This window comes from Poromitra crassiceps (genome assembly GCF_964638095.1).
Source record: "Poromitra crassiceps genome assembly, chromosome: 7".
Taxonomy (NCBI): domain Eukaryota; kingdom Metazoa; phylum Chordata; class Actinopteri; order Beryciformes; family Melamphaidae; genus Poromitra; species Poromitra crassiceps.
The window spans coordinates 50,464,167-50,536,255 of record NC_139628.1 but is presented as its reverse complement, the minus strand read 5'-3'; the positions used below and the strand labels follow the sequence as shown (position 1 = coordinate 50,536,255).

Sequence of the window (72,089 nt, the reverse complement as noted above, 5' to 3'; positions counted from 1 at the left end):
AACACATAAGGGAGCAAAGACATGGTTTTCAAGTATAACACAATGTACTTTTATTCAAAGACAGGATTGAAAAATATAGGTCACTTGTATTCACTTCAGTAATGTCAGGTCTCAGTCGCATTCACGCTAACCTCTTAACGTCTAGCTATAGCTAGGTTACATCTGGATTATGTATAATATACAGAATTAAAAAACCTTACTTCCAAAAATTAACTAGCCTGCACTAACTACTGCACAGTAACGTGTACAAATATTGAACGCAACAGTCTCGTTCTGGAGCGAACCCCTCAGCTGAATTCACGTTGGAATATGATATCAAGGCTTGATACATTTGATTGTAGCTACTCATACAGCCGTGTGGAGCTTATCTAGCTAGGTTGCATCTGGAATATGATATCAAGCCAGTAATGTAGCTAGCTAGCGTTAAATAGGTTTATCTGTAACCACGCTGAAATGTGAGGGCATTAACGTTAATATTTCTAGCTAGGTCAAACACACCTTAACGTTATGAGTGTGGCCGTTTTTGACTAACATTAAGTCCACGATCAAGTCTAGCATTTCGGTATATTCCTACCTCTTAACATCTAGCTAGCTAGGTTGGATCTGGAATATGATATCAAGGCTTGATACATTTGATTGTAGCTACTCATACAGCAGTGTGGCGCTTATCTAGCTAGGTTGCATCTGGAATATGATATCAAGCCAGTAATGTCAGGTCTCAGTCGCATTCACGCTAACCTCTTAACGTCTAGCTATAGCTAGGTTACATCTGGATTATGTATAATATACAGTATAATACTACGCTCACTACGTCATGACATTCACATTAACGCCTCCAAAAATCTACTGTAGCTAGCTAGCGTTAAATAGGTTTATCTGTAACCACGCTGAAATGTGAGGGCATTAACGTTAATATTTCAATTAGGTCAAACACACCTTACCGTTATGACTGCGGCCGTTTTTGATTAACATTAGCGTTAAGTCCATGATCAAATCTAGCATTTCGGTATATTCAGTGTGTGTGTGTGAAAAGGATGTTAGCATGCTAGCATTATTAGCACAGAATGTATACAGTCCATGGTACAACGTTAGGCCTTCAAGTCCTGAGGCGAACAGCACTGGAGGATGAAGTCTGCAGACTGGCATTCAGTGTCCAGCATAACAAGCACGCCTGTTTCCTCATCAGGTTGGCAGCAGCTGTATAGATGATGACTGTTCTTCACAGCCACAAATATCTCTCCAGATCTGCGGCCATCTGCAGCAGGGATCGAGGTTTGGGTCCACGGTGTAGACAGTTGTCCTGTTCCTCTTTCATTCCCTGACCACCGTCACGCGATGTTCTCTCTTCTTGTAGCTGGTTGTAACCATTTGCGTGCTAGCAGTACTGAAATGAAAAGTGTTAGCTCATGCGCTAACAACAAAGGTCGCAGAGTGATGACGCCATCTGCTGCACTGCGCATGTGCTCTGTGCACTAAACTGGTTGGATGATGGTTGCGTAATGGAGTGGTCTATCGGGGGGGGCCCAACAACCGCAGGAAATCGTTTAACAATGGTGGGAATCCAGACCATAGTGACTGAGAACAGGTCTGAGAGCAGGTCACGTGGGGGATGGGTTTACCCAGGCTAATCTAGTGGCCCATAAGAGTTATTGCAGTGAATTCACTCTCCAATTGGTGCAAGTAAAAAAAAAAAAAATCTACATATTGTGGCATGATATCCCACATATGTGTTCTCCCTAAACCAAGGGTTTTCAACTGATTGTGACCCAGGGACCACCATTCTTCTGACTGAAGAACCCTGAGGACCACTGGTGTGAGGTAATGGGGTTGAGATTACATGGGGAACTACATGATTGAATGCATGGTCAGGGACCTCGTGCAATGCCTTCACTCACCGGTGATGAACCAGCAGAAGAGGAAGAACGAGGACAGGTAGTTCCAGACGGTGCAGCAGTTTCTGAGGTGGTTGGTGGTGCCGATTTTGGGCCCCTGGGCGCAGGGCAGGCAGCAGAGTAGGGCCAGTAGCAGGCCAAACGCTCCCACCACCACCAGGTAGATGGGGATATAGGGCTGCTTGGGGCAGTCATCCAGGTAGACCACACCTGTTGAGACAGAAGTGAAGACCATGGAAACTAACTCCTCCATAAGCTATATCTCATCATTTAAGGGATATTCCACTTCACTGAAATGTTTTCTTGTCAGTCACTGAGCATGCTTCAAAAAATTCAGGAAATACATCCTCCAGAAAATATCTTTGGAATGCAGAACGACTCTTGTTCATCATTTAAAAAACCATAAAATATGCAGTACACTCACTGTTTCCCTGCCTCTGAAGATTCATTAAAGTGACAAGAAAATAATTCCAATATCCCTTAACGATTGAAGAGTAAAATAAGGGTCGCCCACTCACCAATTGTAATCTCAGCAATGGGCATGACACAGAGCATCACCTTGGAACATGCTAAGGGAAAACAGAATATTTTTTTTACTTTGCATGTGAGAAATAACACAACTTTTGCCCATGGCTAGATGTCTCACCTAGGACCGGTCCTGGAGGTTGAGGAGGGTTGCGGATGCATTGCAGCAGCTCCTTCTTCAGCATTGTCAGTAATGTTGACTCTAGCCTACAGAGGGGAGACAAGAGAAGCCAGGCAGACAGATAGGCTAATGCTCTGTACACTGTTGGCATTTCAGGTCACTCGTGCACCGTGGTGCTGTACACTGGACAAAGCTGCTCCCAGTCCCAAGTGTTAATGTAAGACAGGTGGAGTTTCATGCCGAGTCGGATGTGTTTTTACAATGTTTTCCCCCTCAGGAGAATATACCTAAAAATATTAACAGCATCATAACAATACTCATACACAACTATTTGAGTTACAAAAACATACAATGGACATTCTGCCATTGAACATTCATTCATGTTTACGTGGAAAATAATGAGTAAAGTAAAATATATTTTGATGACTATTCATAGTGTCAGTACCACGGCACTATACCACCTCAGCCTATACAGTAAATGTGTTTGGATTTGTATGCTCAGCAAATCCCTCTGTGTTTGGTGTGTAGGCCTTTTAGGCTACCTGATGACAAATGATGAAATCGTCTTCCCACACAGGCCATCACTCTGATCAACACTTAACAACCAGTCACATGATCAACACTTAAACCAGTCACATGATCAACACTTAAACCAGTCACATGATCAACACTTAACAACCAGTCACATGATCAACACTTAAACCAGTCACTGTACTGTACACTTGAATCACTTTACCTGATGCACCTACCTCATGTACACAATCCCTCCAGCACACACACACACACACACACACACACACACACACACACACACACACACACACACACACACACACACACACACACACACACACACACACACACACACACGCGCGCACAACTCTAGGGTTAAATGTGTTAAGTGTGCAATTACTGTTTCAAATCAAAGCTTTGCTTATATAGATCAGTAAACAAACTGTTCAATATCTGACTTATAGCCTTGTTCACAATCCAGTGTGGTTTACATACACTTAGACTGGAGCCTATACTGTAGGTACATTATATAACTATTTTCTTCTTATATTTTATAATGGTCACTCTACATCACACTTACTGTATATATTGTAAATACACACTTAGCTTGTAGGATACCTTGGATTCTGGGTTATGTCTTTCTCCATTTGAATTATTTCCCTGTCAAATGACATTAAATGCACCATGTCATAGTAGTACTAAGAACTATGCAAAGTTTAGCCTACAAGAGGATCCTACCCTGGCTTTCAGTGCGGCTCACTGATCAGCCACGGCCCAGGTTCATGATAACCAAATATTCTCAAATGAGAAGAGATAAAACAGGTTAAAACAACGAACCCTTGCCCCCCCTTTCTTATTCAATGTCTGCATTCAAATGTCCCCATGCCCCAATGCTATAAGTTAGCAGGCCTAACGTAGCGTATACAGAAAGTTCAAATTTTCAGCTTTACATGAACAGTCTCCATGTTATTTTATTCCCACTTCCTTCCTGTGTCTGGCAGAGACAGACCTGTCAACTTCCTGTGTCTGGCAGAGACAGACCTGTCAACTTCCTGTGTCTGGCAGAGACAGACCTGTCAACTTCCTGTCTGGCAGAGACAGACCTGTCAACTTCCTGTGTCTGGCAGAGGCTGACCTGTCAACTTCCTGTGTCTGGCAGAGACAGACTTGTCAACGTCCTGTGTCTGGCAGAGGCTGACCTGTCAACTTCCTGTGTCTGGCAGAGACAGACCTGTCAACTCTCCCTTTTCTTCTCCTGTACTAACAGAATATCAGTCCCTGTGTCGCTACTGTATTTAGTCAGGCTGCGCTCACAGTTGGCATGTAGCCACTCCTCTTCCTCCCCAGAGGGTTTTCATAGTCCATTTCACTGGCTGATTACAACTCCGCTCACCTGTGGGCTCCTCCACACTGGGGCTTTCGATGGTGCTGAACCGGAGTCATTTTGGCCACTGATTAGGCATTTTCGCCCATTTAGTCCGCTCTAATTAAAATGAAATCAGACTCTGTTAGGTCACCCACAGGGGGTGCGCGCTTTACACTTCCTGCTGCAAGATTCAGCGCAATCGCATGTAAAATGGCATAGCTGTAGCCGAACACAATTCTGCTCACGCTCAGATACACTTCACATTATTACTTCACATTACCTTCTTTGATTTTCGTCAGATGAGCCGATCAGCGCAGACCGACAGTAATTACTCGACAACTGACAAAAAGAGTTTGAAAAAACCCACCCAAAAGAGATGATTAAGTTAGTTTATTTTCTGTTAGAAATGGTTACAATTAATATATTGGAATTTGAACAGTGCCATCACCATTATCACACCACGATTATCCTTAAGACTTTTAACAAAGTGCTTCTCTGGCACAGCTCAGATTGGTTCAGATTGGCTGCAAATGTGCGTCCTATCCAAATGACCGCTATACGCGTAAACTCCAAACAGACGCAGGATATATACGCGAGGCAGCCATCATGCGAACACGTATAGTTAAAAGCGAGTATATTTCCGCCCCTTTTAAGCCTGGATTATGCTTGACGCTTTGGCCGGCCGCACGGAAATGAGAGACACGGAATCCGACGAGGAAACGTGTGGAGCTTGTATACTCTGTGTGGGTTTCTGCAGGCGGAATTGAGCGCGAGTCTTGAAAACTCCACTTTGTCCGCCCGTCCGCGTCCGCGTAGTTACAAATTTCGGCGTGCGCACGGCCGCTCGAAAACCGTCCGCACGGAGCCTTGCGGAGGGGCGTGTCTGCTGATTTGACGTCACTTTTCCGCGCGGACACTCGCGTTCCTCGCTGATGCGGAAAGCATAATGAGACCTTTAGACGTCGTCAACGCGTGATTTCTAACCCCACATAGGATAAGCAATAACCACGCCCTGTGGCGCCGGGATTGGCCAGGAGCAACACTGGAGCAGAAGAGTTCCGACATCTCCATTCACTCCAATGGACCAGTTTTTTCCCAGGAAGTAGAAAGTGGAACTCTTCAGTAAAAAAAGCAGCACTGTCGAGTTGCATCAAAATAGACAGTGTTGTACTTTGAAAGGGTTTTTCATCCCTTGAAATGAATCAAATTGTACATTATTGGCTTTATTTTAGCATGCAAAAGTAGCGCGAGACCCATTCCTGGCTGTTCATTGGCTAATGATTCTTGCATTTTGGTCCTCCGCTGACACCACTCTCTTACTAGAGGACACTACACTGGAGGGCACGCAGCCCAGCGATTTCATGAACCAACTGATTAGCTCTTGAGAACGGACAGCGATTTCGAGAGCGGACATTGAAATGAATTATGGTCACCTACCTTCCTTAGCATAGTAGGCTAATAATAATAATAATAATAATAATAATAATAAGTATAATAATTGTAATCTACACAATGTACACAATCTACAAAAACATGCAATAATATAAACGGTGTTGTGTTCACGTTCATAGCTCATATAATATAATGTATCATATCGTTAATTTCAAGCTCAATTCTTACCCAGAGAAAAGGTAGGCTACAGCACTGAAAATGTAACAAGCAATAGTTTTTTAAACATCTTTATTTTAAAAGATGAAAACCCCCAGGTGCTTTAGTCCCAAGCTGCAATGCTCCTGGCCAATCCCAGCGCCACAGGGCGTGGTGATTGCTTATCCTATGTGGGGTTAGAAATCACGCGTCGTCGACGGGTTCGGCCCTGCCGCATATGATCAGGACGCAGCAGCCGACCAGAAGGAACAGACCCAGGAGGATGTAGCACAACGTGGTGGTCCAGAAGGCAAACAGGTAGAGCGTCTTGTCACAGTATTCGTCCGGCGACATGGCCTTGTCGTAGTTGGGCTGGTAGATAGAGTAGATCCACACATTACCTGGAGAAAAAGAAAGGAATATACTGTTAAAGTTGAGCTGAACCCAAAAGTGACTTTTCTTTTCTTTTAGTTCATAGCCTATAGCTACCTGGGTATTTCAGTGCACCTATTTAATCATGTATGCCCTGCCTAATTTTTTATTTTATTATTGGGCGGCCAATCTTGTAAATATTCATGCGTGGTGTAACTCACCCGCTCTCAATTGGTGTGTAATTGAGTTCTTTCTTCTTTAAAAATATGGAAACAGTTTAGGCGTCATTTCAATTTGTCTGCCCCTTCCCCACATAGTCCTATATGCCATAATCACTTATTTTCTCCTTCTCACCTAGATGCATTTTTTAGTTTGTGGAGAGAGAAGGGCCTAGTCTGCTTTTCAGATTTATACTTAGAGGGTATATTTGCCTCTTTTGAGAACCTCCGTGTACAATATAATCTACCACACTCCCACTTGTTTAATATATGCAGGCTCGTAATTACGCTCGCACGCATTTTACATCTTTCCCTTTACTTCCGGCAACCTCCTTTCTAGCCGACATTCTGTTTCTTCCTGAAACACGAGGTTTAATTTCAGTCATGTATAACCTCATACTGAACTCAAACACGATCTCTCTTGCGAGAGTTAGGGGTAAGTGGGAGGAGGAGTTTGGACAAGAACTGTCTGATGAATTTTGGGAGGAGGCACTAGTTAGAGTAAACTCCTCATCCTCATGTTCTCGTCTAACCTTAATCCAGTTCAAAGTTCTTCATAGGATTCACTACACAAAAGCCAAGCTTAGCAGGCTGTTTCCTGATACGAATGACTTCTGTGATCGATGCGGCTTTTCTCCAGCTGACCATACTCATATGTTTTTCCTTTGTCCAAAGCTGTCTGATTTCTGGTTATGTTTTTTTAGAACGTTAAGTGAAGCCCTTAATATTACACTGAACCCATGTCCGTTTATTTCCATTTTTGGGGTGCCCTCTACATTAGTTAATCTCTCTAAAACTGAATCTGATGTTGTCGCTTTTGCATCACTCATAGCCCGTAGACGTATTCTGTTGCATTGGAAAAGTCAAAATCCCCCTTCCTCTACATCTTGGCTGAGTGATTTAATGTCTTTCTTGTCCTTGGAGAAAATTGGGCACTCTGTGAGAGGATCAATTGCCAATTTTGACAGAAGATGGCAGCCTATTATTTCCCATGTCAACTCGCTCTTGTCTTTGGACCCAAACTGACTTTTACTTTATTATTTTTGAGATGGACACCCTGAGCATACTCTTCTCTTCTTACTTTTGACTTTTTACATGTTTTAGATACTTCTTCCTTTTTCTTCCTCCTTTATGGACTTGTCAGTTGCTCATCACCCCCCATGCGACTTATGTCTGATTTGTGTGTTATCATGTAGACTTATTGTTTTGTTAGTTTTTTTTTTTTTTTTTTTTTTTTTTTTTTTTGTCTTGTTTGTTTGTCTCGTTGTTGTTTTAGTTTTCCTTCTGTTAGTGCCTTTGTTAATTTGAGATTGTATAAGAAAAAGTTGTGCTCCAGTCTCTGACTGGTGCATTTCTGACTGGTGTACTTTGTATATATCTTTGCAAAACTCCAATCTCAAATAAATAGTATAAAAAAAAAAAAAAAAAAAAAATCATGTATGCCAAAGAAAAAATCACTAAAATCTAATTTCTTTAGTTTTTCCACACTTTTTCCACATCAAAAGTTCATTTTTCAAGATTTCATTCATAACAGTAATCTACAGTTTGCTGATATCACATTGCACTATCAAATTTCTACCCCATTTCAACCAATCGTATCACAACATGGGAGCTGTCAATCAATCTTCATTTCAGGAGAATTTTCTCCTCCAAATGAAGAGAAAATGGCGCCTAGTGTCTGTAATCTGGCAGATTTTCTGGCAGAAATGTAACTGGCTAAGATAAGTAAACGGATATATCACAGAGGAATGTAATATCCATGTGCGACTTTAGTCAAGAGAAAGATAATTAAGAGATTTAAATTGCAAGTAAAACACATTTGTTTTAATTCCCCATTCAGCCTTGTAGTAAACTCACCAGCGATGAACCAGGAGAAGAAGAAGATCGAGATCAGTGAGTTCCAGGCGGTGCTCCAGCGGCTGATGGGGTTGGTGGTGCCGTCTTTGGGCTCCTGGGCGCAGGGCAGGCAGGTGAAAACGGCCAGTAGCAGGCCGCACATTCCTGACACCACCAGGTAGATGGGGATATAGGGCTGCTTGGGGCAGTCCTCTAGGTACACAGCACCTGTTGAGACAGAGGTGAAGACCAGGACCATGGAAGACAGCGGCTCATCATTTAGGGGATATTCCGCTTTAACGAAATGTTTTCTTAGTCACTCAGCATGCTCATAAAATGCAGGAAATAAATACTTCATCCAGAAAATATCTTTGGAATACAGAACGACTCGTTCATCATTTCAAAAACCACTAACATTATCTATAAAGGTCACTCACTCGCTTCCCTGCCACAGCAATTTCATTAAAGTGACAAGGAAAAGGAAGGAAATAATTGTAATATCCTTCATGATTTTATAGTAAAATAAGTGAAGTTATAAGTTATAACTCACCAATTGCAATCTGAGCAATGGGCATGATACAGAGCATCACCTTGGAAGATGCTAAGGGAAAACAGAATATCGTTACTTTGTTTGTCAGTGTTGGGCAATTTACTTTCAAAATAATAATAAGTAATAAGTTACTTTACAATATTACTTTCTGTTAGAGTAACTCGTTACTTATTACACTGCTTTTGCATTACTTTCACCAAAATAACAGCAGTAGCAGAATGACATTGCCGCCCCTGAACCATCCCGAAAAATAATTTCAACTGTCTTCAAGTCAGTATAAACCACCCAAAATTTGAAATGTTATCCTTTTCCTTTGTTATTGTCATCTATAGTGGTTATTTACATAAAAAATACACAATTTGTTTAGGAAATGATATGTGCTTTGATTTAAAAAAGAAAGAAAAGGTAACTCAATTTGTAACTTGTGTGTTAATACTTGACACAGTAACTGGTGTAATATTACTGAAATCCCATAAGTGATATTTCTGTGTGACTGCTAAAAGTAATATATTACATATATTATGTTACTTTTGTAATGAGTTACCCCCAACACTGTTGTTTGTATGCAAGAAACAACATTTGCGCACAACTTTTTGCCCATGGCTAGATGTCAGACTCTCACCTATGACCGGTGCTGAGGGTTGAGGAGGGTTGCGTAGCTGTCGCAGTAGCTGTGTTTCCGACATCGTCACGATTCGTCGGTAATGTTGACTTATTACCTATGAGTGGGGATAGAGAGGAGAGAGTCTGTTTGCATTTCAAGTCACTCTTGGTACACTGGACAAAGCTGCTCCCACCCTCTGCACATTGCAGAGACAAAAAAAAAAGTCTCCTCACCCACTGGTTATATAATCTCGGTAACACTTTATAATACTGTAACACAAAAATTGGGTAGTTACTAAGGAATGAGTCAGGAACAAACCATTAGTTCATGATTAGTTCATGAATAGATAATAGGTAGTTCCTTAATGGTAGTTACTTAAGAACTGACCATTAGTTACCATGTTAACGAACCAGTAAGTAATGATTACTTCCTTAAAAAAAAAATGTTTTCCCTTTTTTTCTTTCGCTAGTTCATGAGTAGTTAATGGGTAGTTCCTTAATGACCCTTAATGGTAGTTCCTTAATGGTAGTTACTTAAGAACTGACCATTAGTTACCATGTTAACGAACCAGTAAGTAATGATTACTTCCTTAATTTTTTTTCGCTAGTTCATGAGTAGTTAATGGGTAGTTACTTAAGAACAGACTATTAGTTACCATAGTTGTTACTAGGGAATTAATCATTAGTTAATGATTACTTCACCATTAGTTACCATGTTTGTGCCCCCTCAAGTAAAGAAGGCCATCATACTTAGTTGTTACTAGGGAATTCATCATTAGTTAATGATTAGTTAGCATGTTTGTGCCCCCTCAAGTAAAGCAGGGCTTCATACTTAGTTGTTACTAGGGAATGCATTATTACTTCATGATTATCTTACCATTAGTTACCATCACCCTACCTATAACAAATAAATACAAGAGTTGTTCCAGGTGAGGTTTGAACCCTTGGGCCCAAGAACGCAAGAGTATTAGTCTCTACCAAATGAGCTATCTATTTGTTATAGGGTAGGGTGATGGTAACTAATGGTAAGATAATCATGAAGTAATGATGCATTTCCTAGTAACAACTAAGTATGAAGCCCTGCTTTACTTGAGGGGGCACAAATATGGTAAGTAATAATGAAGTAATCATGAACTAATGATTAATTCCCTAGTAACAACTAAGCATGAAGCCCTGCTTTACTTGAGGGGGCACAGACATGGTAACTAATGGTAAAGTAATCATGAAGTAATGATGAATTCCCTAGTAACAACTATGGTAACTAATAGTTTGTTCTTAAGTAACTACCCATTAACTACTCATGAACTAGCAGAAAAAAATTAAGGAAGTAATCATTACTTACTGGTTCGTTAAGATGGTAACTAATGGTCAGTTCTTAAAGGAACACTCCGCCCATTTTCAACCAGCTTTGTATCATTAGAACATCAGTAGTATATCAGAAAACTGTAAACGGTTTTGAAGTCTGTCATTTAATTTGACAGTTATTGAGTGTTAAAGTGTGGACCAGTGACATCACTGGTCCACACTAACTCAAATTAATAATAACTCATTAACTCAAATCAACTCTCAATAACTGTCAAACTATTCATCATTCATCTAGTTTGACAGTTATTGAGAGTTGATTTGAGTTAAAGAGTTATTAATTTGAGTTAGTGTCACTGGTCCACACTTTAACACTCAATAACTGTCAAATTAAATGACAGACTTCAAAACAGTTTACAGTTTTCTGATATACTACTGATGTTCTAATGATACAAAGCTGGTTGAAAATGGGCAGAGTGTTCCTTTAAGTAACTACCATTAAGGATATTTAAGGAACTACCATTAAGAGTCATTAAGGAACTACCCATTAACTACTCATGAACTAGCGAAATAAAATATAAAATATATATATATTTTTTAAGGAAGTAATCATTACTTACTGGTTCGTTAACATGGTAACTAATGGTCAGTTCTTAAGTAACTACCATTAAGGATATTTAAGGAACTACCATTAAGAGTCATTAAGGAACTACCCATGAACTAGCGAAGAAAAAAAAAAAAAGGAAAAAAATTAAGGAAGTAATCATTACTTACTGGTTCGTTAACATGGTAACTAATGGTCAGTTCCTAAGTAACTACCATTAAGGAACTACCTATTAACTATTCAGGAACTAATCATTAACTATTCATGAACTAATGGTTAGTTCCTGACTAGTTCCTCAATAACTACCCATTTTTTGTGTTACAGTATTGTAAAGTGTTACTGCAACAGTTTCACTTCACAACATATATAGGCAAAGTTTAGCCTACAAATACCGTCGCTTACAGTGTAGGCCACAGCTCACAAGGCTGTGTGGCTCACTGCCCAGCTTCACGATAATCAAATATTCCCAAACGAGAAGACGAGATAACGTTAGAAAGAGAATGCCCTAGGGAGGTACGGTGGTGCAGTGGTAAGCACTATCGCCTCACAGCTCGAAGGTCGTGGGTTCGATTCCCACCTGGGACGATGTGAACGCTGAAGGAATGCGTGCCCGTCCGCATGTCCTCGAGTGCCCACCGCCCGGGTGGGGTCGTCAAAAAGGGCCTTTCTGTGTGGAGTTTGCATGTTCTCCCCGTGCCTCCCGGGGGTTTCCTTCATATAGGAACCCCCTTCACAAAAACATGCAATACCCTGGTTGCTAATGTGGTTCCTCATCTGGTCGTTAAGGGCGCCTGTTCAGAGGGAGGGGAACTGGTTGGAATAGCGTCAGCTATTCCAGCTATGTCCTACCGGTGAAGCTTCCTTTGTCAGATGAAAAGAAGCGGCTGGCTGACTGCCCATGTCTCGGAGGAAGCATGGAGCCAGTCTCGGCTCTCCCCAGATCGGCAGAGGATGGAGTAGCAACCAGGACAGAGAAATCAAGTGAGCACTAATGGGGGATAAAATGGGATACAAAAATCGGGAAAAAGAAAGAAAAAGAAAGAAAGAGAATGCCCTTTGAATTCAGCATCTGCATCAACTTCCACGCCCTGCTGCTGTTAACAGGCCCAGACAGTAGTAGGAGAAAGTTATAGTTTTCGACAAAGACAGGGATTTTCCTCCAAATAGAACATGTGAATAAGCGCTTGTCTCTCCATGAACACTAGTCTCCACGCTTTACTAGTTTTATTGCCACTTACCTCCCTGTGTCTGACGTGTTACAAAGATGCTGTTCAGACAGTTCTTCTCACAGCTGTTTGTCTCGCCGTGACCGTCTCTCCTCGCCACTAAACTTGTGAGTGAGCCTACTCCCTTTGACTCCCTTCTGAGCCAGGGAGGCTGTCAGGCTCGGAGGCGCGCGTCATTATCGCTATAAATGTAAATAATATTCCTGGAATGCGTGTTGTAATGAGCCAGTCTTTGACATTACCGTTTGATTTAGTTTCAAGTTTCAAGTTTCAAGTTTCAATACTTTATTGCCATTCAACATCGTTGATAGGAATTTGGTTTAGTGAGCTCAATCACAGAACACAACAAAACATAAAGACATACAATTCCCCTCACATACGATGCACACATTCCGACAAAAGAAGAGATAAAAGTGACAAAATGCATAAAGTACAGAATACAATTTTACCAAAGTAAAACAACACTCCCACAGGGAGGTTACAGAACCACGACCAGCTGTGGTAAGTTAAGATAATATACGTTAAAATTAAGTGCTGTCACACAGAATATCTGTCTGTGTCAGACTTGAATAGAGCCTGCAGCACATTAAGAGTTGAGAGCACGGACAGCCTCGGGGTAGGTGCTGTTACAAAACCTAGCTGTTCTGCTTTTGATACTTCTCAACCTTTTAGTTTGCATAATTGCTCAAGTTAGTAGTTAGTTTATGGGCTAGAAACTCTGCCAGATGACAGGCACTAGGCGCCATTTTCCCCTTCATTTGGAAGAGAAAATTATCCTGAAATGAAGATTTGATTGACAGCTGCATGTCGTGATATGATTGGTTGAAATGGGGTAGATAGTACTAGGTGATGTCAGCAAACTGTACATTACTGTTATCAAGGAAATCTTGAAAAATGAACTTTTGATGTGAAAAAGTGTGAAAAACGAAAGAAATTAGATGTTTGTGATTTTGTTTGCATACATTATTAAATAGGTGCACTGCATACCCAGGTATTTGAACTAAAAGAAAAGAAAAGTCATTTTTGGGTTCAGCTCAACTTAAAGTTATTATGCAATGCAGCCATAGAGGCTGTTGAAGAGTAGGCGGCATGTGGATAGAAGACGCAAATGATGAACCATTTACATGAAGTGAGCACTCTCTTAAAACCATGTAGGCTACTGACATATTAATGTGCCCCATGCCATAATAGCTGGGTAAAAGAGAGGGATGTTAGAAAGTTAAGACTTTTTCCAAAGTGCTTCTCTGGCACAGCTCAGATTGGTTCAGATTGGCTACAAATGTGCGTGCTATCCAAATGCAAATCCAAAATGCAATCCAAAAAATATCCTATACGCGTTGTAGAGATTTGTGATATTGGGATTACTATAGCAGGCCCTTGGTACTTGTTTTGACATGCTAACTCGTTACAACGCTGGTTATGGTCCTTTAATGATAAGAGTAAATCTGAGCGCACCATGATTCATGAAAAGGAATGAAATATGGAGTTATGTTAGGCTTGTTTTATTTTGTTTGTCACAACGATATATCTCATGCTACGTTTCAGTGAGGCATTTATGCTGTATAATGCTTATTACAGTGGGCTAACAAAAATGGCATTGGCTTTGGACACTACGACATTATACTAGTCATGCTTAAATAGATAATAGAGTGAAGTATGCTCTTCTCCCTAAGAGGAGGCATGTGACTGAAGCATAATGTTTGACTATGCATAACTTTTTGAGAAGTGAACAAACTGAGTATATCAGACCCTTTGCTGTAATAACCAAGTGTGATAATAAGATGTTTTCTCTACGGATAAATAAGCCTATTCCAATACTTTTATTTTATGTTGTACTCTGCTGCAGTGATTGCTGTGTTATGCTTAGGACGATTGAACAGAGGAAAAGTGTGTCGGCTTTAGAATCTCATGGGAAGGTGAATATGATATGGAATGGAGGGGAGATTGCCAGTAACAGGCCAGGTGTTTGAAATTAGATGAGGCACTTTGTCTTGACTCCCTGTCTTCCTGTCAAGGGAGGCGATAAGGGTGAGGTGATACACTCTGCAGCATGACCAAATATGGCTGAAGGCAAGCTAAATAAATGTATCTGTGTGTGTGACTTCGGAGCGTTCCGCAGGGATAATTGGGTATCAACTATTCTCCCAGGCTTTTAGCTGTGGGAGGAGGGTGATGCTCAGCACCTGAGCGGAACGGCCCGGCACCGTTGGAAGAAACTGTATCTATGCTTAGACGATTAATGAGAGGGACCACTGAAAATCCCCAGCTGCACCAAGATAAAGGTTGCAGCCTGTCAGATAACAGAAGGGAGGAATGGGTGTAAATTAAAACCAAGGCCCCTATCTATGTAGAATGGGGTCCCTGGAGAGGCCGAATGAACTCAGGAACACTCAGAAAGATTGGGTGATGTCCAACATAATTTCGAGACCAGCCATTGGATAAAAGGAGTCACATTTCTCTGGGAGGGGGACAACTAGTTAGGATAACCAGTAAAACCCCTAACTAGCTCTCTAGTGGGCCGGGAGCCAGAGCTGGCCACCTGCTTCAGCCATCACATGACCAAAGTGAGCTCATGAGAGGCAGGCCTCAAAGGTGGGGGGGCCTCTGGCATATTGACAAAGGGGATATCGACTATAAGTATAGGAGGTCCCGGCAGAGAAATCAGATCATCTCAGCTCTTTTTTGGAAGACTGCTTTGTATCCACACCTCGGTAGCTCTTGATAGAAAACTTTGTATTTTAGACTTTGTCTTTTGAAAACTTTGTAATACTCTAACTTTTGATTTTAAACTTAAATAAATAATTTTTCTTTTAACTCGATCCACCTTCCTGTGTCTCCTGATTCATCGATCTTTTGAGGTCTTCAGGCTTCCAGCCTTTTCTTCTTCATAGATCAGTAAGTAACCCACAGCTTACACACCTGGCCCCGTTGGGGCCACGGGGTACCTAGGTTACCCCCTCCCTTGCTTGTGTTGTTGCAATAAGTGTAAACAGTTGCAGTGAAGGAGTGAACCGTAACACTTATCACTCGATTTAAGGTAGAACATTTCTCTAAGGCTTCAGGCTGCATAAATCTGCACTTAAGCGGGAGAAAGTGCCCCGGTGACTACTAGCTGGTGACAGACTTTTTTAGTCTGACACGCTGAAGGTGGTCATCAACTGGGTTTGTCTGTTGATAAGATCCTGATGAACAGAGCTCTGGTCTAAAACACTGGTGATTGCTAATCAAAGAATATTTGTTGTGTGAATCAGCGGGTATGAAAAATAAGAGTAATTAAACACTGCTATCTATGAATATAAAATTATAAGATAGAAAGATTATTTGTACTCTGAACTCCGGGGCTTCCATAGGCCAGCAATGTGAGGGACCACGTTCGACCGATTCGAGCTGGATTAGCGAAGCCGGAGTCTAAATATAAAGTTCATAAGGTCGGAACCTAGAATGACTAAGTAGAGGGTAACTAAAGGAACTCTCTTATACCGGATGAGGGTGTTTCTCCCCAAGGCATCAAAAGTGCTGAAGGAGATAATATTTTGGTATCGCCTCAAAAAGTATATTATTGAGTTAATATATTTTGATACTTTAAAATATTCCATAAGTGACCTGAAAGGTCGTGTCTAGGGGTCTTTTCGCTACAGCGTACACTCCAAACAGACGCAGGATATACGTGAGGCAGCCATCATGCGAACACGTATAGTTGAAAGCGAGTATATTTCCGCCCTTTTAGACGTCGTCGTTGGGGTCGGCCCTGCCGCATATGCAGAAGCAGACGCATGGGTGCCGGAAGGGGGACATTTTGTCCCCCTTAAAATTTGGTCCCCCTAATTTTTTTTTATTTTTTTTTCAAAATCTGAGGGGGCAACTGCCCCTGACGCTTAGAGCCCACTTTACACTGTTTACACAGCCTGTGATGCTTGTTAAAGCCGTGATCGTTGTGGGATTATTACACCTGAGACAGACAGAACCGGGGATCAAGTTACAGAGAGCCCACGGCCACTTTACACTGTTTACACAGCCTGTGACACTTGTTAAAGCCGTGATCGTTGTGGGATTATTACACCTGAGAGACAGACAGACCCGGACTCTGTACTGCACTCACTCACTGTCATTGGCTGCTGCTATAATCGTATACGGTTATTGTTATTTTATTTTTGTATTGAGATGACAAGTTTTGCACTGTGTTCAGTGGCGTGCCTGACCAAGTTGGTGCCCTAGGCAAGATTTTTGCTGGTGCCCCCCCTCCCCCCTCCCCCAAAGAAAATATAATAAAAATTATATCGCAGCTAATTCCACCACTGCAGTGCAGGCTCAGAATGGCCCTTCCCCAGTGGCGCTGGAAGTACTTTTAGGTAGGGGGTGCTGTAAGGAAGGGACTCTCGGTGCTGCCCACGAGGGCAGCGCCGAAGAAAATTTGACGTTTTTTGGACTTTCATCCATATTTAGAAGAATATTTAATTTTAAATTAACATTAGGGTTATACTGTTGTGATGTCATTATTCAGTATCTTCTCCTTTTCTCACTCACTTTCATATAAGCACCTGCTCTCCCTTTAGTCGTTTTACACTACAACAGACAGCAACACAGGCATAAACACTGAACTTATTATTATTATTATGGAAAACCAGATTATGAAGAAAATCAAACACTTTTGAAGAGAGAGCGTATGAAATAAGATTAGAGCTGGGAAGCACAAACTGTTTTTTAATGCATCTTGTTGGTGGTATAAACACAAGACAGCCAAATCCAACAATTTCGGGAAAAAAAACATTTCTTGCCACCAGGGGGTGCTGCAGCACCCTCAGCACCCACCTTCCAGCTCCCTTCCCCCACTCTGGGAAAAAGCTCAGAGCAGGTAGAAGGGGGCGCGGCCGCGCAGGTGGTGGGGTGGTATGGATTAGGGACCATGGTGAAAGTGCTGCAGCCCAGGCAGCCAGAAAGCCAGAATTAGAAAAATGATTTCACTATTATTTAAAGACTTAAGATGTTGTTCTGCTAATGTTTTGTCTACTATTGTAAAATAATAGTAGGCCTATTATCATGAAAAAGTATTTGTAAAAAAATAATAAAAAAAAATAAACTAAACTTGTGATTTGAGAGCCGCGCCCCCGCCACCACGCCTCCTCTCGGGAGCACGCACGCACGGAGCACAGGAGGTTCCCTTGTACTTGTACAAGCCTACTCCCTTTGACCTGTTCTAAGACTCGTTGGTGGTGGACTGGGGAGGTGGGTGGGGTGAAATGATGGCTTCAGAGGATGGTTTCAGGGGGAATGAACAGCCGCGATGCCGGCTGCTGCTGTGATCCGCCAGAGTGGGGGGTGATGTAGGACCCTCGCTATATATACTAGGGAGGACTGACGTCATGCCTGACGTCATGAACTGAGGACAACTGATGTCATGCCTGACGTCACGCTAGGGCTTGACTGACGTAGACACGTAGGCCTACATGAAGACATTCAGTGAAGATATCCACAGGGAGGTAGACTAATGCATAGCCTACTTTATATAACCTATTTATCATTATCAGAGATGGGCGAAAATGCATCAAAAAGTATTTTGATACAAATTACAAATACTTGTTCAAAAAATGTATCACAATACAAATACAAAATACTGGTCTGAAACATTTATTTGAAATACAAATACATATTTTGTATTTTTAAAATACATAAAAATACATTTTTATAAAAACTGATAAAGAGCTGCAACGATTAGTCAATTCATTGATTCATTGCCAAATATTACATTAATTGCCTATTTTGATAATCTATTAATCATTTTGAGCCATTTCGCCACAGCGTCTCTGTCGATGATTTGATTCAACACTCAGGTTTTTTCTCCGGAAATCGACGCCATGACAGTTTGCCCACCGCCTCGAAAATAATTTATATTAGAGCTGCAATATCTTTATAAATATCAACAACTAGCCAACGCTGGTGGCCTGTATGGAAACAGCGTTGCTCAAAATGGTTGAAAGTTATATCAATTTGGCCATTCAGTGGCGAACTAGAAATTTAATTATTTTTCTCCCATGTATGTGTGCGGCGGCATGTCTAACTACGTTAGGAGAGACTAGTGACGCGAGAGCACAGCACAATGATGAGGACAAACGCCCCGCTCTCACGCTCATGTAATCACAATGCGAGATTTCTCCACGTCATTCCCTCGTCCAACTTGTGATATACCGCGCCATGAAATCGGTTTTTAATTTTCGTTTGGGGGCTTTTCGTGATTCTTGTTAAAAAGTTACTGCACCTCTGATTTTTCCTCTCGGGCGCAGCGCAGGGCAGAGCTGCAGAGCTCCCACCTCCTCCTCCTCGGCCCATTCAGTCTGTCCAAACTCAATACCGATCTAATCTCAGTATGAGATGCAGGGAAATATTATAGTAGCCGATGTGTTTAGAGCAGCTTTGTCACGTTGTCACGTCGTAGTATAGCGTTATATTTTACATGTGCGCTAAACTGCGATGAGATTTGTTTGCGGAAATGTCAGACTGTTCTCACCCCATACCCAAGCCCCCGCCTCGGCCATGAGAGTTAAGATATGAATAAAGTAATGACACATTCAGCGGGAAACTAACTATAATTAAGACATGTGCCAACTTTGACGACGTTTGGTTCAGTATTTTAAGAGCAAACAGGTTTTTTTTAACTTCCTGAAAAGTTGCTGTTTTGGAGATTCAAGGTCCTGGAACGACAGCGACGATATATGGAATTCTGGTCAAAATCATATCTAGGCTACATAAAAAAAATAATAATAATCAGAGTAACTATCTTGAAATCCCATAGTCTTTGGGGACAACGTGAGGTCAGGTTGTGCCAAATCTCCCATTCATTTGAGGGCAAAAAAAAAGCAGTGTTCCACCCATAGAGGGCGCTTATGCCAGGTACAGTATGCTGCTGAAAAATGATACAAATGGCAGAATGGCAACAGTTTGCTCTCAAATGTGGAAATTTTGACCAGCATTCTTCACACATCACCCCCAAAGTCATATATATTGGTTAAAAGCTGAAAAAAAGTGTTTTGGGGGTAAGTTACACTTTAAGGATAATCGTGGTGTGTTAATGATAGCACTTAAGGATAATTGTGGTGTGTTAATAATAGCACTTAAGGTTAAGGTCAGTGTCAAAAGTGGGGTTTTGCTACTGTATGTGTCAAAATGACATACATGATGCAGTTACACCCTTTTGACAGCAAACAAACCCTATACTTTTACTGTCTTTGCAGTGAGCTATACAATGACTTGTACATAGGTATACAATTATTTATTTATTTTACTCCTGCTTATATACAGTACATATTCATAGCGGACATTCTACATCACACTTATATTGTATATAATGCAAATAGCAGTGAACTTGCTTTATATACCTTTGATCGCAGTCCTTGTTTGTTCGTTTTAGCTTGTAGGCATAGTTACATTTTCTTTTCCTTTGAAAGCACATTAAGAGCAACGTATACCGGAGTCATATTCCCTGTATGTCTACATACTTGGCCAATAAAGCTGATTCGGATTCGGATAATGTCAATTATGTCAATAGTGTGGACCATCCACTTTTTTTCAGGCCCACCTGCAATTTCATTTCTGGCTACGCCCCTGCATGAAAGCCATACTGCGGCAACTTCAAGTACCATGGTTACATGCTACTGAAAAGTAACCTTTTGTGGTGGAATAAATAATGTTGCTGTATTTCTATATTGTTAATTGCTATCATTAACATACCACGATTATCCTTAAATGCTATCATCATCAACACACCACAGTTATCATTAAGTGCTATAATCATTAACACACCACAATTATCCTTAAGTGCTATCATTAACACACAACAATTATCCTTAAATGCTATCATCATTAACACACCACAATTATCCTTAAGTGCTATCATTAACACACCACAGTTATCCTTAAGTGCTATATTGTCAGATATAGACCACCCTGTTATAACATATATTTCTTATATAATGGTATAATGGCACACATGCAGGGCCGATTTTACACTTCATGGGCCCCTGGGCTATTCATCTCTGCAGGGCCCCCCCCCCTCAAGCGGATTTTTTTTTTTAACCTTTTTTAGCCGTATTTAAAGGAATATACCCGGGCTTCAGCCCGGGTAAGCCCGTTGGTAAAATCGGCCCTGCACACATGTGTGTGTCTATATGTGTGTGTGTGTGTGTGTGTGTGTGTGTGTGTGTTTGTGTGTGTGTGTGTGTGTGTGTGTGTGTGTGTTTTGAAACAAACCTCTATGAAGCGTCCTTGTTTCGATCCCCATGATAGGACAGTTAACTCAGGGAACAGTTACAGCTCCGGCCAATGCACCATTGTTTTGTCGTTGTTGTTTTTCTGGCTTCAGGCTGTTAGGTTTAGGATTAGTAATTACTAATTACTAATTCATCTGTCCCCCCATGGCACGCTTGTGTTGTTCATGCTTCGATGTGTCGATGTATGCCCATGCACTGCAAGCTTTTTATAGTCTGCCTAGACTAATATTTATTTCTGTCTATGTTACTCATAATTATTTATGCCCACTCATAAGACTGCAATTTTTCTCTCAGACTCACTCTGGTCTGCTCCTAGTCGTGGCTACTTTTCCACAAGTCTTTTTCTAGTTATACCCACTGGTCCAGACCTTCAGAGCTCTTGAAGCTGTAACCCCATGTTGGCATAATATCTAAAATACTCAGTTATTACAGTCAGGCTTATCTTTTGCCTCCCCTTCTATCTCCAGGGCTTGAAGATTTACTGCAGTATTAAACTCTTTGCGCATTTAAACTCTTGCCACCTTTGGCATTTTACTTATTTACAGGCTATTCTATAGCTCTTGCCACCTTTGGCATTTTACTCTAGTAAAATTTGGTAAAACATACAAAGAGCAGTGGTTACCCCCTAGGGGTCCCTGTATCTCTTTGTATGAGTGGACCTTTCTCTTCTTCCAGCCAGACAGTGTCCTATCTCTTTTTTGGTTCGTTATTTAAGGTGGGAGCAGTTTGCCGTGCTGTGTCATGGTGTGTGTATGAACCATAATCACTAATTAATGTTTAATAATTGGCTTAATTGCCTTACCTTTTATGTTTTTCGTGGCCACAGGTTGACACCTCACACCATGATCCTCAGCTCACAAACTACTCCAGCCTTTATTGCCCCTCGTTGGTGCGCCGATTTGTGGAAGCTAAGAACCTAATCTAAGAAAAACCCTCAGATACCCTCAGAAACCCTCTAAGAACACACAGTCCTGGAATAGATAGTTGGTCTAGTTTATTGTAAGTTCACAACTCTTATATAGGCCTCCATGGCACGCAAGTCTCATTCAGGAAGTCACAGGGACCACCCTGTTGCTCTGAGGCGGCCCTCTGCTTCCCGAGATAAGACCTGTTCACAACTTCCTTGAGAGAAACGATTTCATTGTTCCATGCCTGTGCGTCTAGCAAAATTCCACCACACTATCATCATTAACACACCACAATTATCCTTAAATGCTATCATCATTAACACACCACAATTATCCTTAAATGCTATCATTAACACACCACGATTATCCTTAAGTGCTATACCATTATCTCACCACGATTATCCTTAAGTGCTATATCATTATCACACCATGATTATCCTTAAGTGCTATCATCATTATCACACCATGATTATCATTAAGTGATATCATTAACACACCACAATTATCCTTAAATGCTATCATTAACACACCACGATTATCCTTAAGTGCTATACCATTATCTCACCACGATTATCCTTAAGTGCTATCATCATTATCACACCATGATTATCATTAAGTGCGATAATCATTAACACACCACAATTATCCTTAAGTGATATCATTAACACACCACAATTATCCTTAAGTGCTATATCATTATCTCACCACGATTATCCTTAAGTGCTATATCATTATCACACCATGATTATCCTTAAGTGCTATCATCATTATCACACCATGATTATCATTAAGTGCGATAATCATTAACACACCACAATTATCCTTAAGTGATATCATTAACACACCACAATTATCCTTAAGTGCTATATCATTATCACACCACGATTATCCTTAAGTGCTAGATCATTATCACACCATGATTATCATTAAGTGCTATCATCATTATCACACCATGATTATCATTAAGTGCTATATCGTTATCACACCATGATTATCCTTGTGCTATATCATTATCACACGATGATTATCCTTAAGTGCTATATCATTATCACACCATGATTATCCTTGTGCTATATCATTATCACGCCACAATTATCCTTAAGTGCTATATCATTATCACACCATGATTATCCTTAAGTGCTATATCATTATCACACCATGATTATCCTTAAGTGCTATATCATTATCACACCATGATTATCCTTGTGCTATATCATTATCACAGCACAATTATCCTTAAGTGCTATATCATTATCACACCACAATTATCCTTAAGTGCTATATCATTATCACACCATGATTATCCTTAAGTGCTATATCATTATCACACCATGATTATCCTTGTGCTATATCATTATCACACCACAATTATTCTGAAGTGCTATATCATTATCACACCATGATTATCCTTAAGTGCTATATCATTATCACACCATGATTATCCTTAAGTGCTATATCATTATCACACCATGATTATCCTTAAGTGATATATCATTATCACACCATGATTATCATTAAGTGCTATATCATTATCACACCATGATTATCCTTAAGTGATATATCATTATCACACCATGATTATCCTTAAGTGCTATATCATTATCACACCATGATTATCCTTAAGTGATATATCATTATCACACCATGATTATCATTAAGTGCGATAATCATTAACACACCACAATTATCCTTCAGGTCATATGAAAATGTTTGTGGCTACAATCGCAGAATCTATGTGTCCAATTACAGAGACAAGATATTGGACAGGTGAGTCGCTTGACCAGGCAAAAAAATAAATAAAAAAATGTTGAGACAGTGAACCCCAGCGGCCCACTTTGGGAATACACCATCGCCACAGGATTACTCCTGTGGAAATAGCGTAGAAGCTAGTAGAACTGAGTGATTAAGCTAATAACCATAAAAGCACATATATTTGACAAAAATCTCTAAATAAATATATAGTATTTACCCTAATGAGAAAAGGAGCAAATATTGATGGTTTAAACTGAATAATGACATCACAACCGTCTAATGTTAATTTAAAATGAGATATTCCTCTAAATCTGCCTTTAAACTACCAACATTTTAGAAAAACAGCCAAAAGATTTCGGCTGCGAGCTAAGGTTGCCGTCCAAATTTTTTGGCAGAGACCTTTGGTCGTCACCGAATGTTGCCCCCTCCGAATTGTGGCTTGCTTTTGTGTTTGTGCGTCGATGGAGCGGGGGTTGCGGAGTATCCGCGCCACGGGCTGGTTGAGGTGGGCTGGACTGGGTATCAAAGTCCAGGGCCGTTTTTTTAGTAAGTCCAATCCGGCCCTGGTGAATACTCTTTCTTGTTGGTACTGTTGATGTACAGAGTTATGTAACAAAAATATAAATATGTATTATGTTAGTAACATTACTGTGATCCTGATATATTTGGCAAGCAAAGAAATAACGCTTAAGATTATTTTGCTTAATATTGCATTTACTACTGTTTATTTTATGCTATGTGTGTTCTGTGAGCGAGCCACTGTAACTTGTCCCAATTTCCCCCCGGGGATCATTAAAGTCTTTCTGATTCTGATTCTGATTCTGAAACTCCCATTACAATGAATAGGAGTTGAGTATCCAAAGGTCTATGCTATAGGAGTTTTTATTCTTGAACTGAAGTGTCAAAAAAGCAGGTTTTGTGCAGCAAACTCTTCTGGGGTAAAGATTGAAGTGTGTGTTTGACAGGGGGGGGAATGGGACAGCGATCCATCCATTTGACGTTTGTATGCGTCATTGTCATTGCATCATACAGAATGTTATCACCATGTAAACAGCAATACAGAATACAAAATTCATATTTTGGCAAGGCAACCTGAGCAAATAAATAAATTACAGTGCCGCTTTTACAGAGGTAGAAATAAGAGTTCACAGCAGTAGCGGAGCGTAGGCAGCCCCGGGCCCACTCCCATCCAAAAAAAAAAAAAAAAAAAAAATTGCATGCCAGGCCAGGCCAGGCCTGAGTGTGAGAGCAATTCAATCAATAGACAATAACATTGGTGTGTTTAAAATTAGATATTCCACTAAATATGGCTAAAACAGATTCAAACATGCAAAAAAGGCAAATTTTTCTTCGCCGCCGGCTTTAATTGGGGGGGGGGGGGGGGGGGGGATTGGGGGATGGGGGGGCCCCCTAAGAGCTTCGCCCCCCGTGGGCTGATAGGGTCGCTCCGCCCCTGGTTCACAGGCTTGTTAATAATGAAGGCACACACACATGATTTAAAGTTATTATGCAATGCAGCCATAGAGGCTGTTGAAGAGTAGGCAGCATGTGGATAGAAGATGCAAATAATGAAACATTAACATGAAGTGAGCACTCTCTTAACACCATGTACTGAAATATGAATGTGCCACCAATGCCATAATAGCTGGGTAAAAGAGAGGAATGTTAGAAAGTTAAGACTTTTTCCAAAGTGCTTCACTGGCACAGCTCAGATCGGTTCAGATTGGCTGCAAATGTGCGTCCTATCCAAATGACCGCTATACGCGTACACTCCAAACAGACGCAGGATATATACGCGAGGCAGCCATCATGCGAACACGTATAGTTAAAAGCGAGTATATTTCCGCCCCTTTTAGACGTCGTCGTCGGGGTCGGCCCTGCCGCATATGCAGAAGCAGACGAGGACGCAGCAGCCGACCAGAAGGAACAGACCCAGGAGGATGTAGCACAACGTGGTGGTCCAGAAGGCAAACAGGTAGAGCGTCTTGTGACAGTATTCGTCGGCCGGCGACGTGGCCTTGTCGTAGTTGGGCTGGTAGATAGAGTAGATCCACACATTACCTGGAGAAAAAGAAAGGAATATACTGTTAAAGTTGAGCTGAACCCAAAAGTGACTTTTCTTTTCTTTTAGTTCATATACCTGGGTATTCAGTGCACCTATTTAATCATGTATGCCAAAGAAAAAAAATCACAAAAATCTAATTTCTTTAGTTTTTCCACACTTTTTCCACATCAAAAGTTCATTTTTCTTTAAAGAAGCCGCTACAACCACTCAACATAGTATTAGGTATCATACCACTAGAGATAGAGATCGAAGGAGATAAGTACCTATATACAATAATTCGTATAGCAGCACTAAAACAAATTACACGGAACTGGCTGGAAACTAAACCACCAACTATTAATAAATGGAAACTAACAATCACATACAAATTGAGGAATAGAGAAGAGGAATTTGAAAGAAACTGGAGTAAGTGGCCCCTGGCCCCCCCCCCCCCCCCCCCCTATATTTACTTTGTACCGTGTGTGTGTGTGTGTGTGCGTGCGTGCGTGTGTGTGTGTGTGTGTGCGTGCTGGTAATTAATGTTTATTTCTTTTCTTTTCTTTTCCCCCCTTTTTATTTTTTATTTTATATTTTCTCTTACTTTCTTCACATTTTTGGTGATGTACATAAAATATATATAAATTATAAATGTCGCAGGATGAACGGAACAATGAACACATGTTGAATGTCAATGCTATACCTGCAATAAAGTATAAAAAAAGAGAGAAAAAGTTCATTTTTCAAGATTTCATTCATAACAGTAATCTACAGTTTGCTGACATCACATTGCACTATCAAATTTCTACCCCATTTCAACCAATCGTATCACAACATGGCAGCTGTCAATCAAATCTTCATTTCAGGAGAATTTTCTCCTCCAAATGAAGGAGAAAATGGCGCCTAGTGTCTGTAATCTGGCAGATTTTCTAGCCCATAAACTTACTACTAACTTGGCCAATTGTATGTAACATACAAAATAAACGGTAATGTCTAAGAATGCAAAGAAATGTAACTGGCTCGTAAAAATCGCATTCCAGGATAACGCCCTCGGAGATTCCAGGCGGGCAGGCAGCACTCATGCATCGGATTGTCTGCTCCGCTCCACACAGAAGCAGCTGGCTGCCTGGTACTCTGCAGATCCGACTCGCGTAGCACCACAACACGCTGAATCCCACTCGATTTGGGGACACGACAGGATTGGCCAATGTCAAAGCCAGTCCCCAGAATTGTCAAATCAAATCATTGACATGCTATTATGGTCCGCCTCTCAACCCTGTCTGACAAGATTTGTTTTCAGACTCTGAAACGTCTCTGACCCTCACGCTACTTGCATTCCGTCGGGTTCATTTTGTTCATTTCGCTGTGGGATTTCTTGTAAATGGCTGTTTGACCTCACTGTGATATAGTTCTCACTCATAAAAACAGACCTGCTACTTCCTACTGTGCAGCAGCACAACACCTTGACGCAGTGTCTGAGCTTTCATCTGGCTGCTCTATTACAGAACCATCAAGACAAGCCATGTGACACATTAATGTGTGGGAACTGCACCACCATGGACCGCACCACCATGGACCGCAGGGCGCTAAGAAGGGTGAGGCGCGCGGCCCGGCACGTAACAGGATGTGAGCTGCCAGAACTGCAAGATCTGTACAACCAGCGGTGCCTCAGGAGGTCCCTGAAGATCATCAAAGACACAAACCACCCCCACAACAGTCTGTTCTCCCTGCTACCCTCAGGGAGGAGATACAGGGTCCCAAGAGCACGCACAAATCGCTTGAGGGACAGTTTCTTCTCACAGGCCACGAGACTCCTTAACATATACAAATAGTGTAGTAGCCGTACTGTACCGCACTGTAGATGCTACCATTATGTATGACTAATGTTCAATAGTATGTTTAATTAGGTATACGCTATTTGCACCTATGATAACCTATACCACCCTGTTGATGCAACTACAGCCTCCTCAAAACTCCTCAAACTCACATATTATCATTTCTTATTATTATAATTTATATTAGTATTTCTTATTATTATATTTTATTGGTTTCAATAGCTATAATGGTTTCATTCCTCATTATTAAATTGTCACCTCCACAGTCAGTGACAGGGTGGATTTCGCACACCCCCAGTTAACAGGCAGAGTTAAGAAATGCCTGACTGTGGTGGAAATATTTGGGGAAGTAGTCAACTTGCGGCCCGGGGACCAAGGGCAGGCAGGGTGCAGGGTGCAGGGTGCAGGGTGCAGGGTGGAGGGTGCAGGGTGCAGGGTGCAGGGTGCAGGGTGCAGGGTGCAGGGTGGCCCCGCGGCCATCTCCTAATAAGTGTCGCGTTGGTTTTCATTGTGAATAAGAATCTGATTCACGGTGATAACTAATGTGAAATAAAGTTTGGCTGAGCTCCAGTTAACTTGTCAAACACTGCTGTCCAACAGCTATTATTGGTTTCATTTCATTGGTTTTCATTTTCATTATTCATTATTATTATTTACATATTATTATTATTCATTATCCATTTATTGCTGTTAGCTTCAAAAGGAAACATGCCTGCTTCATGGTAACATTTGTGTCCGTTTATGACTGTCTCATGCTAACATCTTTTGTCCTTTTCACGTTGGAAGGCCTCATTTAAAAAGGCCTCAGTCAACTGAAAATGCATGCTGACATGAGTATTTTGAGAGTTGTTGTTTGACACCTCCAGATAGAAGGAGGAACACCATTCTGAATGCAGTCTTGATGCTGACAAGTACAGTTATCCGCTCTGATGGTGACTGCAGGGTCATGGACTGAGTCTGTTTGTCTTGTAAGGTCATGACCTCATGCATTCCATTGCTATCTAGATGATAAAGTGCTATGAATATAAATTTCCAGCAATGCTGATAAATGAAGCGATGTATTGTGTTTTTCCCTCCAAACAGCAACAAACAGCGCCGTACAAACGTTTAGTATAGTGAATCATCTTAAATGATTAAAGCAGTATTTTGAGTGATGATTAATAAAAGGCTAAATTTGCTGGCTAGCTTGTAAAACTGTAAGGTCACATGTTTTAATCAGGAGGGCCGGAATTGGATGACCATTAAGTCATGTGGGGTTTTTTTCAGAAACTATAGCCAAAGCCTGTTTCCTCCCGCCCAGCCCTACCTGTGCATGAAATGACCAGTCGCAAATTGTGCATTGAGCCCAATAATGCTGTATTCATAGCTTTCAAGGGGCGTTACGTGCTGCCGGGAACGCCCACCTGACGGTCAAAAAAAACTTGTTCATTCCGCTGCCGAGTCGACTAGTTTCTCACGCTGTGTTTGTTCAGCCGTTTGTACACACGTCTTTGCGGCCAACATTTCATCAAAGGTAAGCTCAAGTAACGTTACAATAATGATTAAAATACCCCGTTAACATTACTTGAGCTTACCTTTGATGAAATGTTGGCCGCAAAAACGTGTGTACTTTGATGGTAGAAAAAAAGCCATTTGACCTCCCCAGCGACTGAACCACGTCTAATCGCACAAATCCACAACCTCCTCCTTTCTGAGTTTTCTTTCTCCGACGGCATTCTGCAAAAGCACAAGCCACGCGTGTCTCCTCGTCGGTTAGTGCAACCGATAGCACAACAGGTATCCGGCATTTTGGCTGAACAAACACAGCGTGAGAAACTAGTCGACTCTGCGTTTTTTTTTTACGCAACGCCCCTTGAAAGCTATGAATAGTGTGTGTGTGTGTAATAATGATGTATACTGTATGTCTATAATCTGCTGTGTCAGTGCATTTCATGTCTTTGAGAGAGTGTCACATTTTGAAAGTACCAGTCGGCTGCCTGTTCCTATTTGATAAAGCTGTCTCAGCTGAAAGTGAAATCTTCAGAGAAAAGGAGAAGTCCCCAAACTGGCGGAAAAGAGGAAGTGACCAATCAGAGGAGACAGCTCAGGAGCAGGATAAAAGGGGACTTGAGGAAGAAGATCGGGGTAGACCTTCTATTGATGCTGACAGCAGGTGACACTCTCCCGCAGACTTCACCAAGCCGACGCCTCAACGGACCATCTAACCAGAGACCTCTGATATCGTAATCTATTACTTGTTCTGCTCTGTATTCTGTATGCAAATCAATTATATATATAAAATAACATCTTAATATATCAGATTGTTGTCAATAACTGGTTCTTATCTATCTGGATTCAAATTTGACCACGCTGAAAAGGTTGGGTGGGCCTTAGGCCCCCCACAGAATAACACCTCTGAAAATACCTTCTGACTGTGCCAGGAGAACCAGCAAAAACCTTTTCTATCACCTAACAGAATGTTATTATGTTTAATTATGTTTAAAGTATGTTCATGCCATTTGCACTATGGGCAGTGAATATGCCACTGTCTACTCTGTGGCGTGTCTTACTGCTTTATTGCTTGTTGCCTCTTGTTTTTTATTTATATATCTTTTATTTTTTGCACTATGTTGTAACGGAGCCTACAGCACAAGAATTTCACACGTGATACTTGTACTACGGAGTGACAATAAAAATCTTGAATCTTAAGCAGGATGGGACTCAGAGTGGTGGCTGTACAGGCTTAAGGAGGACATCTAGTGGCTCATAAATGTTACTGCAGTGCATTCAGTCTCCAACTGGTGCAAGTGTGGGGGGAAAAAACTCCCACATGTCGTCTGGTCTCACTAAACAACATTGAACAGATAATAATTGGGGAACGAAATGAAATGTGAGTTCACGTGACCAGCTGGTTTACCAGGCTACTGTTAAACTGCCGGAGAGTGAAAAACGAGCACACAGGACAGCGCACACATGAGCCAATAGGTGCAAAATGAACCAATGGAAGGCCGTAAACTGCTTTTATGGTTAAATTCCAGGAATCTCTGTGAATGTATGTGAGTGATTTTGTATGTGTGTGTGTGTGTGTGTGTGTGTGTGTATGTGTATGTGTGTTGTTTGGATGAGCGGTTCTTGCACGCTGCAATCGGCTCGTTCTGGACAGGCACGGGCCGAACGGGCACTGCACTAGTGCAAATAATTCAAATGATAAATGCAAATAGTAAATGCCGGTTCAGATAAGTAAACGGATATATCACAGAGGAATGTAATATCCATGTGCTACGACTTTAGTCAAGAGAAAGATAATTAAGAGATTTAAATTGCAAGTAAAACAAAATATTTTTAATTCCCACTACAATAATAATGATCAAAACATCCAAAACTATCAACTACATTATTGACTCGATGTCAAAGCGATTTTATGGCAGGGACAATGATGAAAACATTATCAACCAATCAAATTATATTTGGAAGAAGGGGCGGAGAATTCAGTCGCTCACTGCTGTGAGGCTTCATTTCCTGAGGAACTGATCACAGATATCGCCGCAGTGTGAACTCTTGTGCAACAATGTATCCGTTCAGAAGGGCTGCAACCAATGATTATCTTCATTCAAATGGCTAATGCATGATCACAATTATAAGAAAGTTATTTTCTGACAATTGACTTTGACAAGTTGTTTCAGCATTTACAGTTATCTTTATGGTTACATTTTAGATGCGATTTGGCCTTTACCTGTCTAAATGCTTGTTACACTGATCAGCCTTGTAGTAAACTCACCAGCGATGAACCAGCAGAAGAGGAAGATGGAGATCAGTGAGTTCCAGGCGGTGCTCCAGCGGCTGATGGGGTTGGTGGTGCCGTCTTTGGGCTCCTGGGCGCAGGGCAGGCAGGAGAAAACGGCCAGTAGCAGGCCGAACACTCCTGACACCAGCAGGTAGATGGGGATATAGGGCTGCTTGGGGCAGTCGTGTAGGTACACAGCACCTGTTGAGACAGAGGTGAAGACCAGGACCATGGAAGACAGCGGCTCATCATTTAGGGGATATTCCACTTTAACGAAATGTTTTCTTAGTCACTCAGCATGCTCATAAAATGCAGGAAATAAATACTTCATCCAGAAAATATCTTTGGAATACAGAACGACTCGTTCATCATTTCAAAAACCACTAACATTATCTATAAAGGTCACTCACTCGCTTCCCTGCCACAGCAAATTCATTAAAGTGACAAGGAAATAATTGTAATATCCTTCATGATTTAATAGTAAAATAAGTTAAGTTATAAGTTATAACTCACCAACTGCAATCTGAGCAATGGGCATGATACAGAGCATCACCTTGGAAGATGCTAAGGGAAAACACAATATCGTTACTTTGTTTGTCAGTGTTGGGTAAGTTACTTTCAAAATGTAATATACTACTAGTTACTTTCATTTGAAAAATAATATGTTACTTTACAATATTACTTTCTGTGTAGAGTAAGGGCCTGTGTCCACCTAGCGTCTTTTCATCAGCTCCGGCGTCTATTTTCAATTGTTTCCAATGGGGGGAGAGCGTATGCGAGCGCACACGGACGTCTAGAGAAAGTGCGCTGCGTCCAGTGTATATTTTCAGAGCGCTCTGGTGTTTTTGTGCGCCCGACTCCCAGCGCTCCCAGCGCTTCCAGCTGAAATTATTTTAACTTTTCAGAAAGACGCTGGTGTTGGGTGCTCCTTTTCTGGCAACTAATCATATGAAAAAACTATCGCAACAGAGACAGAAAGGCTCAATTGTGGGAGCAGATTGGCTAGACACTTAATATTTCTGCTGAGTGTTGAGCTAAATCACTGTATGTGTGTTGTTTGCTAATGTTAGCTGTCAGCTATCAAGCTACTACCGCACTGAGCTAACGTTAGTTTCAGACTGCTTCCTTGTTATATTGTGCGCCGAGATCAGCGTTCCCCAGCGCACTCCCAGCGTTTAATTTCGGAAAAAGACGCTAGGTGGACACAGGCCCTAACTCGTTATTACACTGCTTTTGCATTACTTTCACCAAAATAACAGCAGTAGCAGAATGACATCGCCGCCCCTGAACCATCCCGAAAAATAATTTTAACTGTCTTGAAGTCAGTAGTATAAACCTCCCAAAATTCTAAATGTTATCCTTTTCCTTTGTTATTGTCATCTATAGTGGTTATTTGCATAAAAAATACACAATTTGTTTAGGAAATTATATGTGCTTTGATTTAAAAAAGAAAGAAAAAGTAACTCAATTTGTAACTTGTGTGTTAATACTTGACCCAGTAACTGGTGTAATATTACTGAAATCCCATAAGTGATATTTCTGTGTGACTGCTAAAAGTAATATATTACATGTATTATGTTACTTTTATAATGGGTTACCCCCAACACTGTTGTTTGTATGCAAGAAACAACATTTGCGCACAACTTTTTGCCCATGGCTAGATGTCAGACTCTCACCTAGGACCGGTGCTGGGGGTTGAGGAGGGCTGCGTAGCTGACGCAGTAGCTGTGTTTCCGACATCGTCACGATTCGTCGGTAATGTTGACTTAATACCTATGAGTGGGGATAGAGAGGAGAGAGTCTGTTTGCATTTCAAGTCACTCTTGGTACACTGGACAAAGCTGCTCCCACCCTCTGCACATTGCAGAGACAAAAAAAAGTATCCTCACCCCACTGGTTATATAATCTCTACTCTGTTTTGTATCAACTGAGATGTTTGACTGCATTCCCGTGCAAAGCCAGTTTGGCAAACTGACAGGAACAATAATAGAAGAATAGTCCGAAGTAACAACCTCAGTGTATAACCCCCCCTCTATGAATATATAAAGTAGCCTAGACAATGAGGATTGTGTTTTCCCAGTTGAATTACTTCCCTCTCAAATTAAATGCGACATGTCAGGTGATGTGACCATCATAACCTACTACACCCACACAGCATGAAGCAACAGTTTCACTTCACAACATATAGCAGGCAAAGTTTAGCCTACAAATACCGTCGCTTACAGTGTAGGCCACAGCTCACAAGGCTGTGTGGCTCACTGCCCAGCAGCTTCACGATAATCAAATATTCCCAAACGAGAAGACGAGATAACGTTAGAAAGAGAATGGCCCTTTGAATTCAGCATCTGCATCAACTTCCACGCCCTGCTGCTGTTAACAGGCCCAGACAGTTGTAGTAGGAGAGAAAGTTATAGTTTTCGACAAAGACAGGGATTTTCCTTCCAAATATAACATGTGAATAAGCGCTTGTCTCTCCATGAACACTAGTCTCCACGCCATACTAGTTTTATTGCCACTTACCTCCCTGTGTCTGACGTGTTACAAAGATGCTGTTCAGACAGTTCTTCTCACAGCTGTATTTTGTCTCGCCGTGACCGTCTCGCCTCGCCACTAAACTTGTGATTTGAGAGCCGCGCCCCCGCCACCACGCCTCCTCTCGGGAGCGCGCACGCACGGAGCACAGGAGGAGGTTCCCTTGTACTTGTACAATTCTACTCCCTTTGACCTGTTCTTAAAAATAAGACACATAGGCCTACATGAAGACATTCAGTGAAGATATCCACAGGGAGGTAGGCTAATGCATAGCCTACTTTATATAACCTATTTATCATTAGGCCTACATGAAGACATTCAGTGAAGATATCCACAGGGAGGTAGGCTAATGCATAGCCTACTTTATATAACCTATTTATCATTAAGGCCTACATGAAGACATTCACTGAAGATATCCACAGGGAGGTAGGCTAATGCATAGCCTACTTTATATAACCTATTTATCATTAAGGCCTACATGAAGACATTCAGTGAAGATATCCACAGGGAGGTAGACTAATGCATAGCCTACTTTAACCTATGTATCATTAAGGCCTACATGAAGAAATTCAGTGAAGATATCCACAGGGAGGTAGGCTAATGCATAGCCTACTTTATATAACCTATTTATCATTAGGCCTACATGAAATTCAGTGAAGATATCCACAGGGAGGTAGGCTAATACATAGCCTACTTTATATAACCTATTTATCATTCAGGCCTACATGAAGACATTCAGTGAAGATATCCACAGGGAGGTAGGCTAATGCATAGCCTACTTTATATAACCTATTTATCATTAAGGCCTACATGAAGACATTCAGTGAAGATATCCACAGGGAGGTAGGCTAATGCATAGCCTACTTTATATAACCTATTTATCATTAAGGCCTACATGAAGACATTCAGTGAAGATATCCACAGGGAGGTAGGCTAATGCATAGCCTACTTTATATAACCTATTTATCATTATACAGTACTGTACTGAAATACTTTTTAGAATATGACATCCATTCATTTTTTTTTTTTATTTATTTTATTTATTTATTCGTTTATTTGTCAGGGACAATGCAAGAATCATTGTAACAAGTTACAAGAACATGAAACATATGCGATGCATATAGGATATCTAGCCAAGGCTAATTTGCAATCCCTGTCCCTGGGTAGGCTTTTCTAATAAAAAACATAATCTAAACAAAGTGCAAACATAAAAATTGTGACACGATCATACAAAATTTACAGTAAAATTATGCTACTACATCATACAAGATTTACAGTAGAATTACACCACTACATCAGTAATCAATGGTCGCAGGTTTGATTTTGCTTCAGCCAGTGTTTCACCTTTTCATTAAAGCTTTTCAGATTAGTTTGCATTTTTATTTCTGTTGGTAGGGAATTCCACATGTGTATCCCTTTTACTGAAAAGGATGACTGACCGAAGGTAGTTTTGCGTTGGGCCACTCTACAATTGCCATTCGCTGATCCCCTTGTGGCAATTCTATTGCTGTTTATTTTTGTGACATATGGTGAAAGTACGGCTGGGACGAGATTATTCACACATTTAAAAATCAACTTGACAAATGAAAACTTAATGAAGCTGTCAAAACTGAGCAGCTTGTACTTGTGTAGAATTTTACAGTGATGCCATTTCATTTGTTTTCGATCCATTATTTTCAGTGCCTGTTTGTACAGTGATGTGACAGGTTTGACAGTTGCCTGTGAAGCCTGGGCCCATACAGTTACACAGTAAGATAAGTGAGAAAATATCATGGCATGCATGAACAGTTGAGCTGCCTTGAGAGGTATGTAATGTCTTATCATTCTAAAGCAGTTCAAATTGATCTTGACTGTTTTGCATATTTTTTTCACATGTTTGTCAAATTTGAGTTGAGAATCCAAGATGACACCTAAGAATTTAAAATCGTTGACCTCTTTTATTTCCTCTCGATCTATTTGTATTATGAGACTGTCTTGTGCTCTCCTTCTTATGGAGAAACACATAGAATTGAACTAATCAAAATTATTATTATAAATTATTATTATTATTCACTTAATTGAACAATCAAAATTTACATTTTGATTGGTTATCTCTGAGATTACATTAGCGCATTGGTTCTCAAATGGGGGTCCGGGGACCCCCAGGGGTCCGTGGCACTTTGCCAGGGGGTCCGCGAAAAGTTTTCAGGAAAATAAAAATAAAAACTTTTTTTTTGCAAAAGCTTGATAGTTCAATGAAAATATTTTATGCTTTAAATCTAAAATTGTTCACGGATTACATTCTGATCTAACAAACCTATCAATTTAAAAGTCAAGCACGTTACCGTAGAAACAATTAAGCTTAGCCCAAAATCACAAATCAGAATGAGGGGGTCCCCGATAGATTTTCTATCTTGTAAGGGGTCCTTGGCTGAAAAACATTTGAGAGCCTCTGCATTAGAGTGAGTAGTAGTTGTAATTGCCTCCTGTCCTATAGGTTTTACATCGTACCCCATTGTAGGAGCTACTTGGAAAAAAGAGGTGTGGAGTTACCTGGAAATAGGTGTGGAATGGTGACACATGCCACTAGTCAGCTTGGTATGCTGAAGGGAATGGAACAATTGCAAAAATCTTAACGCTAGTTCAAATTGGCTAAGTGGGTGGTGTCCGTGGGCTCGGGGGCAGCGGTGTGGTTCAGTCACGATTGTGATGTCATCAGTGATGATGTCATCAGTGATGTCACTTGCGCAATTGTGATGTCACTCGAGCAATTGGGATGTCTTTAGTGATGGCACTCGAGCAATTGGGATGTCATCATCAGTGTTGGGGGTAACTCATTACAAAAGTAATATATTACTTTTAGCAGTAACTTAGTAATATAACTTATTACTTATAGGATTTCAGTAATATTATATCAGTTACTTTGCAAAGTAACTCAAGTTACAAATTGAGTTATTTTTTATTAAATCAAAGCACATCTTTAAATAAAGATACAATAATTTCCTAATCAAACTGTCTGTTTTTATGGAAACAACCACTACAGATGACAATAACAAAGGAAAAGGATAACATTTAGAATTTTCGGCGGTTTACACTGACTTCAAGGCGGTTGACATTATTTTTCTGGATGTCCCGGGGCTGCAATGTCATTCTTCTGCTGCTGCTGTTGTTTTGGTGAAAGTAATGCAAAAGTAGTGTAATAAGTAATGAGTTACTCTACACAGACAGTAATATTGTAATGTAACTTATTACTTTCAAATGAAAGTAACGGCGGCTGTGGCTCAGGAGGTAGAGCGGGTCGTCCACTAATCAGAAGGTCGGTGGTTTGATCCCCGGCTCCTCCAGTCCGCATGTCGAAGTGTCCTTGGGCAAGACACTGAACCCCAAATTTGCCCCCGATGGCTGTGCCAGCACCCTGCGTGGCAGCTGGCCGCCTTCGGTGTGTGAATGGGTGAATGTAGGCACATTGTAAAGCGCTTTGGATAAAAGCGCTATATAAATGCAGTCCATTTACCATCCATTTACCAACTACCGGTAGTAATATGTAATATATTACATTTTGAAAGTAACTTGCCCAACACTGGTCATCATCAGTGTGTCAGTCCAGAGTATAATTTTAGGAGAGTGGTCAAGTTGTTGGCACAAAGCCTGAGATAGTGACAGGACCCTGCTGCCAGGAAGCTGCTGAGAGAAAACCTAATTCAAGTAGGCTACAGAGAAACATCTGTAAGCTTCTGTGCTGTAGTGAAGAGACAGATGGGAAAGACATGTGGAAGAATGTTGAACATGATGATGTGTGTAATAATAATAATAATGAAATTAAGCAACTTTAATAAATGAGACTACGGTAAACACAATGTTAATGATTTATTTATTTATTACAAAATGTTTCCAAAAACACAAAGGCAAGTATTATTATGTACAGTTTAAGCATAATATAAATAATGCAAATAATAACTATGACAATGGTAATGACAAGAAAACAAACAGCAACAAGAATAATCATAACACAGAATGAACCAAATTTGGCAGCAGTTTACATTTTTGTTTTTGATAAACAATAACTGCTGAAGTCAATTATAGATGCCCGTTGATGCCGATGTCTGACCAGCAGATAACGTTAGGGCGTGAGCACACATCTGGCTTTAACTGTCATTTGTTTGATGAACTAATGTTACTGTGTCGTAACACCAAGATTGCCCTCTTATCTATCCATCGGGATCTGATCATTATGTCCATAATCTTTGTTTTGTTAAGAAAATGTCTATAAACGTCTTTATTATTGATTTTCCCATCCATCAGTATTCCCTCCAGGGAGGACAGAAGCGTAGCCCGGTGAACTATATATGTCGACTCCAGCCCGCCCACAGCCATTTCCAGAAATTACAAAGTGCACGGACCAATCAGGGACCAGCTGCCTCGTCGTTAACAACGTAACCGGCCAATCAGGGACGCTGCTGGCAAAAACAGTATGGCAGCTCCCGAAGCAACGAGTTGTAACGTTTTAGCAGAGTAAACACAGCCGTTAAGTGCAGTCATTGCAGAAATAGACTCAATAACAACAATTAAACAAGAACAAGCGTATCTGGGCGGAAAAGACGTTTTCGGTATCCGCGTGGATTCGGGGTTGGATTTTGCGACAGTGATTGGCTGAAGGAGTTTCAGGCAAGTACTCCCGCCCACTGATCGCTGTGGGCAGGATGGAGGCCAGACTGATCGGCAGAACGAAACAGAATTTGAGTTCACCTGTACAGTTAGCCGTTCACCTGTACAGTTAGCTATCAACCAATCACAAGTCTGTCAGGCACACGCTGGAGGAGGTCTCAACGTGGATGCAACTTGGGCATCCTGAACGTGATTGGCCACCACGCAGACCAATCACTTGGCTCCGCCCCCTCTCAGGATCCGCTGTCTGGAGACGAGCCACACCCAGCAGGGAGTCCCACAGCAGACCTCTGCTCCATAACTGCATACACACACACGCGCGCACACACACACACACACACTCTTAAATCTGCTTCTTGTGTGTATGTGTGTGTGCGCACGCATGTGTGTGTGTGTGTGTGTGTGTGTCACACACCTCAATAGAGATGGGTTTGTTGGGCTGTCTCCTGTAGAAGATGGTTCTGAGGTTGAACTCGGGGTTCCCATCCTCACTGAACACCCGCGTCCTGATGGTGTCGTCCTCACACCGCACTACAGCGTACACATCAGGCGCTGCCAATCACACACAACACAGCACGGTGTGAGACAGACAGAAAGACATGTGCACGTGTGCATGTGTTTGTTTAGTGTGTGTGTGTGTGTGTGTGTGTGTGTGTGTGTGAGAGAGAGAGGGAGAGAGGGTGTGAAACATAGACATATATAAGGCTAGATGGCTTACCCGCGCTGCCTGTCAATGGAGAGCGACGTCGTCGCATGGTGGCCATCTTGCTACGGCACCACAGCTTTATATATATTTATGGGTTAAAAAAACGCTAACATTTTATTATTATTTTTGGCTCCAAATTACACCAAACTTAAACTGCAGCATCATCATCATGAGATGAATTCACACACCTAGTTTCATGCAGTTTCATCCATTTTGCTAGGAGCTATGAGCATCTGTTGTTGGGTTAGTATTATCACATCAGATGATCATAACTCCTAGGGAAATGGATGAAACTGCATGAAACTTTGTGCCTGAATCCCTCTCATGGCATAGATGCTTCGGTTTAATTTTGGTGTAATTTGGAGCCCATCAAAAAAATAGTGTTTTTAGTGTTTTTGTTGTTGTTGTTGCCATATCTCGGGAACGGAATATGCTTGTAATAAACCAAACAGTTTGTAAATCCGTCAAGATTTCAGCGAGTTATGAGTATTTTTGTCTGTGCACCCTCCAACAGCTACCATAGAACGTACCAGAAAGCCTGCCGTAGCAAGATGGCAGCGCTTCAACGACGCTGGTGACTCCGCCTTAAGCCATCTAGCCTTATATATGTCTATGGTGTGAAAGAACAGTATGAAGTATAGAAGTACATACATACATCTGCCTGGTCTGCCTGACCTTTTCTGGTTCTTGATGATGTCACAATGATTTATGACATGTAGTAGTAGTAGTAGTAGTAGTAGTAGTTTATTTGACACAATGTAAAATCCACATAAAAAAGCTTCAAATGAAGACAGTTTACATACATTAACACATGCCGAGGATTAAGTACACAATAAAGCCAAAGGCTTATTTCCATTGTGATCCTCTATCACTCTCTATGACATCACTGATGATGTCACAATTGATTTATGACATCACTGGTGATGTCACTGATGATGTCACAATGAAAACATGACTACCACCACCCACACACTTGGGCAATTAACTTTGTGACATCATCAGTGACATCATAAATCACTGATGTCACATTGTGACATCATCAGTGATGTCATAAGTCACTGATGCCCTCACCCACTGAAGACGTCATCATATAAATTCTACGACTCTTGCTCACAGCCCAGCCAATCAAGCCTGAACCTGTGGAAAAGACAAGGACCACGGACCAAGCGCGGCGGCCATGCACCACGTCACGATCAAAACCGAACGGCCAGACTTGGAGGGGAGTGATGCACGCAGTCGATTAGATGCTGCATTGCAGGTGCTGGTTGACAAGACTCAGAGTGAAAAGGAGCAAAATGAAGACGATGCTGGAAAAATAGCAGCAGACTCTTTAAGCAAAGATTTGTCTCCATCATCTGCTGGGAAACGGCCGTCAACACGGTTGCCACGGCAGCGCAGGAGGAAGCGAAAAGAGATGGACAAGGGCCTCCTACCCGAGAGCAATCAGCATAAGCAAAATGCCTATTATTACATCATGAAGGTGTTTGATCGCAGTGTGGATCTGGCTCAGTTCAACACCAGCACCCCCCTGTACCCCATCTGTCGCGCCTGGATGAGAAACAACCCTTCAGTTCGAGAACGAGCAGCATCCCCAAGACCCCCTCACAGCATGGGAGAGGTAGAGGTGACACCAGACCAAAGCCCCCCTCACAGCATGGGAGAGGTAGAGGTGACACCAGACCAAAGCCCCCCTCACAGCATGGGAGAGGTAGAGGTGACACCAGACCGATGCCCCCCTAAAAACATGGGAGAGGTAGAGGTGACACCAGAAGAAGAGGTTACAGACATGCTCAATGGCAAGGGTCAACCTGTGTACAGACTCCCTCCTCCAACCTCCTGCCCAGTCAGCCCTTCTGGAGAGCCTGTCAACCTGCGGATCCCGCAGACTGAGAAACCCGCTGTTACCAAGCTAACGGATTCAGCACCTGCTGTGACAACAGGTTCCCTCATGTGTGACCACATGGAACGCTGGAAGAAGATCAGGCAAACATGGAAGGAGTCCTCCAACAAGAATCAGTTAAGATACAGCAAGAGCATTAAGATCCTTACGGAGATGAAGGAGTTGTACGAGCGCTAGCTGAGCCGCTTTGCATTGCTCTCCACCTAGAATGGAAGCCATGCAGCTGGAAGGGAGCCAGAACGGAGTAGTCCACGTTTGAACCCACTTGCCATCTGCACAAGCAGACTGATCAAAGACAGCATTGTCAGAACCTTATACTCCTTAAATCATCCATATTTCCTATGCATTGCAGCTAAAAACCAGTGTTTCTAAAGTTATAAAAAAAGTTATCGTTAAAGTTGTAATTTCTTGCCATATTATAACTAGTCTCGGCTCCCAGACGTTTGCTGAGCAGCGCCAAGAGACTGAGAACTGAGTCTATATTATAATAGTCTTTTGCCAACAGTGACCAAACTGTGCTGGCTAACATCATTATAGCCACTGTTTCATGATGTAGGAGATGCAGGGAATGGTGTGACAAGGGGGGAGCTATTGTTCTGCAAAATGCATGTGATTATGAATCTGAAATTAGAAGACAACTTTGTGATATTATGTTCTATGAGAAACTGCCTTTAGATCCTACCCAGAGGTTCAAAACAGATGTCCATTCAAAATTGATGTTACATTTTAACAACTCTGAATTTGATAAAATTGTTTTTGATTTTCTTAAAATAGAGCACCCTGTTACCCCTGTTTTTTACACTCTCCCTAAAGTACACAAGGGCTTAACCATTCCCCTTATTGGGAGACCTATTGTGAGTGGCATAGGTAGCCTTACAGAAAATATCTCTGCCTATGTTGACTATCACATTAAGTCTGAGGTCACCACCCTTCCCTCATATATCAGAGACTCGATTGATTTTTTAAAGTTACTTAAATCTGTGAACCATGTTTCAGACACAGCATTATTTGCTACTTTTGATGTCCAAAGTTTATACACTAATATACCACATACTGGAGGGCTTGAGGCACTTCAGTATTTCTTAAACCTACGCCCGACAGAATCCAGTCCCAGTACTAAATGTATATTAGATCTGGCTAACATTGTGTTGACTAATAATTATTTTCGTTTTCACAGTGATTTTTATTTACAACAGAAGGGCACAGCCATGGGCAGCAAAATGGCACCTAATTATGCATGCTTATATATGGGTTTCTTTGAAAATAATTCTGTTTTGAATCCAGTGAACCCTTTTCATTCTAAAATTCTCTTGTATCGACGTTATATTGATGATATTTTTGTGATTTTTGATGGCACTGCAGATGAACTGACACATTTTCATCTCTATTTAAATTCCTGCAATGACCATTTGAAATTTACTTTACAATATAGTCCTGAACGTATTAGTTTTTTGGATATATTGATTTATAAAGTTGATAATCACATCCACACTGATCTGTTCCGTAAGCCCACGGACCGCAATACTTTACTTAGGGGTGACAGCTATCACCCACAAGCCCTTAAAAAAAGTCTACCGATCAGCCAGCTACATAGGGTCCGCAGGATCTGCAGCCAGGACTCCTCTTACCTGACACAGGCTAATGATCTATCAAACAGATTTTTAATCCGTGGGCATAAACAGGAATGGGTGAATGCCGCTAGGGACAGGTTTGACCAAATAACGCAGGCTGAAAGTCTTCAGCCCAAGGCTAAAACTACAAATGCTAGTGGTGCTAGTTCCTTATGCTGCACCAAATACTCTCCACTAGGGTCCCTTTTCAGAAACGTCATCCAAAAGCATTGGCATATTGTTGAGTCAGACCCCAAACTGAAAAAGTGTTTCACCGGTGCCCCTAGACTTGTTTTTAAACGTCCCGCTAATCTGAGGGACAGTCTTGTTAAATCAGACATACGCTCTCCTAAGCATACTTTTATGACTGTGCCTGATGGTAACTACAAATGTGGTGGCTGCACCCAGTGCACTTATACACATAAATGTAAAAAATTTAATCATCCACATACTGGCCGCAATATAGCCATACGTGGAGCCATCACGTGCAGTACTACACATGTAGTTTACCTTATTAGCTGCCCTTGTGGTTTAGCTTATGTGGGCAAAACATCAAGAGCGTTACGCACCAGGATCAGCGAACACAGAAGCAATATCAGGACGGGGGATGAACGCAACCCAGTGGCCGCACACTTCAAACTAGCGGGGCACAGTGTCAGCGCCCTCAGATACATTGGAGTGGAAAAAGTCGAGAAACATCCACGGGGGGGCGACCTTGAAAGAAAACTCCTCCAGCGAGAAACCTTCTGGATTTATTTTCTCAACACCATGTCCCCTAATGGTTTAAATGAGGAGTTTGATATTAAACCTTTTCTTTAAGCAATTGCCATTTTGAGTGCCTTCTATATATATATCTTCAGTAGCCAGCTTTTATACATTTTTTATACATTTTAGAATGACTATGTGCAATACTCCAGCTAGTCCAAGAATAATGACTATTAATTATTAATCATTATTATATTAATTTGTACTAGACATGGCTTTTGATTTTTTAATCTTATGAATTATTGCTGTTTTTATTAGCATTCTAGTTGTGGTGTAATTGATTCACTGTTGTTTCTTTCTCCTTCTCCTTTTCCCCTTGGGCTAGATCTACATTGTATTTACATTGTATTTTCTAGGCCTACTTAACATTGTTTATCTATTTTGATAATAATATTGTTGTCTTCTTCCTATAAGTTTTACCATTATTATTAATTATTATATCCCCCGCCCGGCTGTGATGACTTGCCTTGATTGTACCTGGTGACGTCTCATACGCACAGGCCTATTTATTCTCTTCTGTAACTGCTGTCATTCATTTGCCTGATGAAGACCCAGTAGGGTCGAAAGCTTGCCAACCTTGAGCAAATAAAAACGGGAGCTGCTAATCAGTGTGCGGACAATTCCTTTATTTTATGGTGTTGACCAACCTGTCTGTTTGGGCCGGCTGAGTCCTGAGGCCCTGCGGAGATGGACGGTGGTCACCACAGTGGGCTGAGGTAGACAACACTGGAATATAGAGGGAGATGGCAAGTCCTCCCTCAACTCCCTGCATGGACAGACAGAAAGCAAGCAAGCAATGAATGGATGAAGTTGGAGGAGCACATTATGAAGACGGTTGGTCAAATTCAAATGCTCGTGAGCTGGAGAAGCATGCAAAGACCCATTGAGGCCCGGCAATGTTTTCTCCAAAATAATGTACTGCCCGACCCGTATAGTTTCATTTCTGCAGGAAACTGTAAGTTCCTCTCTACAGTAAACGGCGTATTCACAAAACTATCAATTGTCTGTGTGGTTTTACTATTTGAATGCTGTTAACAATCAGTGTTGGGCAAGTTACTTTCAAAATGTAATACTACATATTACTAGCTACTTTCATTTGAAAGTAATAAGTTACTTTACAATATTACTGTCTGTGTAGAGTAACTTGTTACTTATTACACTACTTTTGCATTACTTTTACCAAAACAACAGCAGCAGCAGAATGACATTGCTGCCCCGGAACATCCAGAAAAATTATTTCAACCGCCTTGAAGTCAATGTAAACAATCCAAAATTCTAAATGTTATTCTTTTCCTTTGTTATTGTTATCTATATCTGAAGCTTTCTTTGTTGGAGTCCAGGTATGTTTTACAAGAAAGTGCTCGTCATTGTCGAACGTTATCTGACCTGGCTAACAGTGGATACTCTGCTTGCTTGCTGTGTACCGAGCTCAAAGCAGTAGGCTACGTTCTTTGTTTTAACCCCTGCACTGTCTGCTACAAAAACAACTCTCTTCCTCGATGTTCTTCTCTTCTCGCCGTGACCGCCGGAAGTGTTAACACGACCCGGAAAAGTATTTGGCCCACCCCTGCGTCTGAACATAAGGTGAATAGCAGAACACAAGACGTCTGTCTGTTTAGATGTGTGTTTACTGCGGTGGTTAAATCCCCCGATCGTGTCTGCCTGGGCTGGGCTAGCAGCTAAATTCTAACTTTGCTGAATGGATAGAGCGGGGGATTTACCCCACCCTGACCACACCCCCAGCCAGGCTGAGCCAGCTAACCCAGCGTCTATGACGAGACATCGCCTCAACCGGCCACTGGTCACATGGGTGAACGTGCTGCAGGAAGTTAGATTGCAGATTCGCAGGGCTCTTGTTGAATAAAGCCCATGGTACACCACGTTTGGTTGGTGTGCCATGGGCTTAAAAATGTTAACACCAGGTTGTTTTGACTGCACCAAGTCACCAGATGGTCAACTTCCTGTCTGAAGTTCGCAGACGATACCACCCTCATAGGGCTTATCACAGACAGAGATGAGTCGGAATACAATTTTTTTTTTCTTTAAAAAAAATAATCAAATTGTACATTATCAGCTTTATTTTAGCATTCAAAAGTAGCGTGAGACCCCTTCCTGGCTGTTCATTGGCTAATGAGTCACACATTTTGGTCCTCCGCTGACGCCACTCTCTCTCTAAATTGCTCTGGTGTGAGCTAGTGTCCTCGAGAGAGTGGCGTCAGCGGAGGACCAAAATGCGAGACTCATTAGCCAATGAACAGCCAAGAATGGGTCTCGTGCTACTTTTGCATGCTAAAATAAAGCTGATAATGTACAATTTGATTCAAGGGATGAAAAACCCTTTCAGAGTACAACACAAACTGTCTATTTTGCTGCAACTCGACAGTGCTGCTTAATCCAGGACCTTACTTCTTGGAACTCTTGAGAGTAAAAAACTGGTCCATTGGCGTGAATGGAGATGTCGGGACTCTTCTATCTACATGGCTCTGGTGTGAGCTAATTAAACCTTAGTCCGTAAACAAGAATGAGTGCGTTTACATGCACACTAATAAAGCCATCATTATCTGATATGGAGTTAGCAGATTCTTCACGTGATCATATGTTATCAGCATTTAGACGTTTTTCACTTTTGTTAGATTCAAGATCAAGATTCAAGATTCAAGATTCAAGATTTTTATTGTCACTCCATGGTACAAGTATCACGTGTGAAATTCTTGTGCTGTGGACTCCGTTTACAACATAGTACAAATGTAGGGCATATGAGTGCAAAAACAACAAGAGACACAACAAGCAATAAGGCAGTATAGTGATGAGACATAGGTGCACATGTCCTGTGCATACTTTAGCCGTGCTTAAACATTTTAAATTCGGCGTATTTGACATATAGGTGCAAATAGCATATTCCTTATTAAACATACAATTAAACTCGGCGTTTTAAATTCGGCATATTTGACATACGGGGGCAAATAGCATATTCCTTATTAAACATACAGTTAAACATTAGACATACGTAATGGTAGCAGCTACAGTACGGTACAGTACGGCTACTACACTATTTGTGTATGTTAAGGAGTCACTATTTGTGTATGTTAAGGAGTCTCGTGGCCTGCGGGAAGAAACTGTTCCTCAAGCGATTTGTGCGTGCTTTTGGAACCCTGTATCGCCTCCCTGAGGGTAACAGGGAGAACAGGCTGTTGTGGGGATGGTTTGTGTCTTTGATGATCTTCAGGGACCTCCTGAGGCACCGCTGTTTATACAGTTCATGCAGTTCTGGCAGCTCACATCCTGTTACGTGCTGGGCCGTACGTGTTAGGCAACAGTTTGGAAGCTAGCATATTTCCTGTCAGCTATTGCATTAGTAAACACTGCAACAGGAAGTCAGCTAGGGGCAAATTAGAATGTTTATGTTGTCAAGTTAAAACTGTCTATAGTCCAAAAAGTGCTTTATCAGATAAAGGCCGTTATCGGATGATGGGAAATCCGATAAACACACCTAGCTTGTTGCTGACTCTTTACGTTCATTCAGTGCATGGCGCAATCTCAATGACTCACACATGTTGAGGCGCGTTCCCGCTCCTTACTAAAGTGCATGTAAACGCGCCAATCAGATTATTGCCATTAATTGATTATTATTCCCACACTTATCGAATACTTGTGTCCATGTAAACACACTCAATGACTTGTTTAGTTGCTGGTGACATGAACATAGATGGGAAGTAATAAGTACAAATACTTTGCTACTGTACTTAAGTAGGATTTTCAGGTATCTGTACTTTACTGAGTATTTATTTTTATGGCAACTTTTTACGTTTACTCCCTACATTTTAACAGAAATATCTGTACTTTCTACTCCTTACATTTTCAAAACAGGCTAGTTATAATGCACAACAGGCGTGGCCGATGATGTCACAAATAAATCTCGGATGATGTCACAGATGATGTCATTAGTGATGTCACTCCAGCAATTGCATCAGCGATGTCGAGTATAGTAGTGTGTTCATGATGTCATCAGAGAGGCGGGCACGGTGGCGCAGTAGTAGTGCCGTTGCCTCACAGCTAGAAGGTCCTGGGTTCGATTCCCGCCAGGATGCTGTGGGCCATCTCATCGAAAGGGCCTTTCTGTGTGGAGTTATCATGTTCTCCCTGTGCTCCCCTGGGGTTCCTCCATAACATGCAGAAGGTTGTTGTGTGTGTGTGTGTGTGTGTGTGTGTGTGTGCGTGCCACAGTGTTTGTGACAAATGAAGATTCCCATCATGTACGATCATTTGATTATTTTGTGACACTTAGTTGTAATCAATATACGAATGGATCCTATGTCTGTCTTTACATGTCTTCTCACAACATCTTTGCAGCCAATCATGCATTCATGTCCCCTTGGACAAAATCATTTTAGTTCAGTGGAAATACTTACTGGTGTAAAATGTACTTTAAAAGTAAAAAGCAACTCTAAAATTGCCTAAGTGGGGGGCAGTGGTTAGTCACAATTTTGCGGGCTGTGTCTGTTTGTGACATCATCAGTGATGTCATAAATCAGGGATTGTGATGTCATCAGTGATGTCATAAATCAGGGATTGTGATGTCATCAGTGATGTCATAAATCCTTCCGGGTTGAGGCTGCGAAGTGGTGGAGAACGCATGCTGGAAAGAAGAAGCCGCTGCTCGCGTACGATAATTTCCCTCCAAAAACGATCATTTTGACCCTCAGGTATGATAATTCAACATTTCCCACCTGACAACACTGATACTGCCTTCTGTTTGAGACACAGCATACAAGTCAGTGTGGTACAGTGACACATCTGAAGGAATGGCTGTTCAAGCAGGACATGGTGACACACGGCTCTATGATGCCGTCTGGGCACGAGACCTGGACACACTGAGGAGCCTGCTGCAGGAAGACCACTTCAGAAGGCAGATCAATGAACAGTGTTCATATTGGTGGGTTTGGGGGACCCCTCTGGGGCACGCAGCCTGGAGGGGTCATGCTGCCTGTGTGGACTACCTGATCAAACAGGGAGCACAGGTAGACCTAGCTGATGATGTGTATAACTACACGCCTCTCTACTGGGCCGTGTGCCACGGTCACCTGGACTGTGTCCGGATCCTCCTGGAAGCCGGGGCCGACCCTAACAGAATCATATACGGCTCACGCACCCCTCTCTCCATCAGTGCTGTACTCAACCTCCTGGACTGCTTCCACCTGCTGCTCCAGGCTGCTGGCGTTCTGACCCGTGACGTGGCTTCTCACCTGCTGGAGGTGGTGCTGAATAACAGCTGCTGCTGGACCACGGCGCTGACCCGGCCCTGGTGACCACAGAGCAAGAACAGCTGGAGGAGAGGGCGGATCCTGAGGCTCTCAGGGTCTTTCTGGAGGCCAAGAGATGTCCTCTCAGTCTGGCCCACGTGTGTCGGATCCAGATCCGCCAAGCGCTGGGCACACATCGCCTGAACCAAGTCCACTCCCTACCACTAACACAAGTGATGAAGGACTTCGTGCTCCACCAAAACTGACTTGAAGCTTGAAGGGAGTCAGTTTATTTATTTCATTTCCTAGATTTAGTTCTTCAATGACTGTTTCAAACAAATCCAGGACCAGAGATTATACATCATCAGCATACACCACCTGTAGCCAATCCTACTACTTGGAGAGCGTTAATTGGAGTGTGTCTGTGTGTGCTCGGTTCATCGTCTCCAGAGTCCTCACCCCAGAAATTCAGTTTATCTTAATATGACGTGAGGTTCAGTTAGCTTTAAAAAAAAAATATACTTTTTACTTTGATACTTGATTACATTTCAGAGCCTGTAATTCTTTACTTTTACTTGATTAAACAAGTTGAATCAGTACTTCTACTTTTGCCAGAGTCTTTATTTAGACAAGTAACTGTGTTTCTACTCAAGTAAAGAATGTTTGTACTTTCCCATCTAACGAAACACCTAATCTCTCGAGACGGACTTTCGACTTGCATTGAAAACCTGCCGGCAGGCTCCGTCAAAAGGGGTGTAACATCGCTCGCACGCATGCTGCGCTTTACCCCATCAAAATGAAGTGAGCGTGACCGGTGTGTAGTCAAAACTGACCATTCTCAGCATATAGCAAGTTGCTACTTGCTACTAGCAACGAGCTAGAGTTGTTATTATCGTTTCATAGCGACGGACAGATTTGAGAGCGACACGCAGGGAGCAGAAAATAAATCCATGAATGGGCGGAGCCGGTTGGTTGGAGCCAATGGCATAGTTTGCAGGGAGCGGAAAGGGATTTTCTTCCGCTGCTGACCGCGCCTCTTGAGTTCCTGTTGCACCACATTGAAACGGGTTCAATGTGGTTTTCTCTAACCCAGAGGTTAGAGAAAAAATAACGTAATTAACGTAATTCCCTGGAATGCGAGAATTAACGAGCCAGTTACATGGCGTTGCATTCTTATACATTGCCGTTTGCTTTTATTTGGTATGTTACATTCAATTGGCTAAATTATTAGTTAATTCAGAGTTAGATGATATTGGAGCAGCCAGCCATTTTCTTTTTCTTTTTTTGCCAGAAGTCGTCACACGACCACACAACCGGGTCAAATGGGCGTGGCTACATAAACTGTAGTTTAGAGCCGCAGCACCGTCCTTTGGTGAGTCAGCCCATTGAGATATATGGGCGGTTTTACCCCAGCCGTTTATAACATTTTGTGGGCGTTCCCACACATGCCGACTGTCTCTATAGTGGTGAAGAGTGATGATCCATAGAGCCCATGCCTAAAGAGCTAAAACATTATGTTTCTTATATGCAGCTCTAAAAGAACATATTGCTGACATTTGATGAAGATGAGCATTAACCCATTGATACCTGATGCAGCATTTGCGTGTATATCCCTCTTCCCCGCGGTCTTAAAGGGATACACACACACATGCTGCATCAGGTATCAATGGGTTAATATCTCAAACACTGTCAGAAAACAAGCCCCAGTGGCCAAAGGTACAAGACAAGTCTCTGCCTTGTTTTTTTTAGTGTAACTTGCAGATGGAACCTTCAGGGCACTTTTGAGTACACTTAATTTAACTAAACTCCTACACTGACCTTAATTCCCTCTAAACATATGAATACCTATATATTATGATCCCAGGCTGAGCTGGTCTTTCCATGCCGGTGTGTCATGTGTTGCTCACAGGAGCAACAGCATGTGACTGATCTGCTCTCTCAGCTAATCAGATCTCTGTGACTCGCAGTTTGACCTGTGGTCATTCCAACACACACTCCTGATTTAGACAGAAGACAGTATGGTTTCTCCATTGCATCTTGTCTGCATTATAAGAAAGGGGAAGTTCAAGAAAAAAAGACGTCACAGTACCGCCCAAGTAAACCACAGCAATGACTAATGTAGTTAAATGGCCTGCATTTATATAGCGCTTTTATCCAAAGCGCTTTACAGTCAGTAGGCACATTCACCCATTCACACACCGATGGCGGCAGGTTACCACGCAGGGTGCTGGCACACCAACGGGAGCAATTTGGGGTTCAGTGTTTTGCCCAAGGACACTTCGACATGCAGACTGGAGGAGCCGGGAATCGAACCACCGACCTCTTTTATCCAAAGTGATTAGTGGACGAGCCGCTCTACCTCCTGAGCTACAGCCGCCCTAGTTCTAACGTAAGTTCAGTCAGGAAGACTATAATATCCTCTTATTTCACTTCTTATTTCTCCACCCCTTCAAATCGGCTCACATGCTCAAAATAGCCTGTCAACTTCTGGGCTTCAATTGATTAATCAGCTGTTTGTCTCCTGGTCTCATATGACCAATAGCATAGCGTCACATCACCTCTCACCCCCGCACACCTGCATTGTAATGTAAGCCTATCACATTGATATTCACCCCCATTCTAAGCCAATCACATTGCTGTGTACTCTTAAAATATGCTTCTTTTTACCCCATTCAGCCTGCTCATACCTGCGCTGTCAGTCTCGCACCCTCCGCCTCCCCTTCTCCATCCAGTCTTCGCAGACCCATCAGTCATCTGATTCATCAGTCTGAGGAGTCTCATCAGTCTCAGAAGGAGAGGCATCACCATCACCACCACCAGTATCTAGACTCTACAGGGGGATCTATCTGGCTGCTCCTCCGGGCTGATGCAGCTCTATCTCAATATCTCCCTGTGGTGTCTAAGCGCCAAAGACTATTAACAATACCTCATTCTCATCATATTTATTCACCCACCTGAGCGGTACCTCAGCAGACACCTTCACCCACCTGAGCGGTACCTCAGCAGCAGACACCTTCACCCACCTGAGCGGTACGTGGGACTGGGAAAAGAGGCGTAGCAGGAAGCGTCCGGTGGCTCCGGGCAGGAAGGTGGTGGGCAGCACGGCGTAGCGGCCTGGAGCCAGAGTCCCCCTCAGGGCCACGCTGCGGGAGTCCATGTAGACGGAGCTGGCTGCCTGCTCCACCACACACTGCACCCGGCTGCAGCGGTTCACCTCCACCTGCAGGGGGCAGCGAGACAGCCCGAGGGGTAGAGGAGGATGTGATTTTTTTAAATGTTTTATATTAACTGAACTCTTGTATGAAACGGAAAGGTGCAATGGGAAAAAGGAGATGGGATCAAGAAGATGGCGGTGAGAAGAAGGAGGAAATACTAACTCCTCACCTTCAGCACCTCGAAGCCGATGGGCAGGTTCTCTCCTCCTCCGTCTTTCCTCCGTATCCTCCTGTCCTCCTGCTGCAGACAGATGAGCACCTCCTCCTCTTGCCCACGCACCTCAAACATGAACTGACAGAAAGAAAGAAAGCAACAAGGCATCTTCTAAATATCATACAACTTAAAAAAGAAAAGAAAAGAAAGCATGATGAAGACCCTGTTGGGTTGAAACATTACTTTTTGTAACTTTGCGTCATTCCTGCCAACACGCACCATTTTCGTGGCAGTCTCCATATTTGTTACCCTTTCTCCCACTGTGCTCCCCCGATTGGTCATATGATATAGCATTGGCCCAGATTTAAAGCTAGGGTGACGTTTCTTGTGTCATTTGAAATGAGATGACCTACAGTAAGGCGTCCATTGGTACCAACTACCAACCAATCCTGCTTGTCCGCAAGGGGGCGTAAATATTGCTCAAAACGTTTTGGCAAGGGAAAACCCATTTTCAAAATGAGTCCTGTGGGTACCCACAAGTCTCCTTTCTACAGATAATAAGGTAGCATTTTTCGATAGGGTAGCACCAGCATTTTTTTTTGAATCAGGAAACTCCTAGCATAATTATTGTAATGATATAGTATTATTGTCTAAATATATTATACACACATTTTGCATACTGTATGTAATACAATCAAATCAAATGCAGAGGATGAATTTCCTCATGGGAATAAATAAAGGATAACTTAACTTAACTTATCGATAAGTACCTCATACAACCCCACGTCAAATAATCCAAACGATATCCCTTTAATGCATGTTCCAGGCATCAGGAGTGTTTCTACCTGGGGGTTGTGCAGGAACGTGTCCCTGTGGTTGATGCACCCTCCACAGCGACTCCTCCGATCCATCTGTGCCTCCCAGCCTGCCTCCAGCTCTCTGTGCGCCTCCCCACGAGAGCTGCAACCATCAGTCCATTCATCCATCGGTCGACAAAAAAATAATAATTAGCAAATGTTATGTATATGTTGACACCAAGGACCACAACGGAAACAAGTCCACGACTTTTTGTGTTATCCTTGACATTGTTGTTTTTTTAATGCCTGACTTGCATGTATTTTAAACGGATATGTCAAATAAACTAAACTAAACTAAACTAAATATTTGTTTTATATTTGATTAATCGCTTAAGACTTCTTTTTTTTTTAAATACTAAAGTTCTCCCGTTCCAACTTCTTAATGTGAATATTTTTAGATTTCTTTAGTCTGCTATGACAGTAAACTGATTAGTGGACTGTTGGTCAAGACAAAAGACATTCGAGGATGTCTGTCATCTTGGACTTTGGGGGGAAATTCACCATTTTGTGACATTTCATAGACAAAACAATAAATAGTAAATAGAAGAAGGAGCTTCTTGATGCTTATAGAAGAATTTAATAAAGGAGTAATATACAGGATACTTAATCAGTTAATACAAAGTACATCTTCAGAGAAGGACAAGGGCACAAGACAAAACAACAAATCGATTATTCGAGAAAACAATCGACAGATTAATCGATAATGAAAATAAGCATTAGTTGCGGCCCGTACCCATGTCCCTCCTTCAATTTCTTCTTCTCCTGTTTGGACGGCACAGCCTTGTCTCTCCCCCTTCCTCCTCCTCCTCCTTTCCCTCCCTCACGCTGCCTCTCCCCGAGTCGCGCCTCCTTCCGGTCGCCTCGCTGCTGGGTCCCCCTGGGTTTGGCATTGCTCTTCCCCAGGGTCAGTGGACGGCCGCTGGGGAGGGCGGTGGAGGGAGAGGCCCCGGTGGCGGCCGGCGCCGGAGCCCACTCCCCGTAGCAGCGCACCTCTCTCCAGTGAGAGCTGGGCCACAGCAGCGGCCGCTCCACCAGCCGACACACCACCACGTCCGTGAAGTAGTGACAGAAGTCCTCAAACTCCATCCTGAGGGGGGCAGCAGAGAGAGGGAGAAGAGCTTGTCAACATGCTCAAATACAACTGGAAATTCAAAGGTATCATGACAATGCTAACAGTGTTTCCCCTACCATTCTGCAGGCCTGGCGGCAGCGCCAGGGGGCAAGACGTAATATTGTGTCTTTCAGAAGTACATATATTAATAGAAGATCTGGGTAGCCTAACATCCTCAGGCAAGTCGATCCAAAGCGGAGGACTGTGCTAAAATTACTATTCTAACATAATAAAAACTAATAAACTAGAAGTATTTTTTTTAATGATTTATTTACAAGAAGCAGTTACAGAGCTCTGTGGTTCTACCCCCTCTCCTCTGCTGGCTTAGGGGACTGACCCGGAACTCCCCCACTCACATCCTTTTATAGCCTTTCACATGAATGACAGAGAGCAGCTTACTGCAGATACCGCTCTTGAGGGAGGTATTACAACAACTTCTAAATTCCTACCTGTCTAACTGGGACTGTAAATTCATGTAAATTCCCTGCACATTAATGCCTATTTAACTTAGCCTGTAAATTTCATGTACATTCAATGTAAACTCTTATTTAACTCTGACTGTAAATTCATGTAAATCCACTGCCTATTTAACGTCTATTTAACTCAGTCTGTAAATCTCATGTAAATCCAACGTAAATTCATATTTATCATCCACAGAACACTTCACCACTCATGTACATATTGTATATATTGACTCGATTTGATTCGATTTGATTGCACTTGCAACTTTGCGATTGTCTTTAGTTATCTTCCTACTTCTTATCTCTGTATATTGATGTGACCGCTACGCTGCATACAGACACTAGGACAAATTCCTCGTATGTAACTTGCATACTGTGGCAATAAAAGTGATTCTGATTCTGATTCTCTCCACAGGACCCATCTACTAGTGAACGCCCACTTGCTGTTTCCAAACGCATTACTTTCATGATTTATTTTCACAGTATTCGGCGAGTGGAAGCATCTACCAGAACTCCCCGACGTCTCGGACCATGAGGCCCATCTTCTCCCTCTCTGAGCGGCCCATCTGCTGCCACTGCTGGGACCTGCAGGACGAGGACAAGGACAACGGAGTCAGTGAGAGACAGCAACACATCAGGAAGCAGGACGTCCTGCGGGGTCCAGCAAACCCGCTGGCCAACTGGAAATGACATACCAAAATACAACTAGTGTTCGTAACGCTGGAGAAACTTTATTGCTCCATTTTGGCCATTTTCAGAGTTTGATAATGTAAGTGACAGATGTCCCTGTGTGTCAGACTAAGACCCTTTGAGCTTGTAAAAAAAAAAAAAAAACGATTGTAAAATGTCAGGAAATGTCAGAGGAATTGCAGCGACATTGTAAAAACCTTGTAAAAAGAGCGACACTGTAAAATTTCAGCTAGGGTTTTATTCCCACAACGCCTGCAAAATGGATGATGTATTCATCAGTTGGGCATGAGGCAGATTAGACCAGAACAGTGTTCTCACACCTGGATTAGACCAGAACATACCAGTGTCTTCACCCCTGGATTAGACCAGAACATACCAGTGTCTTCACCCCTGGATTAGACCAGAACATACCAGTGTCTTCACCCCTGGATTAGACCAGAACATACCAGTGTCTTCACCCCTGGATTAGACCAGAACATACCAGTGTCTTCACCCCTGGATTAGACCAGTGTCTTCACCCCTGGATTAGACCAGAACAGACCAGTGTCCTCACCCCTGGATTAGACCAGTGTCTTCACCCCTGGATTAGACCAGAACATACCAGTGTCCTCACCCCTGGATTAGACCAGAACATACCAGTGTCCTCACCCCTGGATTAGACCAGTGTCTTCACCCCTGGATTAGACCAGAACATACCAGTGTCCTCACCCCTGGATTAGACCAGAACATACCAGTGTCCTCACCCCTGGATTAGACCAGTGTCTTCACCCCTGGATTAGACCAGAACATACCAGTGTCCTCACCCCTGGATTAGACCAGAACATACCAGTGTCCTCACCCCTGGATTAGACCAGTGTCCTCATCCCTGGATTAGACCAGAACATACCAGTGTCCTCACCCCTGGATTAGACCAGAACATACCAGTGTCCTCACCCCTGGATTAGACCAGAACATACCAGTGTCCTCACCCCTGGATTAGACCAGTGTCCTCACCCCTGGATTAGACCAGAACATACCAGTGTCCTCACCCCTGGATTAGACCAGCACCGAGCAGTGTCCTCACCCCTGGATTAGACCAGGACAGACCAGTGTCCTCACCCCTGGCTCCAGGCGCCTGTCCAGTCGGTGGTGCCCCATGGGTTCCTCATGCGCACCATTAGGAGTCGGGACGCCCCACACTTCTTCAGCAGCTTCTCGCCCAGCCGCACCTTCCTCACCGCCGTGATCCCATAGGCGTGACCTCGCACCAGGCCGCAGTCCAACACCGACTCCACCGTCTCGCCCTCTGCTGGCTGAGACGGACACAGATCCTCTTTAACATGAAACAGCTGAAGGCTTCTTCATTTTAGTGTTTCCTTAAAGTGTGTTTTCAGAGGTTCAGGATAGTAGCCTTACCCGTATAGAGCAGGTGATGAGGGCTTTGCGTTCGTGGGCCTGGGTTAACGTCTGGAAGAGCGCCCTCCTCTGGTCACTGTGCTGGCTGAGGGCCTCAATGTCCAGGCTGAGGGGCTCTGAGACGCCGCCGGTGAAGTCGATCAGAGCCTCCGCTGTGTTGCCTCCCTCCAAGGCCTCATAGCAGCCGTTCAGCCTGCAGGGGGCAACAGAGGGCAAGGAAATAGCTATCGGCTGCCTCATAAAGTCGCCCAGATGACATCACGCGCTAATTTGCATATAAATATGCAGCACGCCTCGGGCGTAGCCGTTGTAATCCTGAGTGCTGACTCCGCCCGCCCGAGCCGGGTTGGGCGTACGTCATTATAAATGACAAGTCGGACCCTACTGTATGGTGCTCTCAACATGGCGGGGGAGAAGGGAGAGGCTGTGCTGTCGTGTGTGAACTGTGAACCGCTGTGTTCATCAGACAGTACCTGCTACCATTACGTATGTCTAATGTTTAATTGTATGTTTAATTAGGTATATGCTATTTGCACCTGTGCAAACAGAATGTTAATTATGTTTAATTATGTTTAAAGTATGTCCATGCCATTTGCACCTATGTGCAGTGAAGATGTCACTGTCTTTGGCTTGTCTTATCGCTTTACTGCCTTATTGCTTGTTGCTTCTCTTGTTTTCCTGCACCTACATGTATATGCCCTGTTATTTTGCACTATGTTGTAACAGAGTCTACAGCACAATAATTTCACACGTGATACTTGTACTACGGAGTGACAATAAAAATCTTGAATCTTGAAGACAGGCAGAGAGAGAGAGACAACCCAGCAGCAGCAGCCGCACCAGTTTATTGGCAAATCCGTTGGGATTCAACTAGATTCAACACATTAACATTATTTCCCATGGTCAGGAAAAAATCCTTAAGTCGCTTTTGAGAAATAAAGTCGCCATGGAGACCATGTGAAAGTCCCTACTCTTCAGCGATGACATCACATATGGAGACCATGTGAAAGTCCCTACTCTTCAGCGATGACATCACATATGGAGACCATGTGAAAGTCCCTACTCTTCAGCGATGACATCACATATGGAGACCATGTGAAAGTCCCTACTCTTCAGCGATGACATCACATATGGAGACACATGTGAAAGTCCCTACTCTTCAGCGATGACATCACATATGGAGACACATGTGAAAGTCCCTACTCTTCAGCGATGACATCACATATGGAGACCATGTGAAAGTCCCTACTCTTCAGCGATGACATCACATGGAGACCATGTGAAAGTCCCTACTCTTCAGCGATGACATCACATATGGAGACCATGTGAAAGCCCCTACTCTTCAGCGATAACATCACATATGGAGACCATGTGAAAGTCCCTACTCTTCAGCGATGACATCACATATGGAGACACATGTGAAAGTCCCTACTCTTCAGCGATGACATCACATATGGAGACACATGTGAAAGTCCCTACTTTTCAGCGATGACATCACATATGGAGACCATGTGAAAGTCCCTACTCTTCAGCGATGACATCACATATGGAGACACATGTGAAAGTCCCTACTCTTCAGCAATGACATCACATATGGAGACACATGTGAAAGTCCCTACTCTTCAGCGATGACATCACATATGGAGACCGCCACCCGCCCTCGACATCCCTGCTAGTGTCCGTGACTACCAGGGGTGCAACAGGAGCACGGGCAGGCACACGAGTGCCCGAGTCCCAGCCAGCTCACACACACTTCGGTGTGGGAGCTGGTCCCGGGGACTGGGCACTGGGTGGGACTCCGAGTCCCACCACCAGGCCCTGTGTGGCGGGCACACAGGGCAGGCCCAGAGTGCCCGAGTCCCAGAGTCCCTACTCTTCAGCGATGACATCACATATGGAGACCATGTGAAAGCCCCTACTCTTCAGCGATGACATCACATATGGAGACACATGTGAAAGTCCCTACTCTTCAGTGATGACATCACATATGGAGACCATGTGAAAGTCCCTACTCTTCAGCGATGACATCACATATGGAGACCATGTGAAAGTCCCTACTCTTCAGCGATGACATCACATATGGAGACACATGTGAAAGTCCCTACTCTTCAGCGATGACATCACATATGGAGACCATGTGAAAGTCCCTACTCTTCAGCGATGACATCACATATGGATCAGCATGTCGCCGCGTCTGAACTCACTTGGCGTAGGCCTTCTCCAGCAGGGCGCTCCAGAACTCTGTGGGCGTGGCCGAGCGGCAGAAGAGCAGCACGCCGTCCTGGCTGACCGGCAGCCGGTCGTCCACCACCACGTCCGTCCAGCGGCCCAGGCGCCAGAACCGGAAGTGGAAGATCCCAGCGTACAGGTCGGGACGCTTGGGGTTCCACTCCTGTTCCACGTGCTCAGGAATCACCTGGGAGGAGGAGGGAGGGTGAGGGAGGGAGGGAGGGAGAGGACAGATGGATGAATAGAAGCCACATTTTTCCCCGGCTCAGAATGGACCTTTGGTTCTGACTCCACACTACAGGAAGCATGATGGGTCTGAGTAAAGACTGAACTGGGTTCTGACTCCACACTACAGGAAGCATGATGGGTCTGAGTAAAGACTGAACTTATGGAGCAATGTGTTTTTCAAACACCTCCAGCTTTAGAAAGGAAGTCATTTCAAGCTACAAATGTGGGACTTTAACTTTGGAATGACAGTAGAAATGCTTGATTTTGAGTTAATATGGCGTTGTGAGGACTTCCTTTCTTCTTGCAACCCAAGAACGGTGTGTTCTTGGGGTACGGTGGCGCAGTCGGTATCGCTGTCGCCTCACAGTTAGAAGGTCCTGAGTTTGATTCTCGCCTGGGACACTGTGAGCGCTGTGGTTGTGTTCCCCCCCATATCTTCAGTGCCCACTGCCCAGGTGGGTTATCTCATCGTAAGGGCCTTTCTGTCTGTGTGGAGTTTGCATGTTCTCCCCGTGCTCCCCCAGGGGGTTCCTCCGTATATAACCCCCCCCCCCCCCCACTAAAAACATGCAGAAGATCAGATCGTCATCGTCATCCGACCAGTGACGACAACATCCGAAGTTGGTCCCCGGGCGCTGTACGAGAAAGCGACCACTGCTCCTGGCCTGCCCCTTGGAGGAAAGGACATGCCTGGATGGGTTGAATGCAGAGGACACTTTTCACCGGCCACCGTCAGCATGAGTGTGTTGTGGCCGCATGCATGTATTGTGGTGTTCGTGTGACAATAAAAGACGGGCTTGTCTGTTATGAGAGTTTTTTTTTTTTTTTATCAAAGAATGAAGTAATGTCTCTCACAATTCTGGCTGAAACACATTTGGGGGCACCAAAAATTCCTCAGGAGAATTGCAGGAACAACCCTGCAAAGAAATGTACACTTTGGATGTTTCACAACAAACACACGCGTGCAAAACGCACACTTGCGCGCACGCGCGCACACACACACACACACACACACACACACACACCTTCTTCCACAGCGATGGCTCAGACGCCAGGCAGGAAGTGGCTGCCACCATCCAGCAGTTACCCAGACTGCCCTGGTGCAAGTCCCGCGTGCTGATGCCGTCCACAAACAGACGAGGGTCCTTACATAACTCCTGAGAGAGAGAGAGAGAGAGAGAGAGAGAGAGAGAGAGAGAGAGAGAGAGAGAGAACTTTAATGTCTGTCACAAGTAACATACATTTTCCTTTGACAAGGCTCAAAACAAAAGTGCACATTGTCTGCAAGGACGTGTTGATCTCAGTTTGGACAGGGTCAGATATATACACACACACACACACACACACACACACGTGTACAAAGAAATATACACTATTTTCACTCTTTTTCAAAATTGGAAAACACACAAACAGCATACATGCATTCACAACATAAACATGCACACACACACACACACACACACACACGCGCGTGCAATTTGCATATTAGGAAACGCACACGGAAATCCACACACTCAAACAGGCTGCACTGTGTGTGTGTGTGTGTGCGGCAGTAGAGAGAGGCGACAGATGTCACCCTATCACACGACTCCCTGTGGACACACTCTTAAAATACCTGCGTGAAGCATTAGCAACACAATACCATTAACCCTTTGTTATCTCCTCAAGCACTGAATCAGCAAATGAATTGCCAATGAGGTTTCACATTCTGATTAGCAAACGTTTGGCCCAGATACTGAACGGACCGGGTGAACCCATCAAACACTGATCCAAGACGCAAAGTACTGTGTCTCTTCAAATCTCCAGCTGGATTAATTAAAGATCCGTTTCTGTCATCAAAAAATGGTGAAAATCTGCAATAACACTCCTCTTGTTTTAGGTTACATTTGATTGAATTAATTAATCAGTTTGAAATGCAGGAAAATGTTCATAATCAGCCCACAAAATCAGTTTAGGATGTAGGGGGAAAAGTTCTTCTTCAAATTTGGATAACCTAAAAGTGAACAAAATAAACTTTTTTTTTTTGAAAACAGAAAACATCTTTCAAACAAATCAACATTTAACTTATTTATACACTGACATTGATGTAGGCTACATTTACCACCAATGTAATAATATACTGTACAACCGGACTACTCCTTGTGCTATTATTAAACAGATCTGCCAGTAGCTACCGCACAATAATTAGGAAACAAAAAACACACTATGGTTTGACCTCGGCTCTAACTTAACTATTTCATTGCTTTTATTTTAACACATGACATCGCCATTAAAGGCTAGTTGGGGCTGGTGTCGCTACAATAAACACCGACCCTTTTACACACAACTACACCCATTCCCAACACTATGCTATTTATAAGACAAAAAGCTATTTAAATCGGATGTTGCCTTTTTTGCACCCAAGTGTACACATACACACACGCACATAGTTCATGAGCAACACACGCCACAAAAACACTCCCGAGGCTAACGTTTCACTCCTGCAATAGAAAGTGCTGGAATGATGAACTTGATGTGATGGAAGTGTATGTTCAGCTGGCCGCTGGATTTAGATGCGGGCGGAGACAGAGCAGGCATGAGGCAAAGATAGGCCTGTCCAGTATGTGATTTGTTCAAACCTGTTAGGAGTCCCAAATGTGTTGTTGCCTTGGCCACATAAGACCAGGCGCGCAAGCTCGTGCTTGGACGGATGAAGCCGCGGAAGCGATATTAAAAGCTGTAGTTTCCTCGAATGGCCACTTGAGGCTGGCTCCAAAAGCGAGTCAGTCCCCCCCCCCCACACCGGCATGTTGATATGACCCCACATTAGGATTAAAACTGGTGCAGTAGGCAGTTTGAAACCTGCATTCAGCGATGTTTTTGTGTTAAAATAAGTGTTAAAGGAACACTCTGCCCATTTTCAACCAGCTTTGTATCATTAGAACATCAGTAGTATATCAGAAAACTGTAAACTGTTTTGAAGTCTGTCATTTAATTTGACAGTTATTGAGTGTTAAAGTGTGGACCAGTGACATCACTGGTCCACACTAACTCAAATGAATAACTCATTAACTCAAATCAACTCTCAATAACTGTCAAACTAGATGAATGATGAATAGTTTGACAGTTATTGAGAGTTGATTTGAGTTAATGAGTTATTCATTTGAGTTAGTGTGGACCAGTGATGTCACTGGTCCACACTTTAACACTCAATAACTGTCAAATTAAATGACAGACTTCAAAACCGTTTACAGTTTTCTGATATACTACTGATGTTCTAATGATACAAAGCTGGTTGAAAATGGGCGGAGTGTTCCTTTAAATAGCTCTATATTTCTGACATATTTAATAGTCCTTTATTATAGGCATCTGACCTTCCGTTTACCAGAAAATGTAAACATTTCTCTGATTGGATAGTGAGAGGTCACCTGCCTCATGTTTACAGGCACAGCCTGGTAAAACGCTGCTCTGTAAAGCTAGTTTAACCTTTCATGATAACTGTACTCACTCATTTACAGCAGTGGTTCTCAAATGTTTTCACATGAAGGACCCCTAAACTGACAAAAATTAGACCACGGACCCCCATTTGATAGGATTTTGTCCCACGGTCCCCCATATGATAATAAGATTGATGCTTTTAGATGTTTTATTACAGAAAGTGTATAAAAGCCATGACCAAAATAGTCATTGTGTTACTTATGAATGGAATTACAGTGAAAATAAATTACCCGCCTTTTGGCTGGGGACCCCCTGGAACCCCCTCAAGGACCCCTGGGGGTCCCCGGCCTCCCAGGGGTCCTTGGAATTGGGGGGGTTAGATCACCATATGATTCCCGAGCGCGGGGCACGATGCCGCTCACCGCTCCCCCAGGGGATGGGTCAAATGCGGAGAACAAATTTCACACATTGTGTGACAATCAGTGGGACTTTACCTTTACCTTTACCTTACTTTATTTGAAAACCACTGGTTTAGAGCATTGACTCTATATTATAGGTCAGTGGTTTAGAGTAAAATAGAAAAGACTGTTTTGGGCATGATTGACGGGTCGCGTGTCCAGTGATCGCGCAGCTTGCCAATCCAATAGCAGGCAGACCTGCGGCTCTGGGAAACCCAGGGCCGATTTTACCAACGGGCGGGCCCGGGACATCAAGGGGCCCAAAAAAAAAAAAAAAAATTTTTTTTTTTGGAATAACCATGTGTGTGTGCACTGTAATAATAACAGCAATAATAAATACTAAATAATAATAATAAAAGTGCTTGTTGTGACATCTCAGTGGCAATGTTTTCTTTCCAAGCAGGCTGTTTATGAAAGAACATGATGGCTAAACCTACAGTTTGTGTTTGTAAGTTAGAATGCTGACAGGAGAGCAGGTGGTGACATGAAAGTTAGTGAGAAAAGGAGAAGATACTGAATAATGACATCACAACAGTATAACCTAATGTTGATTTAAAATTAGATATTCCTTTAAATACGGCTAAAACCCGACGGGCGCCGCCGACACTCCCTTCCGCTTGAGGCGGGGCCCTGCAAAGATGAATAGCCCCAGGGCCCATGAAGTGTAAAATCGGCCCTGGGGAAACCCCTCATCTCGTGACGTCAATGGGTGACGTCATGGTGACTCCGCCCATATATTTTTTAATATGGTCTATGCATCAGAGAAGCCAATAAGTGTTTGAAAGTTGAGATAATGACAGTACCGTAGTTGAAAGTTGCTTAGGTTAAGATGTTCAGTCAATATAGTATTTATATTTTTCTGTGAATGAAACACATGCCGACATGCTCATGAATCTGCTTGGAGGCCAAGAGGGGCAAGTTTCCAATGTTTCTAAAGATACCAAACATGTCAGTCTGAATTACAATCACACGGAAATGTGTATAAAATTAAATTATGCATAGATAGGACACGTTGATTCCCCCCCCGTTTGATGTAACGGTGCAGCCGTTGGGTTTGAACATTTCACCCATATAAGTGTACAATATAAATTAGCTTCATTGAAGCGCTGGAACATGTATCTGACTGACAGTGTGGATTTTTTAAATATTTTTTATTATTATTTTATTAATATAGAATTTTGAAACTACTTAAGTAGAAATTTAAGGGGATTTCAGGGTACAGGGGGGATAAACAAAGACAGTCATTTCTTAATGCTATTTGCATTCCCTCCTTCCTGTGTCTCCGTCCTCCTGTCCTCTTTCGCCCAGAGTGTCTTATTGCACCTGTCACTCACCCTGGGCCTCTTCCAGCTGAGTCCCGGGGGAAGCTGCCGTCTGTAGAAGAGGGACTGGGTGCAGGCGGGGAAGAGGGGGTCCTTGAAGAGCGCCCCCCGCCGCAGGCAGGCCCGCTTCAGCCTGTGGTAGCTCTGGCCCTGGAAGTCATACACTCGCTCTGGCATTCTGGGTGGGGATCAGGCAGGCAGGCAAGAGGCAAGGAGAGAAACGGGCCCAATGATAGTTCATATGGAAGATGAACATATATATATATACGCATATATATATGCACATATATATATATATATAATATATAATATATATATATATATATATATATACACACATATATATATACACACATATATATATATATATACACAGTATATATATATATATATATATATATACAGTGTATATATATATATATATATATATATATACATATATATATATATATATATATATATATATATATATATACACTGTATATATATATATATATATATATATATATATATATACATATATATATATATATGTATAGCTACACATGTCAGTTCTATTTAATCTCCTTTAATATTGAAATATGAACATCTTTCAGCAAACCAATGTGTTTACTGAAGAGAAGTGTGACTTATTTGCCGACTTTCTTTGCCATAAACTAGACCTTTCTGGTCAATTGTTGGGGACATGGGACTGATCAAAACACCAGTCCACAAGTTTGCCTTTGCTTCAACACATAGGCTGCTGTTGCAATAGAAAGAAGACTTGTAATTGGTGCAGATGCGTAAATAGTCAAAAATGTTTTCATGCTGCAATCAGTGCAAATAAACACTTTGGACTGGTCAGAAAATATAATTAATTTATACAGTCTACCCTATTATTGAACTTATATATCATATAAATACATAGGCTGCCCCACCCCCCAAAAACAACAACAAAATCCTATTGTTGAATATAATGCCAAATTTCAGCCTCCTAGAGCAAAAACTGTGCCCGCTAAAGGGCCGTGAACTTTTTGTGAACCAAACAACCAACTGACCGACCGACCGACCAACCGACCGACAGAGGGACATAGAGCTGCTGGTCATCGCTAATAAAAGTAGTATGACAGACTACTCTCGTTCCACTTCGATTTATTGGCACACACAATGAAGGCCAATAAATACAAGTGAAGTTGTGTTTCACTTGTGTCTAAACTGCCTGCTCCCCCAAACCTGCAAGACAGTTTTGTACAGGTTTTACTGAGATCAGCAGAACGCCAGAATAACTTTTGCCTCTGTACACAATTTGTATAAACGTGACGATCGCTCTCAAGTTTGACCGCGCAAATTCTCCGCTCAAGTTGAAAGATTTCAACTCGAGTGAATAGGCCTGAGGTGAATATCGTGTCGTGTCATCATCCGCCTCATTCACGCCACCCAGAGCGAAATGGCGTATCCTCGCGTGTTTGCATTGACGTTGTACGTAATCTCGCCACGCGACTTTGCAAAATCGCCTTTGGTGTGAACGCAGCTTAATGGATAACATTTCCGTAGATGCAATCATGTGTGTATTACAGTGTGTGTGTGTGTGTGTGTGTGTGTGTTGGACAGAGCAGGGGACAGCAGTGAAGTAATGGCACAGTTTTAGTCATTAGAGACATGAATCCCTGGGGACCCTGAGTCAGTGTGTGTGTGTATGTGTGTGTGTCTGTGTGTACGTGGACATGAACTGGTGTGTGCGCCAGTGTGTCTGAGGCAATGTGATTCTGTGTCAGTGAGTATGCCAGGTGCCGGTGTGTATGTCTGCATGTGTGTGTGTGTGCGTGTGTGTGACTGTGTGTGTGTGTGTGTGTGTGTGTGTGTGTGTGTGTGTGCGTGTGCATGCGTGTGTGTGAGTGTATGTCTGCATGTGTGACTGTGTGTGTGCATGGTGGGGTCGACTAAGGGTCTTGCTGTGCAGGCGAAAAGACACACGTAAAGCTGCAGGTGCTTGCAGATACCGTGCAGGTCAACCTTATCAAAGGGTGGTCTTACTTTTCTTGCAGGAGATTTGACAGGAAAATATTATCGCAAGAACCTCTTCCTCTATAGACCTGAACAGTCACGCGACGTCTCTGGTCCCGGAAGAGAATTCCCCCTTCATTTTCAAAAAACTTTATAATAACTTCGGGGTGGGGGGGGGGTTGGGTTATTTTTTGGTTTTCCTCCAAGTGAAATGTTTTATGGTCACTCACGATTCAGTAGGTCGCTGGTTGGCTTGGTTCCAGCCTTACAACTCTGGGTTCCAGCCTAGAAACAAGGATTTCTGTTCAAAAGGTCTATGGAGAAAATGAATGGGGGATTGTCTCCCGGGGGTGGAGATGTCACGTGACTCTTGAACTCGATGGAAGTAGTGCTAGAAGGATTCATGGCTGAATTCTGCACAGGCAGACCTTGTTTTCATTCAACTTTTAGTCTTTTATCTACAGTATCACATCGTGTGTCGTGGTTTTATCTAATCGTGAGCCTAATATATCGAATCGTACAGTAGCGTAAGATAAGTACATCGATCGTCCCTACAAATGACACTATAGAGAGCCAAAGTGAACGTCACTTCCTGCTTCAGCACTGTACCAGAGATTTTCATCTGTCATTTATTTTCCCATAGACATTTCGTAAAATGCTTTATGAAAAGAGTTTTACTTGTTCAAACCAAACGGTTCAGCTATATTTACAAACAGGAGAGACCCCAGAACATTTCACTCGGACCAAAACGCAAAAAAATTGCGGATTTAAAGAAAATATTTTTTCTATGTTTTTTTTTTTTTACCTTTTGGTCCGAGTGAAATATTCCGTGGTCTCTCTAGAAGACAGTATAGTGTCAATGTTCATTCCTAATACAAGCATAGCATTTTCAGGCAAATACTTTTACCTTTATGTGGGAATGTGGGACTAGAACCTTCTGACTATTCCTTCAGTCCAGGCACAGCATCCAGGATCATCATGGCCTCTTACTTTGGTCCACCTGCTATCTGGGAAAATCCGTCAGGGAATCTTGTTTTTAAGAGACACCCATGTCCCCTCTGCTGTGAAAAATGTCAAAGCCAACAAAGAGCGGCGTGTGTGTGAACGCATCTGTCCTCTCTCTGTCTCTCTCTCTCTGTCTCTCTCTCTCTCTCTGTCTCTCTCTCTCTGTCTCTCTCTCTCTCTCTCTGTCTCTCTCTCTCTCTCTCTGTCTCTCTCTCTCTCTCTCTGTCTGTGTCTCCGTCCCCAAGGCAACAAGTCAGCGAGGCCCGCTGTCAAGCTGTGCTGCACCGAAAAACGACTCTCTTCTCCGCTAGTTTGCAGCAGGATATTCAACTCCACCAGATACTTAATTCAGTGTGTCCTCTTTGCTTCAGCGAGCCTGGATTCAAAATAAATAAATACTGCTACTTTGAATCGTGTAAGAAGTAAATAAAAACGCCCATGATGAAGACTGTATATTATCATAAAGGGAAACAATTGAGAATGCATGGCATGCACACACGAACCGTTATTCTTGGAGAGCTGTGACGCTGTAGACTTGACGTACGGCTGTCATAATGTGTGTGTGCTGCAAGTCTTCCAGTCTCAGCCGTGTGTGTGTGTGTATGTGTGTGTGTGTGTGTGTACGCCTGACACCACGTCTTATGACTGTGAATCATCTAAGTGTCCGTGTGTGTGTGTGTGTGTGTGTACTGAGTGTCTGTGTGTGTGGTGTGTGTGTGTGTGTGTGTGTGTGTGTGTGTGTGTGTGTGTGTGTCTGTGTGCATGACAGAGAGGGTGACACTAATGGAGCGGAGTGCCTCTGTAACCAAATCTGCCGCCACGCAGACAATAGGCAGACAGTTACATGACATAACACACATGACATAACATACAATTATAGCGGGCGGCGAGCCTTTACGCCTGCCAAAACCGCACGCTGTTACTTCAGGTACTCTTAGATTTAAGTTACTTTCAAAATGTAATATACTACATATTACTAGTTACTTTCATTTGAAAGTAATAAGTTACTTTACAATATTACTTTCTGTGTAGAGTAACTTTGTTACTTCCTACAATACTTTTGCATTACTTTTACCAAAACAACAGCACCAACAGAATGACATCGCCGCCATCCCAAAAAATAATTTCAACAGCCTTGAAGTCAGTGTAAACAATCCAAAATTCTAAATGTTATTCTTTTCCTTTGTTATTGTCATCTATAGTGGTTATTTGCATAAAAACACACAGTTTGATTAGGAAATTATTGTCTTTTTCATACTTTGATTAAAAAAAAAATTAACTCAATTTGTAACTTGAGTTTCTTGACAAAGTAACTGCTATAATATTACTGAAATCCTATAAGTAATAAGTTATATTACTGAGTTACTGCTAAAAGTAATATATTACATGTAATATGTTACTTTTGTAATGAGTTACCCCCAACACTGCACGCAAACCACTGCCTTTTCAAGTGTGAAGAAGACGGGAAGGACAGGATTGTGCTGTCGCTATTCGGAGTTAGAACGCGGCGTCACATGCAAGCAATCATTCATTTGATGACCAGTACTCGACCTGTGGACATATCTCTTACTGCCAGGTCTGCTCTTCTGCTCAGTGACTGTGTGTTATGTATGCTCTGCCTTTGCTCGTCTCTCCCGGTGACTCTCTCCTCTCCTCTCCTCTCCTCTCTCCTCATGCGAGTGTTTACATTACCCACACAGCACAGTTATCTCTCTCTCTCTCTCTCTGTTTGGTCTCTCCTTATCTCCTTCTGTGTCTCTCTCTCTCTTCCTGTAGACACACGCGCTCGTGCAGTATCGGTTGTCGTCAACTGTGTTGCCCCTGACACCCGAGAAACCAAGAGGCGCCCTCTCTCCACTTTAACCCCCTCACTGCCAAATAGCTAGCCAATTATCTCCCTATTCCACTTTGGCCGGCCAATAGCGGCTGCCTGAGCGGAAGCCCCGTTAGTGGGATTTATGTGCTATCTATAAGCTGTGGGTGCATAATACACACAGTACGCATCGTGGTTACAGATCCCTACAACAATGTATAACTCATAATACACACATCAATGGTCATCATGGTTACCAGGGATGTAGTGGTAAATACAGAGGTGGGTAAACTATCGAAGGTGAGTAGTTTACCCACCTTGTTTGCCCTCATTGATTTATACAGTTGATCTGAAAATAGGTGAGTAAACTATACTTCTTTTTTTTTTAGGTTGAATGAATCCCTTTAATTCCCTTTTATTTCTGTAAATACGTAAATGTGGGTCTGGAGACACCTATTGTACCGGGAACTACCACAGAAGCCTTTCGAGTACTTTGCCAGGTGTTTATATGTCTGTCTGTCTGTCTGTCTGATTTTGTTAGCGCGATCGATAGCGCCAAAACCGCACAAGATGCGTCCAGGAAACTTTACAGGTGTGTAGTTGACGTCAAAATGAAGGTTGAGTTAGAAAAAGGGTGTGATCCGAGCAAGGGGGCCGGCCGCCCCCCACATTGACACGACCCCCCCCCCCCCCCCAGCTGGTGTGATCCTATCGCAAGATGGTCTCTAGTTATTATTATAATTATTATTATTAGTTTGGAGATTTCCCAACAAACCTTCAGCATGGCATCTCCACTTCAGTGGCCCGAGCCATGGTCACTGTGGTCTCTCCAGCAGGCTCCAGGACAGGCTGGCAGCATTCAAGCTGCTGGACTTCGATGGCAGCGTCTTCTCTGCCAGGCAGGCAGATGGACTACAGACCCAACCCGCCTCACTGTCTCCTCGCCTGCTCCGAGGGGCTGGAAGAAGAGAAAAGCTCTGAGCTGAACACAGGCACTCCCAGAGGAGATGGAGGTGACCTTGAAAGTGACCTTGGTCAGTATATGGAGACTAGGGCTGGGTTAAAAAAATTGATTCTCCGATTTTTATTTTAATCCTTTGATATCGATTCATATGTCCAGAGATCGATTTTTTTTATTAAAAAAAAACATTAAAAATAAAAATAAACATAGGCTAGAATATTATGCTGTGTGTGGTAGTTGAAACATAGTTTCAAGTTGACGTTTATTTATGTTTGTAGTTGAAACAAAAACATAAATAGTGTAGGCTACATAAATGGAAATGTTTGATCATTAATATCTACTTTTAGAAATTGTATAGGCTGAAATCAAATCACTGTGCATAATTGTGAAAGCGTCTTTATTGACAGATGAAAAGGCTGTTATTTACCCTTTCTCACCACCTGGTGAGTAAATATATTAAAATTGACAACCGGTCCGCAACTTTTTTCCCCATGTATCTACTTGGCACAAAAAAGGTTGGGAACCCCTGTGTTACATAACTGGACAGTCATGTAATTCAGGTTACAGCTCAAAAAACACGTTTTGGTATCACTAACCAAATCGATATTGAAATTAATCGAATCGGAATCGAATCAAATCGGGATTAATCGATTCGCAACCTTGTGAATCGGAATCAAATCGATTCTTGAAATTTGAACCAATACCCAGCTCTAATGGAGACTGGTGAGGATGTGAGCCTTGACAATGGACTGAAAGAGCTGCAGACAGGAGTGAAGGATTCTGGGAAGGAGGCATCGCAGGTTCGCAGGTGTCTCTGACGGGCCGCCATCGTCTCTGAGGTAGGAGACAAAAACAAATCTGATTTGAAAAAAAAGATGTCTGGTATAATATCGCTGAAATGGCACATTATAAAGTGTTAACTGTTTTGTCTGAATTGTCATCACTCAGGAGAGTATGTAATCTCTGAAATACACTAAAAGTGTGCTAGAGGCAGGCTATATTTATCTTTAACACATTGAGTGCCAGCCGTTTTTTCAATGCTGTAGGTAAGTTGTGCCAGGTTTTTTTTTGAGGATTCTGGCTCATTTTACAAGAGCCGAGGATTCTTTTCTGTTAAGACTTCGTGAACACCAATCATCTAAAAAGAACTAATAGAATGTGTGCTTTCTCTGTCTAAAATAGTTAGTTTGTAGAGTTAGTAGTTATGTAGATATTAGCCGTTGAGTACAGCATGGTTTCAGAGATTTTCAGAGAGTTTTGAGATAAATGGATTTTTAGAACCACCTCACGTGCCTGTGATTATGGGTGCCCTTGGGCAAGTCTGTATACTGTTTTGTGTGTGTGTGTGTGTGTGTGTGTGTGTGTGTGTGTGTGTGTGTGTGTGTGTGTGTGTGTGTGTCTCCAAACTCCTCCCTCCGTAGGTGTGGCTTTGCAGTGTTTTGTCACAGGCGAGTTTCTGGGAATCGCAGGAGCGGGGAAGAGGAGAGGAGAGGCGAGGGGGGGGGGGGGGTTAGACACGGGAGAGAAATTCCTTCGCGATCCCCTTCTTCCAATCTTGAGGCAGCCTACTCCGCTCTGCTGCTGCTGCTGCTGCTGCTGCTCCTCTGGGCTGCTGCTGCTGGCGGCTCTCGGGCAGTCTGGCTTTAAACGGGCTCGTTCGTTTCTTGAGGTGTCGGCTGAGAGCTTTGAAGAAGCTTTTGCGATTCTGGTCTTATTTATGCGCAAAGGTACTCGAGTGTGTGTGTGTGCGCGCGTGTGTGTGTGTGTGAAATCGAAAGAGTTTTCGCCCAGCTATTTCCTTGAAAATTAGAATGGCTTTCTCCCGCAGACCGGCTTTCTCTCTGTCTGGAGAGAACTGTTGCCACTTAGTGGTCGGTAAAATAGATTATACACATTCTCTTCCTCCAATAGTGGTATAGAAGACGTAAAAGGGGTTGATTGATGTCCCACCGTCAAAAAAAAAAAATGTTTATGTAAGACGAGATATCTCGTCTTTGGCACTCAACGGTTGGATTATGTAAGACGAGATATCTCATCCTTGGCACTCAACGTGTTAATAAGTGCCAGAATTGTTTTTGTTATAGAGTCTAACAGATCTATAATATAGACAGCTCAATC

The 72,089-nt window shown here is 42.6% G+C and overlaps 4 protein-coding genes across 4 annotated transcripts; 1 reads left to right on the top strand and 3 right to left on the bottom strand.

Annotated features, from left to right (window-relative positions):
* Positions 1–6,208: 6,208 nt before the first annotated feature.
* LOC310779697 (transmembrane protein 272-like) lies at positions 6,209–21,909 on the bottom strand (the record flags this gene model as incomplete). Its single annotated transcript, XM_083640197.1, has 6 exons — positions 21,779–21,909; positions 20,957–21,069; positions 9,603–9,699; positions 8,981–9,031; positions 8,452–8,658; positions 6,209–6,405 (listed from the first exon to the last, which is right to left on the bottom strand). The coding sequence occupies exons 3-6, from the start codon at positions 9,664–9,666 to the stop codon at positions 6,209–6,211; spliced, it is 519 nt and encodes a 172-aa protein (XP_083496323.1). The 5' UTR covers positions 9,667–9,699; positions 20,957–21,069; positions 21,779–21,909.
* Positions 21,910–23,261: 1,352 nt separating this feature from the next.
* Positions 23,262–33,885, bottom strand: LOC310779892 (transmembrane protein 272). Its single transcript, XM_083640401.1, has 5 exons — positions 33,796–33,885; positions 32,952–33,048; positions 31,789–31,839; positions 31,270–31,476; positions 23,262–25,697 (listed from the first exon to the last, which is right to left on the bottom strand). Exons 2-5 carry the CDS (start codon positions 33,013–33,015, stop codon positions 25,489–25,491), a joined length of 531 nt encoding a protein of 176 aa, XP_083496527.1. The 5' UTR covers positions 33,016–33,048; positions 33,796–33,885; the 3' UTR covers positions 23,262–25,488.
* Positions 33,886–38,575: 4,690 nt separating this feature from the next.
* On the bottom strand, positions 38,576–64,386 carry LOC310779854 (calpain-5; the record flags this gene model as incomplete). The annotated part of the gene is made up of 13 exons (XM_083640359.1): positions 38,576–38,752; positions 38,867–39,003; positions 44,080–44,198; positions 51,696–51,892; positions 52,057–52,179; positions 52,887–53,001; positions 53,632–53,985; positions 54,978–55,055; positions 56,259–56,452; positions 56,556–56,748; positions 58,760–58,971; positions 60,038–60,169; positions 64,222–64,386. The coding sequence occupies 13 exons, from the start codon at positions 64,384–64,386 to the stop codon at positions 38,576–38,578; spliced, it is 2,196 nt and encodes a 731-aa protein (XP_083496485.1).
* LOC310779855 (protein lin-37 homolog) lies at positions 40,335–41,234 on the top strand (the record flags this gene model as incomplete). The annotated part of the gene is made up of 2 exons (XM_083640360.1): positions 40,335–40,781; positions 40,935–41,234. The coding sequence occupies 2 exons, from the start codon at positions 40,335–40,337 to the stop codon at positions 41,232–41,234; spliced, it is 747 nt and encodes a 248-aa protein (XP_083496486.1).
* Positions 64,387–72,089: the final 7,703 nt, after the last annotated feature.

Excerpts from the sequence above, each read along its gene's own strand:
- LOC310779892 (XM_083640401.1), bottom strand. The coding sequence starts at position 33,015 with ATGTCGGAAACACAGCTACTGCGTCAGCTACGCAGCCCTCCTCAACCC. Across the intron at positions 31,477-31,788 it reads CATTGCTCAGATTGCAGTTG|GTGCTGTGTACCTACACGAC; the intron begins GTGAGTTATAAC and ends CTGTCTCAACAG. Across the intron at positions 25,698-31,269 it reads CTTCTGCTGGTTCATCGCTG|GTAATGTGTGGATCTACTCT; the intron begins GTGAGTTTACTA and ends CTTTTTCTCCAG.